Below are 72,089 nucleotides of genomic sequence, written 5' to 3'. Positions count from 1 at the left end.
GCTACACTGACAGAGGCATACATTTGCATACATCATGATAGTTTTCACTTGTCTTTATGTTGAGTACTTCTTATAAAGTGTGATGATCTTCTTTTTATTCATGTAAAACATAGAGTATTGCCCTTAAGTGAGAGAAAGATCCCATAGAGGACAAAACAAAAGATCCCAAAGAGGTTAAATGAGAGATAAAAAGAAAGAGCCAAAGAGGGCACAAAAAAGAGAAAAAGAAAAAGAAAAAAAGAGAGAGAAGGGGTCAACTCTACTATTCCTTTTGAAAGATCTAAACTCGTACTCCATTGCTATATTTGTACTACATAGAGATTATCATTCATGGTTAACTATGTGGGGACCCTTACACTATAGAACTCGGTTTGAATATTCCAATGATGAGCCTCCTCAAATGATCTCTAGGTCTTCATGACCAAACAAGTTGGATGCACCCCCACTAGTTCCATTGCAGAGCTTACCTTATCTCATATGTGCATCCGTTACATGGCAATCCCTACTCCTCACATCATATCTATCATTTGGCTTTCTCTCGCCAATGATTGTCCCCATAGATGTGAGAATTTCACACCTTTTTGTCTTCCTTCCCCATCATTATTCGATTTTCCATCCTAAGTGCCAACATATCTTTCTTACGCTCATTCATTGCATGAGTGCTCAAAGTCGAAAGGGAGAGGATCATATTGACTTGTGCGTGACTAGTGGTCTAGGGATGAGTCAAAATTAGATTCTGAAGGAGACCAAGTGTGAAGTTTAGTAGATTGATCCATGCAAACACCATTTGGAGACATTCGAGTCACGGACAGCGAGAGCTCTTGCACCTTTATGTTCTTAGTTTGCTAATTTCAATCCTAGATATGAACTCTTGCTTGTTATTATCTTGACTTGAATTGCATATCTTACTTGCTTTACTTCGAAGTTCTTATATGGGTGTTAGCTGTTGGAAATATGCCCTAGAGGCAATAATAAAATGGTTATTAACATATTTCCATGTTCATGATAATCGTCTATTGTTCATGCTATAATTGTATTAACAGGAAACAGTAATACATGTGTGAATAAATAGATCACAATCTGTCCCTAGCAAGCCTCTAGTTGGCTAGATCGTTGATCAATAGATGATCCACTACTGGAATCCAGTAATTTGCCATCAGCCAGTTCTTTGCCGTCTGCTGGCTGATGGCAAAGAAGATCTTTGCCGTCAGCTGACCTAAAGCTGACGGTAAAGGGCTAACTGATGGTAAACAGAATGTTTACCATCGGCCAGGGCTTTGCCATCTGCCTACGGACGGCAAAGAGACCTAGGGCAGACGGCAAAGAGGGCAGATGGGTCCCACTAGACCTTGGGCCTTGCCAGGTCCAACGGACAAGCTCTTTACCGTCCGCCTGGCCTTTGCCATCTGCCGTGGGGCCCTTCGCCGTCCGGGGGCAGACGACAAAGCTGACGTCCCTATAACGGCCGTCTCCCCCTAGCCCCTCGCTCCACTACCCCATTCCCCGCTCTGTCTCTCTCTCCACCGTCGTGCGCGCCTCCCTCCTGCACCACCGGCGGCCGGCCACCCCTGCGCCGCCACCTACGCCGACCCCTGCGCCACCCCCTGCGCCGCCCCCTCCCCTCACCTGCCCCGGCGCCGCCCACTCCCCTCACCGGCTCCCTGCGCCACCCCCTGCGCCACCCCTCCCCTCACCTGCCCCGGTGCCGCCCCCTCCCCTCACCGGCTCCCTGTGCAGGCCCCTCCCCTCACCGGTTCCCGGCGACGCCCCTCCCTTCACCGGACGTCCGCAACTTCGGTGAGTGCCTTCGGTACCCTATTTTTTCAGTTTTTTTATTTTAAATTAGATAGTTAATTTAGATAGTTAGTTTATTAGGTTACTACTAGTTTAGGTTAATTCGGTTAGTGCAAGATGAGAAGAAAATGAAGAAGAAGAGGAGGAGGAGGAGAAGAAGAAAAGAAGAAGAAGAAAAAGAAGAAGAGGAATAAAAGGAAGAAGAAGAAGAAGAAGAGAAAGAAGAAGAAGAAGATAAAGAGAAGAGTAGAAGAAGAGTAGTAGAGGAGAGGAGGAGGAGAAGAAGAGGAGGAGGAGGAGGAGGAGGAGAAGAATGAAGAGGAGAAAGGAAAAGAAGGAGCTATATTTTAGTTACTTAGTGATATAGATTCTTTTTTGTTATTTTGTTGTTGTTTAGTGCTATATAGGTTTAGCGATAGGTTTAGTTAGCTTGGTTAGTTAGGTTAGTTAGTTAGTTAGCTTAATAGAATAAAGAGGAAGAAGAAGAGGAGGAGGAGGAGCAGAGGAGAAGAGGAGGAGGAGGAGGAGGAGGAGGAGGAGAAGAAGAAGAAGAAGAAGAAGAAGAAGAGAAGACAATAATAAGGAGAAGAAGAAAAGAAGAAGATACTAAGAGAAGAAGAAGAGAAGAAGAAGAAGACATAATAGCCCATTTAGCTCCAAAATGCCATAATAAGCTCAAAATGGCATAAGAACCTTGGTTAGCTCATGAATATTATATTCTTAGCTTGTTTTCCTCTAAAATGGCATAATTAGCCCATATAGCTGCAATAATACATAATTAGATCATTTAGATCCAACAAGAGGAGAAGAGGAGAAGAAATAGGAAAAATGAAAAAGAAGAAGAAGAAGAAGAAGAGAAGAAGAGAAGAAAAATACCTTCTCCTCCTTCTCCTCCTCCTCCTTCTCCTCCTTCTCCTCCTTCTTCTTGATTTCTTCTTCTTCTCCTCCTCCTCCTCTTTCTTCTCCTCTTTCATATTATCCTTGCTTTAATTTCCCCAACAATGACATAATTAGCCCATTTAGCTCCAAAATGCCATAATAACCTCAAAATGGCATAAGAACCTTGGTTAGCTCATGAATATTATATACTTAGCTTGTTTTCCTCTAAAATGACATAATTGGAATATTTGTGTTGGTCGGGTGGATTTACATGTGATAGTTGTCTCGTCGCTGTGAGGTCTGCTGTGCGAAGACCTGCCCGTGCGTTGTACGAGCCTCGCCCGTGCATTCGTGGGTCAGTACAAATTTCATCTCCTCCCAGCCCCTTCATTTACTGTGGCTCGGTTTCCGGATGAAACTTTCCAGATTTAGGTAATTCAATTAATTTATCAGTATGCGTGACCAGTATGCGTCTCCCGTTTGACATGGCGACATCTATAAATATGCATGTCTTTGCATATTTATAACCGCCATCCTTTCGAATTGTCCAACATTATCCATGGAAAGCCCGAGTATGTGTAGATTGGGTTCGTTTTCCCGTATGCTGTGCTCTGGATCCGATGCGGAATTTCGTCAGTGTCTCCCTCTTGTTCTCCGGATGCACATCCTCTCAGTTTATTGCGGAGACGTGTATCAGGCGAACAGCTAGGAGGTGCTGCCGAAATTTTGCGTTGGATCCGGAGCAGTGCATGGGAGAACGAACCCAATCTACACATACTCGGCTGGGATTAGGACCTATCTTTACCTATTAGCGTGTAGGTTGCCTCGACGTAATAAAAATGGCGAACCTGATTAACCGATGAATATAAATGCTAAATTATATATAAATATATTTCTTCTGTCTCTAGTAGCTACGCAAGATGAGTGATCGTGCGTGGATGTATACCGGTCACCCTAGTCATAAAGAGATGACAAAAGAATTGTTTGTAAAAACAAAGGAATTTGTGAAAGCCGCATTCGCAAATGGCCAGGAAAGAAACTATTGCCCCTGTCCTGGATGCGACAACTATAAAAAGACGACAGAGGCTGTAATGATTAAACTCCTGCAGAGGAGGGGTTTTGGGCCTAATTATACGGTATGTACATTTAATGGTGAGTCTATACAATGAACAAGAGCTGTGGTGGTCCGTCGTCGCACGGACGAGCATGGTACCGGGATCGAAGACATGGTGCACGACTTTGATGATGCTCGGGATTCAGAAGATGAGATGGAGGAATCTGCAAAGGCCTTTTATGAAATGTTGGAGTCTTCAAAACGCCCTCTCCATGAGCACACTGAGCTCTGTCAGCTGGATGCAATTGCAGAAGTAATGGCTCTGAAGGCTCAGTTCAACTTGGGAAGAGAATGCTATGACGCGATGATGACACTATATGGACGCTTCCTACCCATAGGCCATGTCATGCCTGCAAACCTATACCAGTCGGACAAAATACTTCGTGTACTTAAGATGCCCTATGAGAATATAGATGCATGTGAGAAAGTATGTGTCTTATTTAGGAAGGAGTATGCATACTTGGACTATTGTCCTAATTGCGAGGCTTGCAGGTATCTTGTGGTAGACAACGGTATGGGTGAGAAGAGGCAGACCAAAATCGCAGTTAGTGTTCTTCGGTATATGCCAATCATTCCAAGACTTCAACGTCTTTTCATGGTCGAAGAGACAGCCAGACAGATGACATGGCACAAATTGGGCAAAAGAACCGAACTAGATGCGGATGGGAATAAGATGATGGTACACACATCGGATGGGGAAGCGTGGAAACATTTCGATGGATTGCATCAGGATAAAGGGGCAGATCCAAGGAATCCTCGAGTCTGCGCCGCCACGGATGGTTTTAATCCCTTCGGCATGACGGCAACCCAATACAGTTGTTGGCCAGTATTTGTAATTCCACTCAATCTCCCCCTCGGGCAGATTATGCAAAGAAAGAACATATCTCTGACGTTGATAATTCGAGGGCCCAATTATTCGGGGAAGAATATGAATGTGTACCTGCAACCGCTTAAGGATGAATTGGAAGAAGCTTGGGATAATGGGGTCAAGACATACGATGCCGCTAGCAAAGAAACCTTCAAAATGCATGTGTGGTACTTGTACTCTCTGCATGACTTGCCAGCGTATGCGCTATTCTCTGGATGGTGTGTGCATGGAAGGTTCCCGTACCCCCAATGCAAGGCAGATCTTCAGTTTCATTGGTTGCAGGAGGGTCGGAAGTATTCTTGCTTTGACTTGCATAGACAGTTCCTGGATCCTGACCATGAGTTCAGAAAAGACAAGAAGAACTTTACCAAAGGTAAAGTTGTCAAAAACTTGGCACCACCGCGTTCACAGGCCAACAGATCCTGAATCAGTTAAACACCCTCGAGCCTGATCCAGAGCATCCAAGGTATTTCAAGGGGTATAATTCAAAACACACCTGGACTCACAAGCCATGCTTCTGGGATCTGCCTTACTTCAAAGACCTCCTTCTTCCACACAATATCTACATGATGCACACTGAAAAGAATATCGGAGAGGCTATTTTTGGTACATTGTTCGACATAGATGGGAAGCCAAAGGATAATATTAAGGCTAGAGTCGATCAAGAGACGCTATGTCATAGACTGTTACAAAACATGCGAGAAGGCAAAGGAAAGCAGAAGTGGTCGAAGCCAAAGGCCTGGTTCAATCTTGGAAGGCCAGCTATGAGGGAAATTATCTTGTGGGTCAAAATGCACTTGATGTTCCCCGATGGGTATGGAGCGAATCTAAAGAGGGGGCGAGTCTTGAAAAATTAAAAATCTTTAGTCTCAAGAGTCATGATTGGCACATATGGCTAGAGCGGGTAATGCCGGTGATGTTACGTGGCTTTATTCCTGAGGATGAATGGCTAGTACTAGCGGAGCTGAGCTATTTCTTCCGTGTTCTTTGTGCGAAAGAATTGTCGCCTGGCGTGGTAGAAGACATGGAGGAAGTTTGCACCGGAGTTGTTGTCCAAGTTAGAGAAGATCTTTCCACCGGGCTTCTTTAATCCAATGCAGCATTTGATTTTACATCTACCGACCGAGCCAAGATTGGGTGGGCCCGTGCAAGATCGTTGGTGCTATGCAACTGAGAAGATGCAGAAGACCCTTCGAGCTAAATGTAAAAATAAGCGTAGAATTGAAGCATCGATGGCTGAGGCATTCATTACTGAGGAGGTGGCAAACTTTGTGACAGCACACTACGAAGATAAAAATAATAATTGCATAATCCGAAGCCTCGGCACAATGATGCAGACCCTAAAAAAGGTGGGTCCAACCTCAGCCTATTCAAAGGGAAGCTCGCACCAACCGGTGCTTCGAAACCAATAACGTTGGATGTCGAAGAATGGTGGAACATTTCATTGTATATCTTCAACAACCTAACAGAAGTGCGACCGTACATCGAGTGAGTTCTCGGCACATTTTCCTGTAACTTCTAATTCATTTGAACTGCTCTTATTCCTGGATATTTCAAACAGCCGTTACGTCGCCAAATTCTCGGATGGAGCGGTGATCGAAAATGATTCCGTCGAAGAGTATGAGCTTCTGTCAAAGACAGGAGGCAGCTATCTCGGTTTCATCTCTTGGTTCAAAAAAGCGGTAATTATCAATAATGGACCATTTCATTCTTGGTCTAACTTGCGGCTAATGCAATAACCCTTTCATATTAAACTTGTAGGCTAATTCAGAGTCTATGGACGTCGAATTGAGACAACTCGCTAATGGTTTTGACTATAAGGTCCGTTCATTTGAGAAATACAACATCAACGGGTATCTCTTTCGTACCTTTGGCAAAGAGCTATCTATGCCCGACCGAAAATCTACAAATTTTGGTGTCTCTGCTATCGGCGAAGGTGTTATCGAGTATTATGGAAGAGTTGAAGCAATTTATGAACTTCAATTCTATGATGAAAACCCATGGGACGTCGTAGTCTTCAAATGTTATTGGTTCCAGCCGAAAAAGACTAGAAGGACTCATGAACATATAGGACTAGTCGAAATCAATCCAAACACCCATTCAGATGTTCCCGATGTCTATATTACGGCTCAACAGGCGACACAAGTTTTCTATCTACCATGGGCATGCCAAACGGATAAGAATCTGGAAGGTTGGTATGTTGTTTATGAAGTGCCTCCACATGTCAGACCACCTCTCCCAAATGAACAAAATTATGAACCTCACATTAACCCACACACATATGATGGAGAATTCTTCCAAGAAACATGTCTTTCCAAGAAACGTTTCAAGAACCGCCGTGCTTCACCCAAGAAGATGGAAGTAGACAACGACAATGAATCCGACTCCAGCCCTGAGCCGGAACCAGAAGACCTGGAACTCGTAGAGGTTACTGATGCGGATGACCTGTCAATGCTTCAACGATTAAAGGAAGGCCTTTCACAACTTCACTCCGTTGAACCCGACGAGCACGTCATTCATGAAGACATGCGTGATAGTGATTATGATGATGCATTTATTGATGATAATTATTAGTTTGTAAGACTCACAACTTAAATTATATATTTTTTAATCTTTATTATTCATGTACATATTATTATTCATGCTAGTTATTCAATTTTTTTATGTTGTACTAATTTCTTTTAATCTTTATCATGGCAGGTCACCAGGTGTGGAAAGATGGAGGAGGCTACGGGGACTCCGTTCCAGGAGCCTGTTGTTGACGGGCATTCGTCCCATGAGACTCCGGTCCAGGAGCAGCCTCCGGTCGAGGTGCATTCGGCCCAGGAGCAGCCGGAGGAGACTACGGTTCCGGAGGCTTCACCCGACGTGGAGAGGCCCGGATGGGAGACCTGGCCGGATCGTACAGAGTTGCCGGATTGGACCGAGGGTTCGGGATGCTCAGGGGGCGGGGATGGCGGGGATGAGCTTACGGATAGTGAGAGCGACGTGCAGGTGGAAGGGGCCACCGTGTACAAGCGTGGTAGTACACGTCTCCCGGTCGCGCCGGCTACCTGCGAGCAGAGGCCGGTGATTAAACCTGAAGGAGATAGGTAAGTACATTTACTCTTTTTTTAGCTTTTGCCTTCAAGTTTGTTCAAATATCTAATGCGTTAACCTTATCGTACTGCAGGGGATGGGTACACCCTCTTGGAGTTCGCAGGCCGAACTCCGTCCTTGGTGTGCTTTGCCGGACAAATTTCCCGGGGTTTGTCACGTTGCCTGCTGAGGTTCAGGTTCCTACACTAGGATTTTCCTGGGAGGACTAGCAGGCTGCGCAGGCCCCGCCGGAGGAGATTATATATGGTGTCTTGTGCCACACGAGGGCCGAGATGATGATCAAGAGCTTTTGGGTAAATTATCCTTTTACATAATCTAAAATTAACAATATAGCTAATTATTGTACTAATCGGTGTTTTCACGTTTGATTGCAGACCTTCTATAGGTGTGAGGATGGATATGAGGAGGAGGCGTCCAGGGTTCTCGAGGCCGAGTGTAGGCGGTTACTACAGAACTTGCGCCACGAGGCTCGGCCGCAGGCTATTCGAGATTACTACGCCACGCGTGGTATTAAGAAGCAACAGAGGGATTGCCGCGGAAAGTTTCTGAAGAAGGAACAATACATGAAGGTAATTACCTATTCTTAAGTGCTTCTACGTAGTTTTCTTGATTTCATTCATAGGCGTAGCGCAGAAAATTCTTTCTAATAACTTACAGGTGCCCCCGAGATGGTGTGCGGATAAGATGGATTGTTGGGAGGCGTTGGTTGATGAGTGGTGCACAGGAAGCTGGCGAGCCGTCCACGAGAATGCGAAGAATCGGTGTAGCCAAATGGTTGGTGTGCCACACCATCAAGGCAACGCCAACTTACTTCAGTTTGGACGAAACTGGGTATGTGATTTGCTTCATGATTCATGCAATTCATTCTTGATGCTAATATTTTGTTTCTCTCTTTTAGGCGCATCACAATAAGACGGAGATGCCACACTTGTACGACCTTTATGGCATGGCCCATACTGCCTCGTACAAGAAGGCGAAGGCATTCTGTGAGTCTGACCTGGATGATCCCAATAACATTATGAACAAATCATCCCACCAGAAGCTCGTGGCATACAGGGATGTGGGGAAGTCTATGAAAGGGGATGAGTTTAACCCTAGCCAGGAACCTTTGGATCCAGAGCCAGTGATGATATCTGGTGGCGGGAGGCCCCATGGCTCGATAGCCATTGGAGATAGGATAATACATTGTCCACTCACTCTTCCGGAGATCAAGGCGCGCCAGTCGAGCAACTATCCTGAGATAATGCGTCGTCCACGGCCAGTCGAACTTGCCATCGAGGTTAGTTGTACGGACTAAGAGCAGTTTCATCCATTTCATTATGTGTGTCACCATTGATCATTACTGTGGTAACGAGGAATGGTGTTTCAGGCTGCTCTTCAGAAAGAGAGATTGGCAAACCAGGCTGCTCTTGAGAAAGAGAGATTGGCAAGCCAGGCTGCTCTTGAGAAAGAGAGATTGGCAAGTCAGGCTGCTCTTGATGAGAGGGACCAGACCACAACACGATTGATTGAGGAGGAGAGCTCCCGGAATGAGGCGGGTCAACGGGCCCTGTACAAGCTTTTTGTGGTAAGTTTTTTTTCACATTAGCCAAATCATGTGTGTAATGTCTGTTTCATTACTAACTAATACGACCCACTCTTCAGGGTCTGTGCGAGAAGAGCGGTCAAGTCCCTCCACTGATGCCCGTCTTCTCTTCAATTGGCACGGTGAGTTTCATTATAAACTAGTATTAATAATTGAGTGTCATCATGCTAACTGAGACATTGCAAAGTATCTATTCTGTAGAATAACTCCCGAGCGACATCGCACGACCCTTCTCCAGGTGTTTCTCCTCCTTCATGACCACTACGGTAAGTTTCTCTTCTCCTCTTTCATATTGTCCTAGCCTTAATTTCCCCAACAATGACATGGTTAGCCCATTTAGCTCCAAAAAGACATAATTAGCCCAATTAGCTCCAAAATGTCATAATAACCTCAAAATGGCATAAGAACCTTGGTTAGCTCATGAATATTACATACTTAGCTTGTTTTCCTTTAACATGAGATAATTAGCCCATTTAGCTCCAAAAAGACATAGTTATCTAATTTAGCTCCAATAAGAAGAGAAGGAATAGGAAAAATGAAAAGAAAGAAGAAGAAGAAGAAGAGAAGAAGGAGAAGGAGGAGGAGGAGGAGGAGGAGGAGGAGAAGGAGGAGGAGAAGGCCAAGGACCTTCTAGTCCTTCTCCTCCTCCTCCTTCTTCTCCTTCTCCTCATTCTTCTTGATTTCTTCTTCTTCTCCTCCTCCTCTTTCTTCTCCTCTTTCATACTATCCTTGCTTTAATTTCCCCAACAATGACATAATTAGCCCATTTAGCTCCAAAATGCCATAATAACCTCAAAATGGCATAAGAACATGGGTTAGCTCATGAATATTATATAATTAGCTTGTTTTCCTCTAAAATGGCATAATTAGCCCATTTAGCTCCAAAAAGACATAATAAGGTAATTTAGCTCCAACAAAAGGAGAAGAAATAGGAAAAATGAAAAGAAAGAAGAAGAAGAAGAAGAAGAAGAGAAGAAGGAGAAAGAGGAGGAGGAGGAGGAGAAGGAGGAGAAGGCCAAGGACCTTCTAGTCCTTCTCCTACCCCTCCTACCCCTCCTTCTCCTCATTCTTCTTGATTTCTTCTTCTTCTCCTGCTCCTCCTATTTATTCTCCTCTTTCATATTATCCTTGATTTAATTTCCCCAAAAATGACATAATTAGCCCATTTAGCTCCAAAATGCCATAATAACCTCAAAATGGCATAATAACATTGGTTAGCTCATGAATATTATATACTTAGCTTGTTTTCCTCTAAAATGGGATAATTAGCCCATTTAGCTCCAAAAAGACATAATTAGGTAATTTAGATCCAACAAAAGGAGAAGAAATAGGAAAAATGAAAAGAAAGAAGAAGAGGAAGAAGAAGAGAAGAAGGAGAAGGAGGAGGAGGAGGAGGAGAAGGAGGAGCAGGCCAAGGACCTTCTAGTCCTTCTCCTCCTCCTCCTTCTCCTCCTTCTTCTTGATTTCTTCTTATTCTCCTCCTCCTCCGATTTCTTCTCCCCTTTCATATTATCCTTGCTTTAATTTCCCCAACAATAACATAATTACCCCATTTAGCTCCAAAATGCCATAATAACCTCAAAATGGCATAAGAACCTTGGTTAGCTCATGAATTTAATATACTTAGCTTGTTTTCCTCTAAAATGGGATAATTAGCCCATTTAGCTCCAAAAATACATAATTAGGTAATTTAGCTCCAACAAAAGGAGAAGAAATAGGAAAAATGAAAAGAAAGAAGAAGAAGAAGAAGAGAAGCAGGAGAAAGAGGAGGAGGAGGAGAAGGAGGAGAAGGACAAGGACCTTCTAGTCCTCCTCCTCCTCCTTCTTCTCCTCCTTCTCCTCCTTCTTCTTGATTTCTTCTTCTTCTCCTCCTCCTCCTCTTTATGCTCCTCTTTCATATTATCCTTGCTTTAATTTACCCATAAATGACATAATTAGCCCATTTAGCTCCAAAATGCCATAATAACCTCAAGATGGCATAAGAACCTTGGTTAGCTCATGAATATTATATACTTAGCTTGTTTTCCTCTAAAATGGGATAATTAGCCGATTTAGCTCCAAAAAGACATAATTAGGTAATTTAGCTCCAAGAAAAGGAGAAGAAATAGGAAGAAGGAAAATAAAGAAGAAGAAGAAGAAGGAGAAGGAGAAGGAGGAGGAGGAGGAGGAGGAGGAGGAGGAGAAGGAGGAGAAGGCCAAGGACCTTCTAGTCCTCCTCCTCCTCCTCCTTCTCCTCCTTCTCCTCCTTCTTCTTGATCTCTTCTTCTTCTCCCCCTCCTCCTATTTCTTCTCCTCTTTCATATTATCCTTGCTTTAATTTCCCAACAATGACATAATTAGCCCATTTAGCTCCAAAATGACATAATAACCTCAAAATGGCATAAGAACCTTGGTTAGCTCATGGATATTATATACTTTGCTTGTTTTCCTATAAAATGGGATAATTAGCCCATTTAGCTCCAAAAAGACATAATTAGGTAATTTAGCTCCAACAAAAGGAGAAGAAATAGGAAAAATGAAAAGAAAGAAGAAGAAGAACAAGAGAAGGAGAAGGAGGAGCAGGAGGAGGTGGAGGAGAAGGAGCAGAAGGCCAAGGACCTTCTAGTCCTTCTCCTCCTCCTCCTTCTCCTCCTTCTCCTCCTTCTTCTTGATTTCTTATTCTTCTCCACCTCCTCCTCTTTCTTCTCCTCTTTCATATTATCCTTGCTTTAATTTCCCCAACAATGACATAATTAGCCCATTTAGCTCCAAAATGCCATAATAACCTCAAAATGGCATAAGAACCATGGTTAGCTCATGAATATTATATACTTAGCTTGTTTTCCTCTAAAATGGGATAATTAGCCCATTTAGCTCCAAAAAGACATAATTAGGTAATTTAGCTCCAACAAAAGGAGAAGAAATAAGAAAAACGAAAATAAAGAAGAAGAAGAAGAAGAGAAGAAGGAGAAGGAGGAGGAGGAGGAGGAGGAGGAGGAGAAGGAGGAGAAGGCCAAGGACCTTCTAGTCCTTCTCCTCCTCCTCCTTATCCTCCTTCTCCTCCTTCTTCTTGATTTCTTCTTCTTCTCCTCCTCCTCGTCTTTCTTCTCCTCTTTCATATAACCTTGCTTTAATTTCCCCAACAATGACATAATTAGCCCATTTAGCTCCAAAATGCCATAATAACCTCTAAATGGCATAAGAACCTTGGTTAGCTCATGAATATTATATACTTAGCCTGTTTTCCTCTAAAATGTGATAATTAGCCCATTTAGCTCCAAAAAGACATAATTAGTTAATTTAGCTCCAACAAGAGGAGAAAAGGAGAACAAATAGGAAAAATGAAAAGAATGAAGAAGAAGAAGAAGAAGAAGAAGAGAAGAATGATAAGGAGGAGGAGGAGAAGGAGAATGAGAAGGCCAAGGACCTTCTAGTCCTTCTCCTCCTCCTCATTCTCCTCCTTCTCCTCCTTCTTCTTGATTTCTTCTTCTTCTCCTCCTCCTCCTCTTTCTTCTCCTCTTTCATATTATCCTTGCTTTAATTTCCCCAACAATGACATAATTAGCCCATTTAGCTCCAAAATACCATAATAAGCTCAAAATGGCATAAGAACCTTGGTTAGCTCATGAATATTATATACTTAGCTTGTTTTCCTCTGAAATGGGATAATTAACCCATTTAGCTGCAAAAAGACCTAATTAGGTAATTTAGCTCCAAGAAGAGGAGAAGAGGAGAAGAAATAGGCAAAATGAAAAGAAAGAAGAAGAAGAATAAGAAGAAGAGAAGAAGGAGAAGGAGGAGGAGGAGGAGGAGGAGAAGGCCAAGGACCTTCTAGTCCTTCTCCTCCTCCTCCTTCTCCTCCTTCTTCTTGATTTCTTCTTCTTCTCCTCCTCCTCCTCTTTCTTCTCCTCTTTCATATTATCCTTGCTTTAATTTCCCCAACAATGACATAATTAGCCCATTTAGCTCCAAAATGCCATAATAAGCTCAAAATGGCATAAGAACCTTGGTTAGCTCATGAATATTATATTCTTAGCTTGTTTTCCTATAAAATGGGATAATTAGCCCATATTGCTCCAAAAAGACATAATTAGGTAATTTAGCTCCAACAAGAGGAGAAGAGGAGAATAAATAGGAAAAATTAAAAGAAAGAAAGAAAGAAGAAGAAGAAGAGAAGAAGGAGAAGGAGGAGGAGGAGGAGGAGAAGGCCAAGGACCTTCTAGTCCGTCTCCTCCTCCTCCTCATTCTCCTCCTTCTTCTTGATTTCTCCTTCTTCTCCTCCTCATCCTCTTTCTTCTCCTCTTTCATATTATCCTTGCTTTAATTTCCCCCAACAATGACATAATTAACCCATTTAGCTCCAAAATGCCATAATAAGCTAAAAATGGCATAAGAACCATGGTTCTCCTCTTTCATATTATATTCTTAGCTTGTTTTCCGCCAAAAATTATATAATTAGCTCAAAAACATCATATTTTGTTCTTGTTCTGACTTTCTTATTCACATTTTTGCAGATTGGATATACTACATGCATGGAAGCTGGCATTCATGGAGTTGAACAATGTCGATGGATGAACTTTATATGTATATCATCTAGTTTTCATTTGAGTTGATGAACAATGTCGAACTATATGTATATGTATATATGGATAAACAGTGCAATACTTTGTATGTTGGTTCTTTTGATATATGGGGATTTACATTGATGTATATGTATATCATATATGTGTGGTGAATTATATATATGTGTTGGCAAGTATATGTGTGGTGAACTATATATCATATATGTGTGGTGAATTATATAAATGTGCTGTCAAAAAAAAATATATATATATATGTTGTGCAAATAATATAAAACAAAAAAAAACAGGTACTATATGGTCTCTTTGCCGTCTGCCAGCTGATGGCAAAGACTTGTGCCATCAGCTGGCAGATGGCAAAGGTGCCACATGGCACCCAGCTGTGCATCCTGGGGTCTCTATATAGGCTCTTTGTCGTCTGCCTCCAGGGTGGGCAGACGGCAAAGAAGAGGGCACAGAGGAGGGGGGAGGAGGAGGCAGACGACAAAGAGTGGAGGGGGGAGGAGGAGGAGCCAGACGACAAAGAATAAGGCGGAGGCAGACGGCAAAGCCTCCGTTAACCCCTAATGAAGGCAACGCCTGTTGGCCGCCGTCTCGAGCACTTTGCCGACTGCTCCTATGGAAAGCCGACGGCAAAGAGCTTTGTCGTCCGCTTTGTGGGGACACACGGCAAAGAAGGTACGATGCCGTCGTAGGCTGACGCAGAAATTTTGCCGGCCGTGAGATTCTTTGCCATCTGTGATATTCTCTTTGCCGTCCGGGATTTAGTCTTTGCCGTCTGTGATGGAAGACGACAAAGAAGTTGATTCCTGTAGTGATCATGGTTTCCTGATCATGAACATTTGGATGTCATTGATAACAGGATCACATCACTAGGAGAATGATGTGATGGACAAGACCCAATCCTAAGCATAGCACTAGATCGTGTTATTCGTATGCTAAAGCTTTTCTAATGTCAAGTGTATTTTCCTTCGACCATGAGATTGTGCAACTCCTGGGTACCGTAGGAGTGCTTTGGGTGTATCAAACGTCACAACGTAACTGGGTGACTATAAAGGTGCACTACGGGTATCTCCGAAAGTGTCTGTTGGGTTGGCACGAATCGATGTCGGGTTTTTTCACTCCGTGTGACGGAGAGGAATCTCTGGGCCCACTCGGTAGAACATCATCATGAGCTCAATGTGACTAAGGAGTTAGTCACAGGAAGATGTGCTACGGAACGAGTAAAGAGACTTACCAGTAATGAGATTGAACAAGGTATAGGTATACCGACGATCGAATCTCGGGCAAGTTCTATACCGACAGACAAAGGGAATTGTATACGGGATTGATTGAATCCATGACATCGTGGTTCATCCGATGAGATCATCTTGGAACATGTGGGAGCCACCATGGGTATCCAGACGCCGCTGCTAGTTATTGGCCGAAGAGATATCTCGGTCATGTCTGCATGCCTCCCGAACCCGTAGGGTGTACACACTTAAGGTTCGATGACGCTAGGGTTATAGGGAATTGTTATATGAGGTTATCGAAGGTTGTTTGGAGTCCCGGATCAGATCCTGAATGTCACGAGGAGCTCCGGAATGGTCCGGAGGTAAAGATTGATATATAGAATGGATGGGTTTGGACGCCGGAAATGTTTTGGGCACCAACGGCAACGTGCCGGGACCACCGGAAGGGTTCCGGAGGCCCACCGGGAGGGGCCACCAGCCCCAGGAGGCTAAATGGGCCAAGTGTGAGAGGGAACCAGCCCCTGGGTGGCTGGTGCACCTCCCACACCCAGCCCATGGCGCCTAAGAGGCGGAAGTTGGAGGGGGACCCTAGCGCAGGTGGGCCTAAGGCCCACCAGGGGGTGCGCCACAACCTCCTCCCCTCCTGGCCGCCACCCCTCCCCCCATCTAGGGCTACCGCCACGCCCCCCTTAGGGGTGGAAACCCTAAAGGGGGCGCCACCCTCCCTTCCCCCTATATATAGCGGGGTTTTTGGCCATTGAGACACGGAATTCCATCTCTCTTTCGGCGCAACCCTTCTCTTCTTCTTCCTCCTCTCCCACGGTGCTTGGCTTAGACCTGCCGGGAGACCTCGTCTCTCCATCGTCACTAGTCTGTCGTGCTGCCGGAGATCTTCCCCAAACTCTCCAGGCTGCATGTGTGTTGAACGCGGAGGTGCCGTGGTTCGGCACTAGATCGGAATCACACCGCGATCTGAGTCGCCCCGAGGACGACTCCATCAACCGCGTTCTAGCAACGCTTCCGCTTAGCGATCTTCAAAGGTATGAAGATCCACTCACCCCTCCCTCGTTGCTGGTCTCTCCATAGGAAGATCTGAATATGGCGTAGGAATTTTTTTGATTTTTGCTACGTTACCCAACAGTGGCATCCGAGCCAGGTTTTCTATGCGTAGATTCTATGCACGAGTAGAACACAAGAAAGGTTGTGGGCGATGATTTTGTCATTTCTTTGCCGTTACTAGTCTTATTATTTTCTGGCGGTATTGTGGGATGAAGTATTCCGGACCGACCTTACATGTACGCTTACGTGAGACAGGTTCCACCGACCAACATGCACTAGGTGCATAAGCTGGCTAGCGGGTGTCTGTCTCTCCCACACTAGTCAGATTGGATTTGATGAAAAGGGTCCTTATGAAGGGTAAATAGCTTTAGCATATCATCGTTGTGGCTGTCACGTAGGTAAGAAGGCGTTCTTACTAGAAACCGAAATAAGCCACGTAAAACTTGCAACAACAATTAGAGGACGTCTAACTTGTTTTTGCAGGGTTTGACATGTGATGTGATATGGCCAAAGTATGTGATGTTATAGGTGTGATGTATGAGATGATCATGTTCTTGTAATAGGATTCACGACTTGCATGTCAATGAGTATGACAACCAGCAGGAGCCATAGGAGTTGTCTTAATTTATTGTATGAGATGCAACGCCATGTGTTTACTACTTTGACTTCATTGCTAACGGTTATCTCTAGTAGTAGTAGTAGTAGTAGTTGGCGTGACGACTTCACGGAGACACGATGATGGAGATCATGATGATGGAGATCAAGGTGTCACATCGTTGACAATGATGATCATGCGATGCCCGAAGATGGAGATCGATGGAGAAAAGTTGATAATGGCCATATCATGTCACTATATGATTCCATGTGATGTTGATCATGTTTTTCATCTTATTGCTTAGAACGACGGTAGCATAATAAGATGATCGCTCATAAAAATTTCGAGAACGTATTCCCCTAAGTGTGCACCGTTGCGAAGGATCGTTGTCTCGAAGCACCACGTGATGATCGGGTGTGATAGATTCTAACGTTCGCATACAACGGGTGTAAGCCAGATTTACAGACGCGAAACACTTAGGTTGACTCGACGATCTTAGCATGTACAAACATGACCTTGAATACAAGAGACCGAAAGGTCAAACATGAGTCGTATGGTTGAATACGATCAGCATGAAGTTGCTCACCATGACGACTAGTCCGTCTCACGTGATGATCGGACACGAGTTAGTCGACATGGATCATGTATCACTTAGATGACTAGAGGGATGTCAATTTAAGTGGGATTTCATACTTAATTTTATTAAATGAACTTGATTATCATGAACTTAGTCTAAAAGTTGTCTTTACAAATATTGTAGATGCAATGGCCAACACACCTGTCAACCTCAACTTCAACACTTTCCTAGAGAAAAAATAAGCTGAAAGATGATGGTAGCAACTATGCGGACTGGGTCCGCAACTTGAAGCTCATCCTCATTGCATCCAAGAAGGCTTATGTCCTTGCTGTGCCACTAGGTGCCCCCTGTTCCCGCGGCAGCCCAAGATGTTCAGAACGTCTGGCAAGCGCAGAGTGATGACTACTCTCTGGTTAGGTGTGGCATGTTATACATTTTAGAACCGGGCTCCAATGGCGTTTTGAGAAACACAGAGCATATGAGATGTTCCAGGAGCTGAAGCTAGTTTTTCAAGCTCATGCCCTGGTCGAGAGATATGAAGTCTCTGACAAGTTCTTTAGCTATAAGATGTAGGAGAACAGTTCTGTTAGTGAGCATATTCTCAGAATGTCTGGGCTGCACGGATGTCTGACTCAGCTTGGATTCGAACTTCCGGATGACTCTGTAATTGACAGAATCCTCCAGTCTCTCCCACCAAGCTACAAGGGTTTTGTGCTGAACTACAACATGCAAGGGATGGAGTAGACCATTCCCGACTTGTACTCGATGCTCAAATCTGCAGAAGTAGAAGTCAAAAAAGAGCATCAAGTGTTGATGGTCAACAAGAACACCAGTTTCAAGAAGATCAAGGGTAAGAAGAACTTCAAGAAAGACAGCAAAGCCGTTGCCGCGCCCGGTAAGACAGATGCCGGGAAGAAGAAAAAGAATGGACCCAAGCCTGAGACTGAGTGCTTCTTTTGCAAGGGAAAAGGTCACTTGAAGCAGAACTGCCCCAAGTATTTAGCGGATAAGAAGGCCGACAACATTAAAGGTATATATGATATACATGTTATTGATGTGTACCTTACTAGAGCTCGTAGTAGCTCCTGGGTATTTGATACATGTGTTGTTGCTCACATTTACAACTCAAATCAGGAACAACGGAATAAGCGGAGACTGTCCAAGGACGAGGTGACGATGCACGTCGGGAATGGCTCCAAGGTCGATGTGATCGCCGTCAGCACGCTTCCTCTACATCTACCGTCGGGATTATTTTCAAACCTTAATAATTGTTATTTAGTACCAACTTTGAGCATGAATATTGTATCAGGGTCTTGCTTAATGTGAGACGGCTACTCATTTAAGTCGGAGAATAATAGTTGTTCTATTTATATGAGTGATATGTTTTATGGTCATGCTCCGCTGGTAAATGGTTTATTCTTGATGAATCTTGATTGTGATGTTACACATATTCATAGTGTGAATACCAAAAGATGCAAAGTTGATAATGATAGTCCTACATATTTGTGGCACTGCCGCCTTGGTCATATCGGTGTTAAGCACATGAAGAAACTCCATACTCATGGACTGTTAGAGTCTTTTGACTTTGAATCATTTGACACATGCGAGTCGTGCCTCATGGGCAAGATGACTAAGACTCCATTCTCAGGAATAATGGAGAGAGCAACTGACTTATTCGAAATACTACATACTGATGTGTGTGGTCCAATGAACATTGAAGCTCGAGGTGGCTATCGTTATGTTCTCACTCTCACCGATGATTTGAGTAGGTATGGGTATATCTACTTGATGAAGCACAAATCTGAGACGTTTGAAAAGTTCAAGGAATTTCAGAGAGGTTGAGAATCAACGTGACAGAAAAATAAAGTGTGAACGATCTGATCATGGAGGAGAATATTTGAGTCACAACTTTGGCACAAACCTAAGGAAATGTGGAATTGTCTAACAACTAACACCGCCTGGCACACCACAATCTAACGGAGTGTCTGAACATCGTAATTGCACTTTATTAGATATGGTATGATCTATGTCTCTTACCGACTTACCGCTATCATTTTGGGGATACACATTGGAAAATGCAGCATTCACTTTAAATAGGGCACCGTCTAAATCCGTTGAGACGACATTGTATGAACTATTGTTTGGCAAGAAACCTCAGCTGTCGTTTCTAAAAGTTTGGGGCTGCGATGCCTATGTGAAGAAACTTCAACCAGAAAAGCTCGAACCCAAAGCGGAGAAATGCGTATTCATAGGATATCCTAAGGAAACTATTGGGTATACCTTCTATCTTAGATCCGAAGGTAAAACCTTTATTGCCAAGAACGGATCCTTTCTAGAGAAAGAGTTTGTCTCGAAAGAAGTAAGTGGGAGGAAAGTAGAACTTGATGAGGTAATTGTACCCCCTCTCGAATCAGAGAGTAGCACAGCGTGGGAAAATTGTTCCTGTGGCGCCTACGCCAACTGAAGAGGAATTTAATAATGTTGATCATGAAGCTTCTGATCAAGTTGCTACTGAACCACGAAGGTCCACAAGGGTAAGTTCCGCACCAGAGTGGTACGGCAACCCTGTGATGGAAATTATGTTGTTAGATAACGGTGAACCTTCTAACTATGAAGAAGCGATGGCGGGCCCGGATTCCAACAAATGGCTTGAAGCCATGAAATCCGAGTTAGGATCCATGTATGAGAACAAAGTATGAACTTTGGTGGACTTGCCCGATGATCAGCGAGCCATAGAAAATAAATGGATCTTCAAGAAGAAGACTCACACAAACGGTAATGTGACTGATTACAAAGCTCGACTTGTCGCAAAGGGTTTTCGACAAATTCAAGGAGTTGACTATGATGAGACTTTCTCTCCCGTAGCGAAGCTGAAGTCAGTCCGAATCATGTTAGCATTTGCCGCTTTTCATGATTATGAAATTTGGCGAATGCACGTCAAACCAACGTTCCTTAACGGGTATCTTAAGGAAGAGTTGTATATGATGCAACCAGAATGTTTTGTCGATCCTAAGAGTGCTAACAAGGTATGCAAGCTCCAGCGCTCCATCTATGGGCTGGTGCAAGCATCTCGGAGTTGGAACATTTGCTTTAATGAGGTGATTAAAGCGTTTGGGTTCATACAGGTTTATGGAGAAGCTTGTCTGTGCAAGAAAATGAGTGGGATCTCTGTAGCTTTCCTCATACTATATGTGGATAACATATTATTGATGGGGAATAATATACAGTTATTGGAGAGCATAAAGGCTTACTAGAACAAGAGTTTTTCAATGAAGGACCTTGGAGAAGTTGCATACATATTAGGCATCAAGATCTATAGAGATAGATCGAAACGCCTCATAGGTCTTTCGCAAAGTACATACCTTGACAAGATATTGAAGAAGTTCAATAAGGAAAACTCAAAGAAGGGGTTCTTGCCGGTTGTGCAAGGTATGAGATTGAGTAAGACTCAGTCACCGACCACGGCAGCAGATAGAGGGAAGATAAGTATTGTCCCCTACGCTTTAGTCGTGGGCTCTCTAATGTATGCCATGTTGTGTACCAGACCTGATATAAACCTTGCCAAAAGTTTGGTACGGAGGAACCAAAGTGATCCCGGTATGGAACAATGGACAGCGGTCAAGAATATCCTTAAGTACCTGAAAAGGACTAAGGAGATGTTTCTCATTTATGAGGTGACGAAGAGCTCGGCGTAAAGGGTTACGCCGATGCTAGATTTGACACAGATCCTGATGACTCTAAGTCACATACCGGATATGTGTATGTTTTGAATGGCGGGGCAGTGAGCTGGTGCAGCAGCAAGCAAGACGTCGTGGCAGCATCTACATGTGAAGCGGAGTACATAGTTGCTTCAGAAGCGGCTCATGAAGGGATTTGGATGAAGGAGTTCATCACCGACATTGGAATGGTTCCAAGCGCGTCAGTCCGATGACACTCTTCTGTGATAACACTCGAGCCATTGCCATAGCCAAGTAGCCCTGATTTAACCGGAAGACCAAGCACATCCAACGCCGCTACAACTCCATCCAGGACCAGGTCCAGAGAGGAGTAATACATATTTGTAAAGTACACACGGATCTGAACATTGCAGACCCGTTGACTAAACCTCTTCCTCGAGCAAAACATGATCAACACCACAATGCTATGGGTGTTTGATTCATCACAATGTAACTATATTATTTACTCTAGTGCAAGTGGAAGACTGTTGGAAATATGCCCTAGAGGCAATAATAAAATGGTTATTATCATATTTCCTTGTTCATGACAATCTTCTATTGTTCATGCTATAATTGTATTAGTAGGAAACAGTAATACATGTGTGAATAAATAGATCACAATGTGTCCCTAGCAAGCCTCTAGTTGGCTAGCTCATTGATCAATAGATGATCATGGTTTCCTGATCATGGACATTGGATGTCATTGATAACGGGATCACATCATTAGGAGAATGATGTGATGGACAAGACCCAATCCTAAGCATAGCACTAGTTCGTGTTGTTCGTATGCTAAAGCTTTTCTAATGTCAAGTGTCTTTTCCTTCGACCGTGAGATTGTGCAACACCCGGATACCGTAGGAGTGCTTTGGGTGTATCAAACGTCACAAAGTAACTGGGTGACTATAAAGGTGCACTACGAGTATCTCCCAAAGTGTCTGTTGGGTTGGCACGAATCGAGATCTCGATTTGTCACTCCGTGTGACGGAGAGGTATCTTTGGGCCCACTCGGTAGAACATCATCATGAGCTCAATGTGATTAAGGAGTTAGTCACAGGATGATGCGCTATGGAACGAGTAAAGAGACTTACGAGTAACGAGATTGAATAAGGTATAGGTATACCGACGATCGAATCTCGGGCAAGTTCTATACCGACAGACAAAGGTAATTGTATATGGGATTGATTGAATCCTTGACATCGTGGTTCATAGGATGAGATCATCGTGGAACATGTGGGAGCCACCATGGGTATCCAGACCCCGTTGATGGTTATTGGCCGAAGAGATGTCTCGGTCATGTCTAAATGCCTCCCAAACCCGTACGGTCTACACACTTAAGGTTCGATGACGCTAGGGTTATAGGGAATTGTTATACGAGGTTACCGAAGGTTGTTCGGAGTCCCGGATGAGACCTCGGACGTCACGAGGAGCTCCGGAATGGTCTGGAGGAAAAGATTGATATATAGGATGGATGGGTTTGGACGCCGGAAATGTTTCGGGCACCACCGGCAACGTGCCGGGACCACCGGAAGGGTTCCGGAGACCCACTGGGGAGGGGCCACTAACCCGAGGAGGCTACATGGGCCAAGTGTCGTGGTTTTTTCACGGCAGGTGTCCTCGTGAAAGGACTTGATACTGGAGCCATCGCACCTTGGTGGCGAGTCAAAGGGGTTAATCAGGAGAGACACGGCGATTTACCCAGGTTCGGCCCCTCGAGACGAGGTAATAGCCTACGTTCTGCTTTTGTGTGTATTGATATGGATTCGATTACAAGGAAGGCGTAACTCGCCTAAACCTAGCACTCGATGATTTCTAACCCGTCTTCTATCCCCCAGGACCTCGCCTTTATATACAGGTCGATTCCCTAGTGTTTACAAGGATTCCTTCCTTTCTACAACTCGTCACCGTTGCGGTCTCTAAATCGCCATCTTCTAATGCTGGGAGACCCGCCAAGAGCGATACCTGTTGTGCGACCTTTGATTCGGCTAAAACGAGGCCCAACTAAACACTTAGATGAATCGCCCGATGGATAACCCGGCCCAACTAGGGCGGGTCATCCCCAGGTTACATCTCGAATATTAGGCCCCAAATTGACTTGAACCTTTCTTCTTCACGCCAATACCTCTGCTCCATTGAAGGCGATTCATTCCCTATTTTTCTTCATCTGTCAAAAAATTGCACACCCTCCATCTCCTTTGGGCACTGACAATCCCTTAAGTCGCCAGATCATTACTAACTGGCCTTTTCTTATTCCTCTTTTTTTGGGAAGACCGCCACAACTCCAACGGATCTTTAGCGCATTGTTATCCCGAAATTTTCGGAGCACATTTATAGCGAATCTTTTATCCCCCGGCGGTTCCCGCTCATGGCGCCTCGATTTCAGCACCTGACTTGATAAATAGGCCGAGGGAGGACAGAACTGGCGCTTCCCACCTACCAGTCCTGTCACCTTCCTCCCCACCGGCGCAGCAAGAAAAACTCATCGCCCCGAGGAATCGGCCGCCGACCGTGCTTTCGGCCTTCACGCGAGGAGCTTCGGTGCCGCCTGTGGGCTTTCGTCGTCGTCCATTCTCGCGCCGCAACCAACACATCTGCCATCGTCATCGTCGACTGCATCACCGTCGGTCACTTCGCCATTCACCACGAACTTCGCCACCGCCGGAAATCTCTTCGCTCGACAGGACGCCCGTGCTTCTCCAGCAAACCCCATCGCCGTCGGCTCTCCTTACCTGACAGCATCGGGTTAGGCCTCCACATATTTTTAGGCGTAGATTCACTCTTCGCTTGAACTCCCGCCATTGCCGTGTTCTTGAAGCTCCTTGCATATAGACACTACTTGCTCTGAATCGATTAGCACGAGCGTTGGTAGGATAGCTAATGTTCCGAATACTTTTACTTATTCGCCTGTACTCGTGAATCTTTGGAAATAATGTTTTTCACCAAGCGACAGGCTACATCTGATAATAAACTGTTGCGACCAGTCATTTTCTTTAGGTTTTCTCGTCTGTCTGGTAGATCCATTCCTTATTTACTGTTTGCAAAAAGTTGTTTATAGGCTTCATCTCCTGGTACTTTAAGTGAAACGCCTTTACCATCTTCAGAACGTAGCTCTTGGGAATAGCCACACCTCCATAAGTCGCCATAGTGACCCAACTCGGCCCTTTGATCTGGCGGGTCAAAGGCTTCCTTAATCAAAATACTCGGCGGGTTAAATGAACTGATTTCATCCCATACAGTAAGTGTCCAAGGCTTGTAATATCGTACTTTACTTATTTGTAGCATGGGCGCCGTCTTCAAAAGTGACTGGATTCCTACCAAGGTCGATGACTCCATATTAGCCGATTATGTGAAAACAGGCAGCTTGGATCCTCAGAATGTCATTGGCTGGCGCACCGGGTTCGGAGAAGATCTCCCTAACCCCAAAGAAGGGGAAATAATCATTTTTGTTGAACACCTGGAGCGAGGTTTTAAGCCGCCCGGATCAAAGTTTCTTAGGGACGCCTTGACTTTTATGAACGTCCGTCTCCAGGATCTGGGACCCAATTCCATAAGTAATTTGTGCCAATACCAAGTTCTCTGTGAGGCTTATCTGCGAATCGATCCTTCTTTCATCTGAATCGCCAAACGGAATTCCACAACGGCCCCAGCTTGGAACTTGGTGTCGTCAATGTCCAGCGCCGGAGGGATAGCCCATTCCCCTCACTCACCATGCCTAGCCATCCCAAAGGCTGGGGCGAGTCTTGGTTTTACTGTCAAGAGACGTCTCCTGCTGGCGAGAACAAGCTTCTGGGTTACAGGCCAACTCGCCTTCCGACCAACTTCAAGCTTCCAGACAAGCTTACCGAGGAGGAGGAATCGGAATTCATCCGAATACTATCTGAATTAATATCTTTGACGAACAACGGCCTTACCGGGGTTGACATAATCCGCTGTTGGGTTGAATGGCGTATCCTCCCTCTGAGCCACCGGGATGGTCTGATGTGTGAATTTGATGGCACCCTGGATCATCCTCAATGCTATTTCCGCACAGCTTTAACGGAAAAGGATATTGTTACCATTATCAAAAAGCTGACTGGCGAGCCTGCGGGAAAATGCGGCCAAATCGGCCTTAAGCCTTTCTGCAAAATTAACCATACGCCCAAGGTAAACAAACCTAACCCGCCTTTGGTCTTTATTCTTTATGCTCCATTTGTATTGTGGTTTCGTAATATATGCCATTTCAGAAAGGCAATAAGTTCTGGTCCAGGAAGCCCAAAAAGCAAGCCATGAAAAATGTCAAGCCGCCCTCAAAGAAAACCAAGGGTAAGGGCAAATCTGCTGCAGCTGAACCATCCGAAGTTGACGAATCTCAAGTCGGCGATGCACTTTCGGAGGTAAAAATTCGTCCTTTTTTCACTCGCCACCTATTTAGCCTTTGTATCTATATCTCTCCCTTTCATTGAAATAGAATGAAGATAACGAAAGCCAGGAGGACTCTGTTAAGGTAATTTCTGTTTCCTCCGATTCATCTCCTTCTCCACCTAAGCCGGCCAGGCGAATTTGTGGGAAAGTTCCCTTCTCAGATCCAAATTCTTATTTGGACCCAAATTTCCTACTGAAGAAAGCACAACATGCCTCAAATCGGAAAACACGAAGTCACTCCGGCGATCTGGTATCTGGCTTACCAGCAACTAACAAAAGAAAACCAAGCGAGGTACTCTTATGAGTAACCATTCTTCATGTCTCTTTGGATCACGCTTGCAACCCGCCTGTATTATTGACATATAATTCTTACAGAACACTCCTCCCACTTCCGGCGACTCAGTGATGTCGACACGTCCACCAATGATTCGAGTTCCAGGGTAAGTCTTTTGATAACCTTGCCTTGATTTTTGAGAATAACAAGCTTTCAGTTCCTTAACGTGCTTATTCCCTTTTTCTCAGGGCACATGCCAAGAAGAGGAAAACCAGTGGATCAACTCCTGACGCAACTTCAGAACCCACGAAAGAATCAACTCCGACTCAAGACAATCCGGATCAGACTGAGCCTGCGACTCAAGTGGATCTTCCGTAGTCGCACAAGGAAACAATGGATGCCCCTAAGCCGTCGAGCCCATTGACGACAACAGAAGACCCATACGTTGTGGTTATTACTGGTTCTGGCTTTTCTAAGCCGACGGCGACAGTTTTGTCCAAACATGTAGCATCCTCCTCCCAAGCCATTCCCGAGTCTGGGCTCTCCAAGGCGAAACTTTCCGACTATGCAAATTTGGAGTTTAAGGAACTCTGCTCTGGCTTTGCAAGTCGCCTGGAGGCGAGCTATGAGATGGAGAAAAACCTGCTGCTGATGTTAAACAACAAACATGAGGTAAATTTTGTTATACTATATTATTCCCATTAACCCCCAAGGGCCGGGTCATCAGTAAAAAGATGAGCCGGGTCTTGAAAATTTAGAAAAACTTCGCGACCAGTAACCCCCAAGGGCCGGGTCATCAGTAAAAAGATGAGCCGGGTCTTGATTTTTGTATAATTTCATCTGAAAAAATTATACATTAGCCCCCAAGTGTTAGGGATATTGCTTTGCAGTAGTTCTGAGACTTGCCCTTATTTTAAACTTTCAATAGGAAAACCTTGCTTAGACCGAATCGGCGCTGGGCGATTTAAGGAAGAATTTAGCTGGTCAACAAGACGCCCGAGCTAAGTCGGAGGAAAAATGTCAATTGGCCTTGGCCGAACTAGTAAAACTCAAGGCCGAGTTGAAAGAAGCTCAGGCTGACCAAAATGCCGCCTTGAAGAGAGCAGAGAAAGCTGAAGCTAGGCTGGCCACTGTACAACAGGAATTGTCCGGCTTAAAGCGTCATATCTCCAACATGACGCAAGCCGTCTTTGGTAAGCTTTACTTAAACCTTTGATCTCTTCCTCTCTTTTTTGTTTTAAAATAACACTTATGATAAGTCGCTAATCATCATGATTCAGGTCCAAGAGCCGCCAACCTTCAAGAAGACTGTGTGTTGATGCTGAAGGCGATTTACACGCTGACAGAGCAATTGTACACATGCAGTGTCTTTACTGTTAAAGCTGTGATGGGTGCCAAAGAACCTATCACTTCCATCAAGAAGGTGCTTGGCTGCTTGTCCACACTTCCCCCTCAGATTGGCGAGTTAACTTGGTCAGCCGCCCGGAGAGGTATTCTGACTGCCCTGAGTCGCTGTTTGGCGTATGCTCCAGAAATCAACTTGGAAGAAGTAGCCGCAGGCTTTCCTCAGCTCAAGGACGATGGGTCCAAATTTGTTGAAGCGGACTATCAGCGAGTCGTCAAGGACTCTCGGCTGGCTGCAACTCAGCTTGCCGCAAGCCTTGATTTAACAAAATACCAGGCGGCTTATGATAGCAGAAACAAGAAGGTCAGCCCGCCAACCTTCGTGACGACCAGTCTAACTCCTCGGCGACCCAAGAATCCTTTCGACTTGGAAGCAGACCTGGCATCAATTCTGACTGATGAAGATGACTTTGCTACTTTGGCCAAGTGCAATTGGGTATTGGGCGACTTGCAAATCGAAGTCGGCCAGAGCTCACATCAGGATGATCCCGAGGCGCCAGCAAAGTAAACTTTTTTGATATTGGCCTGAGAGCCATGTAATAGGTCCTTTTCCGTAAGTCAATACTGTTTTTGATGATACCTTCTGCAAGAACCTTTATATCGCCCTGAAGGTGATTTGAAATATTTGACCGGCCTTTATAGGAGTCTTCCATAATGCTTAATTTGCCACGGATGAAACAATTCTTATCACCCTCCTGTCTTAAGCTTTGAGAATAGCATATGTGAAAGCAAACAAACTATAGATATTGTCAACAAGCATCAAAAAGAAAAGGCTTAAAACCTTCAGGGCTATGCCATGACGAAAAATAGCAACAATAATTTCGTCGACTCATAAGGTTGCGACAGGGGGAGGCGAGTCAGAAAGCTCGTGCTCCCACCCTAAATGCAGGTTTCGTCGGCTCATAAGGTCGCGACAGGGGGAGCCGAGTCAGAAAGCTCGTGCACCTACCCTAAATGCAGGTTTCGTCGGCTCATAAGGTCGCGACAGGGGGAGGCGAGTCAGAAAGCTCGCGCACCCACCCTAAATGCAGGTTTCGTCGGCTCATAAGGTCGCGACAGGGGGAGGCGAGTCAGAAAGCTCATGCACCCACCCTAAATGCAGGTTTCGTTGGCTCATAAGGTCGCGACAGGGGGAGGCGAGTCAGAAAGCTCGTGCACCCACCCTAATGCAGGTTTCGTCGGCTCATAAGGTCGCGACAGGGGGAGGTGAGTCAGAAAGCTCGTGCACCCACCCTAAATGCAGTTTTCGTCGGCTCATAAGGTCGCGACAGGGGGAGGCGAGTCAGAAAGCTCGTGCACCCACCCTAAATGCAGATTCTGTCGGCTCATACGGTCACAACAGGATGACACAATTTGCTTTTTAATGGAGAAGCCCCCAAGTCGGGGAGTATTTTATTACTTCATAATGAAACTGAAAAACTTACAAAGTGTAGAGCTTAAGAGCTCAAGTGTAGTAAGGCCACAAATGTGCAATATTCCAGGGGCGAGTTGACTCGGCCTGCGTGGTCGGTCGATTAGGCCGAAGATCCACCAAATAATAAGAGCCATTGCGGAGGTTCTTGCTGACGATGAACTGCCCTTCCCAAGGGGGTGACAACTTGTGCATGCCTGCTCGATCTTGTATTAGACGAAGCACTAAGTCGCCTTCCTGAAAGGTCCGACTCTTAACCCGGCGACTATGATAACGCCGCAGATCTTGCTGATAGATAGCCGAACGGGCCGCAGCCAGGTCACGCGCCTCCTCCAAGGCATCCAAAGAATCTTGACGCGCCAGCTCATTAACTTGCTCCACATATGCGGCGACTCTAAGAGAGTCATGCCTTATGTCAGTAGGGAGAACAGCCTTTGCTCCATAGACCAAAAAGAAAGGGGTGAATCCCGTGGACCGGTTCGGGGTGGTCCGAATACTCCACAGTACCGAAGGTAACTCTTCAACCCAACACCCTGGAGTCCTTTCCAGGGGAAACATGAGTCGGGGCTTGATCCCTCGCTAGACCTGGTGATTCGCCCGCTCTGCTTGCCCGTTGGATTCCGGGTGAGCGACTGCAGAAATATCAAGTCGGATATGTTCTCGACGACAAAAATCCTGCATCGCCCCTTGGGACAAGTTAGTACCATTATCAGTGATAATACTGTGCGGATATCCAAACAGGAAAATCAGCTTCTTCAAAAATTTGACCGTTGTCTCCGCATCGCAAGCTCCAACAGGTTCCGCCTCAACCCACTTGGTGAATTTATCAACTGCCACCAATAGGTGAGTCTTCTTGTTGGAGGACACTTCAAAGGGACCAACCATGTCCAGCCCCCAAACTGCAAAAGGCCAAGTAATGGGAATCATTCTTAATTCTTGAGCCGGCACATGAGCATGCCTCCCATAACGTTGGCACCCCTCACACCGACGAACTATGTCTTCTGCATCTGCATGTGCCGTCAGCCAAAAGAAACCATGACGAAAAGCGTTTGATACCAAAGAACGTGACCCGGCGTGATGTCCACAGTTTCCGGAATGAATGTCATTTAGGATCGCGCATCCTTCTTCAGGGGAAACACATCGCTGAAACACCCCAGAAGCGCTCCGTTTATATAACTCGCCATTAATGATGACCATGGATTTGCTGCGCCGAACGATCTGGCGAGCCAAAACTTCATTGGTGGGTAACTCGCCGCATGTGAGATAAGCCAGATAAGGCAGAACCCAATCCGGAGTGACACGGAGAGCCGCCACGAGCCGAGACTCGGGATCCGGTATCGCCAATTCCTCTTCTGAGGGTAAAACCACGGATGGTTTATGCAAGATATCCAGAAAAACATTAGGGGGAACCGGTTTTCTCTGAGAGCCGAGTCGCGAGAGGGCATCAGCTGCCTCGTTGAGGCGCCGGTCAATATGGTCCACCTGATAGCCATGAAAATGACCCGCCACATCATACATAGCTCATCTGTAAGCCGCCATCATGGGATCCCGAGAGTCCCAGGTACCCGAAACTTGTTGCGCCACCAAATCGGAGTCACCAAAACACCTGACTCGTGTTAGGTTCATCTCTCTTGCGAGTCGCAAGCCGTGAAGCAAAGCTTCATATTCCGCCACATTATTAGTGCAGGGAAACATGAGTCGGAGAACGTAACAGAACTTATCTCCTTGAGGGGATACTAACACCACACCAGCCCCCGAGCCTTCCAGCTGCCTGGATCCATCAAAGTAAATAGTCCAGTAGGTAAGGTCAGGCCGGTCTTCCGGAGCCTGTAGCTCTGTCCAGTTGTTAACGAAATCAACTAGTGCCTGGGACTTGATAGCTGTGCGGGGAGTATATTGTATGTGATGAGACCCAAGCTCTATCGCCCATTTGGCGATTCGCCCTGTTGCCTCCCGATTCTGGATGATGTCACCAAGGGGAGCAGAACTAACCACTGTGATCGGGTGCTCCTGGAAATAATGCTTAAGTTTTCGACTCGCCATAAACACCCCGTATACCAGTTTTTGCCAATGCGGGTATCGTTGTTTGGAAAGAGTTAACACCTCGCTGATAAAATATACTGGGCGTTGCACTGGGTATTCCTTCCCTTCTTCCTTTATTTCAACGACCACTGCCACACTTACTGCCTTGGAATTTGCCGCGATATACAGGAGCATAGGCTCCTTTTCAGTTGGGGCTGCCAAGACCGGCGGGTTAACCAATTGGCGTTTCAGGGCCTCGAGCGCCTCGTCTGCCTCATTTGTCCACACGAATCGATCGGACTTCCTCAATAATTGATAAAGAGGAATCGCCTTTTCCCCTAGGCGACTTACAAAACGACTTAAAGTCGCAATGCGACCCGCCAGTCGTTGAACTTGATTAACATTCGCCGGCTTTCCGAGAGAGGTAACCGCTTCGATCTTGTCCGGGTTAGCTTCGATGCCATGCTCCGATACCAAGAAACCCAGCAATTTCCCTGCAGGTACACCAAAAACGAACTTGGTAGGATTTAGCTTCATCTGATATACCCGTAGATTATCAAAAGTCTCCTTAAGGTCTTCCAATAGTGTCTCCCCCTGGCGGGTCTTGATCACAATATCGTCAACATAGGCATGGACGTTGGGACCAATTTGGTTACGAAGACAATTCTGGATGCAGCGTTGATAAGTCGCCCCCGTGCTTTTGAGTCCGAAAGGCATGGACACATAGCAAAAGGCCCCGAAGGGGGTTATGAAGGCCGTCTTCTCCTGATCCTCTACGGCCATTTTGATCTGGTGATATCCTGAATAGGCGTCCAAAAAGCACAATCGTTCGCATCCCGCCACCGAGTCAATGATTTGGTCGATGCGGGGAAGAGCGAAGGGATCTTTGGGACAAGCTCTGTTGAGATCTGTATAATCAATACACATACGGAAAGTACCATTCTTCTTGAGTACCAACACCGGGTTAGCCAGCCATTTGGGGTGAAAAACTTCCACAATGAACCCGACGGCTAAAAGACGGGCGACTTCTTCTCCAATCGCCTGGCGTCGTTCCTCGTTGAATCTGCGAAGGTCCTGCTGGACAGGTTTGTATTTTGGTTCAACGTTAAGATGGTGCTCAGCGAATTCTCTCGGTACACCAGGCATGTCAGAAGGTTTCCATGCGAAGATGTCCCGATTCTCACGGATGAATTCGATGAGCGCGCTTTCCTATTTGGGGTCCAGACCCGTCCCAGTGGTGAACTGCTTGGATGAATCGCCAGGCACGAAATCGATTGTCTTAGTGTCATCCGTTGGTTCGAACTTGAGGGGCAACTTAGAATCTGTAGTTGGCTTCTTGAGCGGCGACATGTCCGCCGGGTCAACATTGGCCCGATGGTGTTTGAGCTCTTCCGCCGCACAGGCGACTTCTGCATAAGCCGCGTCCCCTTCTTCACATTCTTTTGCGATCCTTCTATCTCCATCAACTGTGATGGGTCCTTTGGGACCAGGCATTTTGAGCTTGAGGTAGACATAGCACGGGCGGGCCATGAAGCGGGCGTAAGCCGGTCGCCCGAATAGTGCATGGTAGGGGCTTTTCAGCTTGACCACCTCAAAGATTAGAGACTCCGACCTGTAATTCTGCGCAGTTCAAACGCCACTGTGAGCCTGACCCGGCCTATGGGATAAGCCGACTTGCCCGGGACAATTCCGTGGAAAAGCGTGGTTGAAGGCATCAAGTCTTTCTCCAATAGATTCATCCTCTGGAAGGTGTCGAAGTATAGGATATTGATGCTGCTGCCACCATCCATTAACACATTTGATAGGGTGTAACCCCTCACTTGGGGAGCCACGACCAACGCCAGATTGCCCGGGTTATCTACTCTTGGCGGGTGATCCTCCCTGCTCCATGTTATGGTCTGCTCAGACCAATGGAGATATCTGGGAATCGCCGGCTCAGATATACTGTAAGCCCGGTGACTTACCTTTTTATCTCGCCTGCAAGCATTAGTAGTGAAAACATGGTACTGCCCATTACTTAGCTATTTGGGGTTGCTGCGGAAGCCCCCATTATCATCCTGCTCCTCTGGAGCCCCCTGTGGGGGCGGCTGCTGGAAAACTCCCGGCGGGTTGTACCGCCGCTGGTGGTGCACCGGGTACTGGCCGCCGCCTGGCTGTGGGCCTCCCTCAGCCCCCTGTTCGGGAAAGCCGCCGAAGGGGTTCTGTGTTTGGTTGGACGTGGCGAGTTGGTCCTGGCGTTGGTCTGGATCTTTGTTTTGACTCTTCTTGATCGCCTCCGCCTGAAACTCTCGCATCACGAAACAGTTTTCCCAAGAATGACTCGCCGGGCCGTCAGCCGTGGTGTGGTGCGGGCAAGGGCCCTTGAGTAACTCTTCATAGTTACGACGCCTTTTCCCACTGAAACCTCGATTCTTCTTTTTGCCGTCATTAGCATTGGTGTTCGCGACCTAGTCCGAGGGCTCCTCCTGCGGTCTCCGCTTGCCATTGGTCCCTTGATTGTGACGGTTGCGCCCCTAGAGACGGGTATGATTTTTGGATGACTCGCCCTTTTTGGGCGAGTTAACCTTACCATCCTCGCCGGGACCTTAGTATCATCGGCCTCGGCATATCTAGTGAGGGTGTCCATCTGTTCACCCATGTCTTGGACCTTCTGTTTGAGTCGCCCCAACTTCTGCAATAAGGGCCGTTAATGACAATTGTGCTCGAGGATAAGCACAGCTTGAGCCGCCGTAATACCATCTGACGAATGAATAATCTCTGCAACCCGCCGTGACCAATGGTGGGCCGATTCATCCGGGCGCTGAACACAATGTTGTAGATCGACAATCGTCATCGGACGTTTGCAGGTTCCCCGGAAGTTTTTGATGAAACGCTCTTTTAACTCGGCCCAGGACTGGATGGAATTGGGAGGCAAGTTTTTCAACCAAGTGCGTGCCGACCCCTCGAGCATCATCCTGAAGTATCTGGCGCAAACCGCCTCGTTTACGTCGAGCATGTCCATGGCAATCTGGTTCGAGGTCTGGTGTATAATTAGGCACTTTCCTTGGTCCCTTAAAATCCTTGGGCATCCTTTCGTTCCGAAGGGCCGGGGACAAGCATGGTACCCCAACTCGCCCTCCGCCCCCTACGAGGGGGGCCGGGGCGTCTTGGATGTTCGGGAGATCTCGGCCCAGCGGGTTCAGCTCGGGCGGGTTGTCCTGCGGGAAGTGTCGCGGCCCACTGTTTACGGCAGGCTAGTCCTCCGGCCTGCTCCTGGTATAACTTGCCTGAGGGGTGGAGTACAACCTCTCGAGGTTATGGGAGAACTGGGCGTTTTGAACCACCGCCGTCTTCAACATCTCGATGGCATTCCTTGCTTCTATCTCAGCTGGGGTGTTGCCGTGAATCGGAAGAGACTCCAGGTGGCGAGTTGCGGCAAGCACGTTATCCACCGGGTTGGAGAAGTGGCCTTGAGGCGTCCGGAAACGAGGAATTTGACCCTCAATCGGCTGAGCCGGCGGGTTAGGTGGGCGGCCCGGTCCTCCTGCCGGTGCGGCTCCCATCCCGGGGGTTCGTGGAGTGTCGAACAGACGGGTCAGATTGAGGTCATGGGGCAGGGGACCCTGGTGTCTCCGCTGATGGACGGCGTCGGACGCGCGCTGCTGTCTCTCGAGCCGCCAGTTGTCAGTGTTTAAGCGCATCCTTTCGGCCGCAATTTGGGCTTGTCGAGTCTCGATCCTCGCGGACTCCATCTCAGCATCCTGGTGGGTCTTTGCCACCGCCTCTCTGAGCTTCGGTAACTCTGCGTTTATCTCCTCTTGGTTTTCTGGCGTGAGGGGAGTCGCCATTAGTCTCGTGATTTCCACCGCTAAATCTACCAGGACTGCGGATGGACTCCTGGACGTCCCGCCGGTCCCATCGCCCCCAGCAGGGTTTTGTGTGGGTTGAGTTGCCCCAGCCATGTAGATGGTGATCTGTTGGCGGGTTGGGTCAAGGACTTCCGGATCCATGGCCAGCGACAAGCCTCCGAGACCATCCCCATGAAGAGACCGGATGGAATCTGAGTCGCCCATGGACGATTCATCATCCGAGTTGACCGGGGTAGTTTCCTGAGTCGCCAAGTGTTCTGGCTCCTCCGATCCCGGCGTGAACCCCACAAAGACCGGGCGAGTTAGATTTTGCGTTATGACTGGGCGGACGTACCTGGCCGGCTTGACGATGTCGGTGGAGATGTACGGCTCCGGAACGGATGATCCGATCATGCCGATGAAGATGTTGATCTTGCCGAAGGGGACCCTGTAGCCAGATTCAATCGAATTCGCTTCAGGTCCCCATCGCTGGTTGTCGATGTAGGTTATCCCGCGGCGGCTCTGAGTCATGAGCGCCGTCGCGTAAGTCCCAAACCCTGGTAGGGCTCCCTTCGAGAACTCAACTCCACCGTGCGTAGGCCCCACGGTGGGCGCCAACTGTCGTGGTTTTTCACGGCAGATGTCCTCGTGAAAGGACTTGATGCTGGAGCCATCGCACCTTGGTGGCGAATCAAAGGGGTTAATCAGGAGAGACACGGCGATTTACCCAGGTTCGGCCCCTCGAGAGGAGGTAATAGCCTGCGTCCTGCTTTTGTGTGTATTGATATGGATTCGATTACAAGGAAGGCGTAACTCGCCTAAACCTAGCACTCGATGATTTCTAACCCGTCTTCTGTCCCCCAGGACCTCGCCTTTATATACAGGTCGATTCCCTAGGGTTTACAAGGATTCCTTCCTTTCTACAACTCGTGACCATTGCGGTCTCTAAATCGCCATCTTCCAAGGCTGGGAGACCCGCCAAGAGCCATACTCGTTGTGCGACCTTTGATTCGGCTAAAACAAGGCCCAACTAAACACTTAGATGAATCGCCCGATGGATAACCCGGCCCAACTAGGGCGGGTCATCCCCAGGTTACATCCCCAACACCAAGTGTGAGAGGGAACCAGCCCCTGGGTGGGATGGTGCACCCCCCACACCCAGCCCATGGCGCCTAAGAGGGGGAAGGGGGGAACCCAAGCGCAGGTGGGCCTAAGGCCCACCAGGGGGAGCGCCACCCCCTCCTGCCCTCCTGGCCGCCACCGCTCCCCCCATGTAGGTCTTCCGCCCCCCCCCCTTTAGGGGTGGAAACCCTAAAGGGGGCGCCACCTTCCCTTCCCCCTATATATAGGGAGGGTTTTGGCCATTGGTGACACGGAATTCCATCTCTCTCTCAGCGCAGCCCTGCTCTTCTTCTTCCTCCTCTCCCACGGTGCTTGGCGAAGCCCTGCCGGGAGACCTCGTCTCTCCATCGACACCACGCCGTCGTGCTGCCAGAGATCTTCCCCAACCTCTCCCTCCTCCAAGCTGGATCATGGTGCGGGAGACGTCACCGGGCTACACCTGTGTTGAACGCGGAGGTGCCGTGGTTTCGCACTAGATCGGAATCACACCGCGATCTGAATCGCCTCGAGTACGACTCCATCAACCGCGTTCTAGCAATGCTTCCGCTTAGCGATCTTCAAATGTATGAAGATCCACTCACCCCTCCCTCGTTCTTGGTCTCTCCATAGGAAGACCTAAATATGGCGTAGGAAATTTTTTGATTTTTGCTACGTTACCCATCATTAGCATGTCAGCACACAAATTATTGTGTTATCATTTATCTACTCAAGGACGAGCAGAAATTAAGCTTGGGGATGTTGATACGTCCCAAATGTATCTATAATTTCTACTTGTTCCATGATCTTTTGGGTGACATTGTCATATGCTTAGCTACACTTTTATATCATTTTGCACATATCTGGACTAACCTACTAACTCAGTGCACCCAGTGCCAGATTCTGTCTGTTGATGTCTATTTTGCAGTGGCTTTTACCAACTTTTCCGAAGCTCGGAAAAACCTAGAAAAAATATATAAAAAATAAGCGAAAAAGAAGCTTCGGGATCACCGAAGGTGGGCCAGAGGGGGGCCAAGGGCCTCCCAGGCGGCCTGCTGGCGCGGCCAAGTCCCAGGCCGAGCCAGGAGGTCACTTGGGTGGGTCCCACCTCCTGCGGTGCCCTCCTTTGGCCTATATTTAGAGATCCGTGAGGAAACCCTCATAGACTTTCTGGAATAACAAATTTGTCCATCGTTTTGCCGCCGCCGCGCTTCCGAGATCAGGAGTGTTAGGAGATCTCTTAACCTCCGGGAGCTTCTCCACTGCCATGAATGCTTCCAGGACCTGCCGTGAGTAGTCAACCTTGGACCAAGGGTCCATGACCAGTAGCTATGTGATGTCTTCTCTCCAATCTTGTGCTTCAATGGTTAGTCCTTGTGAGCTGCCCTACATGATCAAGGCATCTATGTAATTCTCTTGCTATTGCTATGCTCGGTTAGTTGTGATCTGATGGATTATGAGATTATGTTCAGATTGTTATGAGTTATATATTTGATTATCCTCTTATATTATGTTCCTTAGTGATTCATGCATGTTCTCCCTTGCTATTTATTGCTTTGGCTGAGTAGTAGATTGTAACTCCAAGAGGGAACGTTATGCATGATTGTGGGTTCAGGAAAACATGAGACTAGGGGATGTGTTGTTGCCACCAGGGAGAAAACAACGATGCGTTTGACCACGGTTGCAAGGATTGTATACCTTACGCATAGTTCGCTAATGCAGTTGTCCGTTGCTTTAAGTTTACACTTTGGGTGGGGCTCGCAACTTAATACCTGCAAGATGTTCTGGATAGATATATCAAGGTGGATGATTAGTAAGAATATGGTGATGAATAAACGGTCTACTTGTCTTGGCGTACTACCCATTAGCATTGTGTTGCATTCATAATTCTGTCAATTGCCCAACTGTAATTTGTTTACCCAAGCATAGTTGTTTATCGTCTTTTGGGAGAGAGACATCAGTAGTGAACATCATGTGACTCATGTCCATATCACCATAATTGTTTACACCTCCATCATTTATTGCTTTCCTTTACTTTTCCATTGCAATCACTATTACTTTTCTTGCTTGTTTTTTGATCCTTTGCAAACTACAAGGCCGGAGAGATTGACAACCTCTATGTACTCGTTGGGAGGAAAGATGGCAGACACCTACTTGTTGTGTGTGCAGGTCCACGTCTTCTGCTAGCCAGGATAGCAGACACCTACTTGTTGAGCCTAGGAGTCCTCCTGGTTCGATAAACCTTACAGTCTTCGTCTGAGGGAAAACTTGCTGCTGACTACATCTCAACCTTCCACTTGGGGTAACCAACGAGGTGCGAGAAGTACATACATCATCTCGTCATCAGTACCTTTGTGCATATCAACCAAAGTATCCCAAATTTCTTTTGCATTATCAAGGCGACTGATTTTGTTGAATTCTTCGGGGCATAGACAGTTGAAGATGATGTCGGAGGCTTGAGCATTAAGTTGCAACATCTTCAGTTCATCAGCCGTCGCATAACGATCCAGTTCATGTCCTTATCCAAAGAAGTTACCTTGCACACCAACACGAATAGCAAATCAGACATGAGAATTAAAACCAAGAATATGCATTTTCATCTTATGCTTCCAACTAGCAAAATTAGTGCCATTGAAATATGGACCTCTACGGTGATAATTTCCCTCACTAGATGCCATACTCTCCTAGGTTGGTATACCAATGCAATGGAATCCTCGCTCCGATACCACTTGTAGGATCAAAAGTATGTCTAAAGGGGGGGTCATTAGACTACTTGACAAGATAATTCTTTTGCCTTTTCCCAATTTTAGTTGAGAGGTAGCTTTGGAAGTTATAGCAAGTCAAGTACACGCTACGCGTGCAGTTCTAAGAGTATAGGAGCGGTAACTAAAACATGCAATTGTAAAGTAAAGGAGTAAGATAGGGACATAACACGCATGAGGTTGACACGGAGATTTTTGGCATGGGTCTGATAGGTGGCACTACCGTACATCCATGTTAGTGGAGACTTCAACCCACAGAGTCTAACGACTACGAGAGTCCAAGGAGGGATCCACCAACAAGCGGTCCACGAAGAAGCGGCCTTGTCTATTTCACCACGGCTTCCGCCCACGAAGGACTAGCCTAACTCACGCTAGATATTCACAAAGTAGGCGTTCTCCTTGCCCTTACAAACGTATTGGTTCCACTCCACAATACGAAGTAGGAGGCTCCCAAGTGAAACCTAACCAATCTAGGAAGCACCACCCTCCAAAAGGTAATAGATGTGGTTGATCAATGAACTCCTTGCTCTTGTGCTTCTAAAGATAGTCTCATCAACACAAAATCACTCTCTCATAGAATATGCATGGGTAGGAGAGATTGATTTGGTGGAAAGTTGTTTGGGAAGGCTAGAGATCGGGTTTCAAATGGTTGGATTGGATATCTTGGTCTCAACACATGAGTAGGTGGTTCTCTCTCAAAAAATGGATCTGGCAATGAAGTGTGTGTTCGGAGTGCTTCTCCCACAAGTGAGAGGTGGGTGAAGGGGTATATATAGGCAACACACAAAATGAGCCGTTAGACCTAAAGTGGCAAACTTGGTGACACCAAAGTCATGAACTCAGTGGTACCGATTAGCACAAAAGAGGGAAATTTAGAATCTCGGTGGGACCGATATACACATATCGATGGCACTGAAACAGTGGCTAACAGTCAGATGCCCACACTCGGTGGAATCGATACTCAAACTCAGAAATTCCGATTTTGTGTATCTTGGAAACAGAATGTTGGTCACACTGAACTCGGTAGCACCGATATGAATTATGTTGCAACGATTTGGTGGGAATGGCTAGGGTTTCTGTCTAATGTCAAAATCGGTGGGTCCGAAATGTGGAAGTTGGTGATGCCGAATTTAAGTATGTGGAATTTGACAGAATGGATATGTGGGAAAATGAATAATGAGCATTTTGGTGGCTAACTTTGAGCACTTTGAGCAATCAGTTCATTTTAGTACCTCACCCCCTTTTAATAGCTTTGGCTTTCCTATGGAATCAAAAGTAATTTTTCACAAATATAAAATGAAGAGTCTTCTAGCTTGAAGATTGAGCCAATATTATTCCTTTCTTGCATCAAGGGGCATCTCCACATAAGCCTTTAGCCATAGCATCTTTTGAACTTTTCTAAAATATAATTGGAAAACATATTTGTCCAATGATGCATATGTTGCGATCAATTATGCAAACCACCCTAGGGAGCAATTGTTCTTTTAGAGGAGGAGGAGGTGTCGGGCGGCCCAGTCGGCCAAGAGGAGGAGGTGGTGAGGGGCAACGTAGGGTGGTGGTGAGGGGCGGGTGAGGTGGTGGCGAGGAGGAAGGAGGTGGGGAGTGGGCCTGTAGATGGAGGTGCGTGAGTGGGGTGTTGTTTTATTTAATTAGGTGGTTCGATTAGTGGGGTGGGCTGGGGTCGTTTAGTTTCCGTCGTAGTTCCAAACTGATGTCAGAATAAGGCGAGGTGGTGTTAGAATAAGGTCTTAAGGGTTACTGTCAAAATAGACCCACCCTATATATATATATATATATTTATATATATATATGTCATCCATTTGACTAACAATGCTGGGACGCCACCCTAGCAACGTGTCGTGTGTGTGGGGTGAGGGGAGGGTACCATACGTCCATAACCTAGGTAGTATACCAGTCTTAAGGGGGTATGTTCAGCTTTCCTAGCCAGGTACATGCCACATCATAGCGTTGTGCATTGTGTATTTAAACACCGGACCACATGCTTTTCCTATATACATTTGGCCACATGCACGACAATGGTATTCTTCTAGCCTTGCTCAACCAATCTTCGACGATGCGCCAACTCATGGGACCACACCTTTTATGTATCCTTATTGACCAACAACAGTATGTGATGGTTTGACCAAATTAAGGTAAAAAATCTCTTGGTTGTCTTATGACAAGTCGAGCATGGCTAAATGTGTGATGGATTTTGAGCCAGGTCATGTGTTCATAGGATACCGTCCTCCAGCACATAGTGTATGGGCCAGCACCATACATTTGTGTCATGAATCCGTCACACTTGACACTTTCAGGCACACATATCACGTGCGACATCAAAGTTGTGCATTGGGAATTTGAACATAACAACACCATTTTCGTACATTTATATACTTCATCCATTCCTAAGTACATTCTTTTAAGATTTCACTGCGAACTGCATGCGTATATATACATACTTTAGAGTGTTTATTCACTTATTTTGCTTCATACGTAGTCAGTAGTGGAACCTCTAAAAAAGACTTATGTTTAGGAACAAAGTGAGTATATATTTGACCCACTAGCGGGCGTGGTTGTGTTTTGATGCTCTCTCTCGTTTTTTCCGTTTTCCTCAAAAGTTGTTATTGTCTAAAATATCAAATGGATACGAGGAAAGAACCGTTTGCGATTTTATCCCCAACACACATGAGTGTGCTACTCTAACCATGTGAAATGCATGTACACTCAAAAATCAGCTATGCATAGTGGACTAATGGTGGCAGCCTGAAGCGTGAGCCAGTGAAAAGGGGTAATGTGCACCATGAAAACCCAAATCCGACAGCGACCTATAAAAGATCCCACTAGCGACGGCTCACAACTATTTTTTTCCGGATTTTTTCACTATTTTGATCCTAGGGCTGCAAGTTAATCACGCAACGAACTCGTTTCGAAAGAATTTCACGTTTTGACCCTTTTGAAACGCCATAGGCCGTGGCGTTGCATACCTGTTATGAAACGCCACAACAGAGTGGCGTTGCAGACCTTCAAAGGAACGCCTGTCTAATGTGGTGTTGCAGACCTAAGGTGAAACGCGTGTCTAATGTGGCATTGCAGACATGAGGTGAAACGCCAGTTGCTATGGCGTTTCTTCCCTTTATATTCTGCCACCCCGACCCCCTCTCCCACCAACCACCATTTCTCCTCTCCTCTTGTTCTTATTTGCATGAAAAAGCTCTCCCTTGTCCTCAAGATCCCCCCCTTCGATCTCCCTCCTCCCTCAACCTTTTAGTTGGTTCTTTGGGGCAAATCAAAGAGGCCGGTAAGCTCCTCCAATCAATCCAATTAGTTTTTGCAATGATTTTGTATTTGTGTAGATTTTTTTGCACTAGGTGTTCTATTTATGTTGCATTGTATTGGTTGGTTTCTCATTATTGAGGAGATTTAGTGTTATTGTTAGGGATATGCCTAGTTTGGTTGGACAAGGGTTAGGGTTAGTGTTAGGTTTTGTGTTATGCCTAATTTGGATGGACAAGGTTTAGGGTTAGGGTTTGTGTTAATGCCTAATTTTGATGCAAATGGTTAGTGTAATGTTTTGTAGTTGTTTTGTTATACTTAGAATTGGTAATTTTGTCCCCTTTTTTAGATGGACAAGATCGTGAATATTCATTATGTTGACAAAGAGGCATTCATGAATGTTGCTATTGTTGACAAATATGAGGAAGTGTTGACATTTCTTGATAGTCCTACTTATGAAGAGGTTGTGGAAGAAACTCGGATAAGATTGAAGTGGGTTGATCCAAGTGACCAAGTAGAATTATTAGGAAGATATGATGTTGGGTCAGCACACAAGTGTCGAATGAAGACAATGCCTATCAAGTCTAACTTGCATTGGGTTGCATACAAGGAGGCTGTTGCATCCTCGATAGAAAAGTCACTCGAAGTGTTTGCTAGTACGATGGTCAATGCTCCTCTTCATGTTGACTTGAACCAACCCATAGTAGATGATTTGACCCCGTATAATGGTGTGGCACCTATTGTTGAGCATAAAGTAGAAGTGCAAGTCAATGAGTATCCCCAATATGAGTTTGGATGTAGTGCACCGATCAAAGATGATGGTCATGAGTCCGATGAAGAGTATGAGAGGCAACACAACATTGTTGGTGACGTAGAGGCTCAAGTAAGGCATGATGACATGGATCCTGACATTGTTTATCAGCGTGCTTGTGTGGATGAGTCGGATGATGAAGGCCCGGTGAATGAGTTGGATGAGGATGGCTTCACTGAGAAAGAAGCGGAGTGGTATACAAAAATCACCGGTAGGGATCACAAAGTTCCCTTGGTTTGTGACGTTAGCCTTGCAGATAAGGCTTTAGTCGACGGTGGCATGGGAAGGACAATTGAGGCTAGAATGTTCCCAAGTAGCACACCCAACGCGATTTCTACGTCTTACCTAAAGAAAGGTTTGATGTTCGAGGACATTCTAGAATTGAAGATGTGGTTGTGTGAGTATGCCGTCAAACACTACAGGCCTTTCAGAGTTGCTTACTTGGACTGCCACAAGCGATACACCGTGAAATGTGAGGTAGAAAAATGCAAATGAAAAGTGAATTCAAGACTCATGAAAGATGGTTTGTGGTAGATAAGTAGTTGCATTGCAACTCACCAATGCACACCGCCGACAGATGAAGCACCAGAGACACACCGTCAGTTAACCTCGGAATTCATCGGTTATAAATACCAGAAACATATAGTTGATGATCCAACCATTAAAGTGAAGTTGTTTATGAGTTGGGTTTTCGAGGGATTCAGATATAAGGTCAAGTACGAGAAGACATGGAAAGCCAAACAGGTCTCTTTTAGAATGTTGTACGGTGGATGGGAAGAGGCGTACAACATGCTACCCCGGTTGCTCGGCGCGATCGCCTATAGAAACCCCGGAATGTACCACTATGTACAAGATATTGAAGGAGTGTTCCGTCGTGCCTTTTGGACGTTTGGCCGATGCATTGCAGCTTTTGAGCATTGTCGTCCAGTTTTGTCTATAGATGGAACATTCCTGACTGGCAAATACAAGGGCACACTAATGATAGGAATGGCACATGATGCTAATGATCAAGTGTTGCGTGTGGCATTTGCTTTGGTGTCAGTGGAGAACCAAGACAACTGGGAATGGTTCATGAGACTTGTGAGAAGCACGGTGATTCCTCCCAATAGGGAGGTATGCATCATATCCGATCGGCACCAAGGCATATTGAAGGTCGTGGATGTTCACATTCCAGGGCATGTGAGGCTTCACCATCAACGGTGCATGAGGCACTTCGTTGCAAACTTTTACAGGGCTTGTAAGAACAAAGATCTGGCGAAGGATCTTAACTCTGCATGTGTGGCCTTCTCCGTTCAGTCATGCACTAAACGATTGAACAAAATATATGAGAAGGCAAATGAAGGTGGGAAAGAATTCCTACAAAGGAATATATATGAGAGACAGAAGTGGTCACGGGCATGTGACGAAGGAGGCATGAGATATGGCGACATGACAAGCAATCTTGTTGAGTGCTTCAACTTTGTCTTGAAGGGGGCACGTCAGTTGCCGGTCACGACAATAGCTGAATATACCTTTTACAAGCTAAATGAGTATTTTCTTAAGCACTCCGAAGAAATTGGCAAGTTGATTGGTGAGAGTGAGAAGCCTCCCAATGAGATCTATCCGAAGAAGGTTGCCGAGTGGCTAGAGTTTCAAAAGGAGAAGTCAGCCATGTAACGAGCCACTTGTTTCTATAATGCTAAAATGAAATATGAACTGCATGAGCCAGGTGGTACAACGAGAGATGGGCAATCATATGGTGGTCGCTCATTTATGGTTTCCCTTCGGATGCGGCATTGCACTTGTGAGCGTCCTAGTAAGTACCACTGGACATGCTCCCACATGATGACAACATGTCCCATGAGGAATTTGCCGTTCTCTGATCGTGTAGTTGTGAGGTTGCATGAATTCAACTTGCAAACTCATTAGTTAACATGGGCGTCGAGATTCCACCCTTTTCTTGACCCATCACAGTGTCCTGAGTATCACGACCCTAATATTAGGCCGGATCTAGATATGATGGTTCAACCGAAGGGTAGAAGGAGAACAAAACGATACAGGAATGATATGGATGACCTGATGAGGACCAGAGAGTTTGGTCGTGGACACTTCATGGAGCCACGTGATAGGAACCAATGTGGTGATTGCAATGAAACGACACATAATAAGAGGACTTGCAAAAGAAACAACGCATCTACTAGTGATGTGGGGGGCAGAGGTGGTTCAAGTGCTGGCGGTGGTAGACGTGGTGGTTCAAGTGGTGGCATTGCTATGGGACGACGATTCGGCGGTGGTAGACATGGTGGTTCAAGTGGTGGCCTTCCTGTGGGCCGAGGATCCGGCGCTGGTAGACGTGGTGGTTCAAGTGGTGGCATTGCTATGGGACGAGGATCCGGCGGTGGTAGACGTGGTGGTTCAAGTGGTGGCATTGCTATGGGACGAGGATCCGGCGGTGGTAGACGTGGTGGTTCAAGTGGTGGCCTTTCTATGGGACGAGGATCCGGTGGTGGTAGACGTGGTGGCCTTGCTATGGGACGAGGATCCGACGGTGGTGGTAGACGTGCTGGTTTTGTGGGTAGAGGTTCGGGTGGTGGTAGAGGAATGTTCGGTTACCTACGAGGAGAATTTCCGTAAGTTTATCTATCATGTTGTTTTTCATGCCTTGATGTTTTGATGTTTTTACCTACGAGGATCATTTCCGTAACTTTGTATGTTATTGTATTAACTGTGAGCCTTGATGTTTTTATGTAGGTATGGCGGGGTCTCAACCCGCTAGTGTGCGGCACCGATTGGCGACCTTCTGCGCAAGGAAAATATAATGACATGTTAATATGGTAACAAAGGTACGACAAAACAAAGGTTAACAAGGCATCAAACCTGCAGAGTAGTTCTAACAAGTCCGTCCGTTTGTGGACATGGGGCACGGCCAAGGACCACGTTATTCTCGTTGATACATCTCCATAGCTCTGTGCCCTGGATAAAACACATGTGACATACCACCCACGAATAAATCACACTTGTTTATATTTTAAAGGAGGGACGTACCACTCGGTCATGGAGAGGACCATAGTCAAGATGCGCTCCAACTATCTCCCTAATTGAATTATTGAATGCAGCATGAGCAGCCTCACTCGGCAGTAAGTCCAAGCAATCGAAAAGAGTCCAGGCAGCCTTATGGATAACTCTGTACTCTGTACGCATCCACTCCAAATGCCTTAAGTATGCCGCCTCGTCAGTGTCGGGTGTTTGATCATTTTCAACTCTATGTTGTCTCTGAGCATTCCAATTGATGACAGTCTTATTGCTTTGCTGGTTTGTCCTACAAAGCATTAGAATACTATATCAGTTTCATTTTTTCATGTTAGACATTTATCAACAGGAGAAACACGTGATACAAAAGACTCACTTATGTAGCTTCACACTTGTCTCGATGTAATCCGGCGGGGTGCGTTGTTGTACCCCGAACTGCTTTGAAACACGATGAGGAAGATGCCACTCCACCGCATAAAAGCATATCATCGGGCACCGCACACGCCAAAGGTGCTGGTCACGAAGGCACATGTTGCTCAGAGAGAACTGCCTAAGTACCGTGTACGGCCTCCAATTAACCTACATAACAACAAGTCACTCAACCATCCATGAAAAAATCAGCAAATTTGATAAAGCATTTACCTATTCGTAAGTTAGCATGTCAATCTCGCTTATGTATGCCTTATACCGCCCCATAGCCGCGATATTCGTCCATTGGACATTAGCCCATGTGTATGCGATAGTGGGGTATCGCTCCTCATCCCCGTCAAACAGTTACTTCCAGGGTTCTTCCGGAGCAAGGTTGAAGTTCCGGCCAATAGGGATACGGTCCCACATCCAAACCTGTAGGGCCCAGACAAAACCTTCAAGACAGGACGTCGGCTTACTCCTCATACATGCTCCATCCAACTACAGATTTAATAAAATGAAAATGCATCATATCCCATTGAATAAAATGAAAATGCATGATATTAAGCCATACCTGACGGTACAAGAAGGCTAGTGCCGCCGAACCCCAACTCCACTTAACATCCCAGTCACGAAGAGGATCCAAGAACATCCATGAGGCTGTGTCCCCAGTGCCATCCGGAAACACCACTTGGGTCAAAAGATTCCAGAGATAAGCTCTCGCGAACCTCTCCACAACAAGCGGACTAGCATCCCTTGGGCATCTATGAAAATGTCTCTGTATCCAAGAGAACAACACACCGGATGGCGTAGGATCCTTCCTAGTTTCATCAGTCCATGGCTCGGGTTCAACACCAACCAATGCTGCGACCCGTTGTCGCCACCCATCTGACCTAACCTTCCCTGTAAGAGCCCTGCCCTCAATAGGAAGCCCGGTGATCATAGCAATATCCTCCAAGGTTATGCTCATCTCACCAAGAGGAAGGTGAAAAGAGTGTGTCTCCGGCCTCCAACGATCCGTAAGTGCGGTTAGGGCCGTGGCGTTCAACCATGGTGGTGTGCCTTTAAACTTGAGCACAAATTGAAGAAGATCCATTCTTCTAAAATAAGGCTCGTAACGAGGGTCATATACATGAGTTTCATTCGGGTTGTGCCCCGTCAAACGAAGTAGTGGAGGAACCTAAACAAACAAACGCATAATTTGTTAATTGACTCAACTTGTCAAAATATAAAAATCATGGAGTATATACAAATAATCATCAACACAATCATAATTACCTCTCATCTTTCAACTAGCACCACACGATGCTTCTGCTCGTAGTACTCATCAAGACCCGGATATTTATCGGGCCGAAACATCCTACATAATATGAACAAAATTCTTACCGGCCTCTTCGAATAATATGAACTGAACCTAGGCATAAACCTAATGCGAATAATACGAACAAAACCTAGGTTATACCTATAGCCACCAAAAACTACACCTAGACACACCATAACTACACCTATTAACAATCACAAAATAAATTTTACTTCAAAACATACGTACACCTAGTGGAAAAAATCTACACAAATACAAAATCATTGCAAAAACTAATCGGAGGGATTGGAGGAGCTAACCGACCTCTTCGATTTGCCCCAGAGAACCAACAAAACGGTTGGGGGAGGAGGGAGATCGAAGGGGGGGATCTGGAGGAGGAGGGAGAGCTTTTTCGTGGAGGAAGAAGGAAAGGACAGGAGGTGGACGAAGGGGCGCGCGGGGCAGTTACATATGATGCCTGCAACGCCAGCCTCTTTGGCGTTTCTGTTAAGGCGTGCAACGTCCAGTAGACTGGCGTTGCACATGAGGCCTGCAACGTCAGTATACTGGCGTTTCGCATAAGGCCTGCAACGCCACAATTTCTGGCATTTCCAAAAGGGTTAGAACGTGAAATTCTTTCGAGACGAGTTCGTTGTGTGATTAACTTGCACCCCTAGGATGAAAACAGTGAAAAAACCCTTTTTTCCGCGCATAGCTCTCCACTACCACCACACACACCAAATGGAACCGGAGCTCAACCATGCATATGTGTATGGCACCGTCCTCATAGTGTTGGACGACGACGTGATAGAGGATTCCGACGCGTCGGCCGCAATGGCAGGCAAGGGCCAATAGCCGTCTACCACGGCCAACTACAACGGGATAGAGAATTTTGACGCACTGGCATGCATGTCGGTCAGCCACGGCTGACGATGATGATGATGACCCCAAGTTTCGGCCTACGATGCAGATGGTCATCGCTCTGTCCGTCCAAGAATCGGACTTCGATGTGTTTCTGTGTGATGAGGATGAGCATCGCCTTAGTGTCGGTGTGGGACAACCTTTCACATTTGTGGATTCCATCCATAATATGGCTAGGGATCTGAAGCGGCAGAAATGGCTGGGGAGTGCATAGAGGAAGTGGCTAAGGAAGAACTCAGATGTAGTAGGAAAAAAGAGGCAGGAGCTGGACTAGAAGGTGACAGAGCAGGCCACCGCATGCCTTTCACCCGCGTTGGATGCTAGTGCATGCATTGTAGATGCGGCAGCTGCCCTAGAAACAGCGGCCACGGCGAACAGGGACGTAGATATTGCGAGAGCGACGTTGGTGTGTATCCCGATGGCCCACTTAGACGCCACTACAACTACGCCGACGACGATGGCTGCCCTGGGGAATGCCACCTCGACGAAGGTAGCTTCGTTGACAGCGGCAAATCTGGTGAGAGGCGCCGCGACCACTCCACCTGAGGTATCCCCGCCACCGTGGAACAAGTGGAGCTCATCGACTTGATGAGCACCTCTCAAAACTACTTCTATGTCGAGGAAGGTCATGACAATGATTGAGGCTCGGAGTTTGTATGCATCCATTGCATAGAAAATATTTTATGTAGTTCATATTCATGTAAATTGAGGAACTATTTGTAAATTACTGAGTTATGAACTAATGTCAACTAATCCGCTGCAAAATAAGGAATTTTGTGGTGAAAATAGCCAAATGTTTTTGTAATTGTTTGTGGGCATGTGGAAATTTAAGGATGAATTTCATGTTTGCGTCTAAAAAAGAGGATGAACCGGGTGAGATGAACCTACCTTCAGCAATCAAAGAAACAGCTACCCGCCTTGAGCGATCGAAAAAATTGTGATTTGGCGGCATATGTTTACAATGTACGCACTTTATTATGTTTGGCCGTGTGCTATCTTGGTTGCTCCCGCCCTACTTTAGTTCCTTCACAAAAAGTGGGAGCGGTATTTCAACTGCCACCTTCCGTCATCCACCACCGACCCTATAGTAAAATTTCAGTTGTCGAGGCATTTGAACTGTCACCATCCCTCGTCCACCTCCATCTCCACCCACGCCATTAATACTAAAATTTTCAATAGTGGCCGCACATCCACACCCCCCCACACACAGTACACACAACACCAACCCTCGCTCCCCTTCCTCCCCCGCTTGAACCCTAGCTGGCCCTTGTCGTCGCCTTCCACCACCAACCTCACTCGGTCTACCTGTGCATCGTGGCTAAACAAGTTCAGGTTACCCACCAATCTACATACACCGCCGTTGCACAAAATTTTTAGATGAGCCAAGTGGTGTCCCTTTCCCCCAAATCCCCGTCCCATACTCTAGAGAGTCGCGGCCAAATCAGCCCGGCTACATATCCCGTGGAGCTCGAGGAGCATACGAGCAAAAATAGGTCTATCATGCCCTCTTCACTGTACGCTGGCGAATTGGGCGTCGTTCGTGCCGACCCTTCGATCCCAGAGGAACACCTCAGCTCGGAAGCTGGTGAGGACGTTGACTGTGTTGTCATGCCGAAGGCTTAAAGTCCGCGGGCTCGTGTATTCGTGTATCTCAAGAGAGCCGGCTAAGACATCAAGCTCGTCAAAATCAATGGCTTTACTCACGCCATGCCACAAGTTAAGTGGTCCACCGGCAACGCATCTGGTTCAACCACCGTCGATATCTTCAAAGGCCCCGCCGATGAACTCCTCTGCCTTGCGGTAATGGATTTGTAATCCTTGTACGCCATCAAGCCCCTTTTGTCTTTCTGAAGGAAACTCTCTATGGGTGTGGCTTGGGATCCTTAGCTCCAAAGTGAAATCTCATCAACCAAGAGAAGGGCACACACTACCGCTGTTATAAGGGGAAACATCCCATCTGCGAAATCGGCGAGCGCACCCTGGGCACCACAAATTACAAGTGGAAGGAGCCCCTCCATGACAAGTGAGGTAACATACTATTTTGAGATAGCCCTCTCGTACCCATCGTTGTAGTAGCTTTTTCCATGCCATAATCATGAAGTTTTTAAACATTTGTCATGCTTTCAAGAAGATGCCTTGATTTTCTATATCTGATTGTTAGGTTGGTTGCATTGAGTATTTGTCTAGTTTTCAATGGCTATATTTGGTTATTACAGTGAGCATCTGTACCTTGTTTCTTTCAGTTATTCACAATGTGATGTTCATTATGTGCAAGTATGAATTGTGCAGTTCAATTTCATCGATACCACCTATTATGCCTTGTTTTGTTAACTAGTGCCCTTAACTCCTGACTTAACATTCATGCCTTGTTTCTCTAAATTTGGCTGTCACATTGGTTGAAGTGATCATTTGTCTTGTTTTCAAGCAGATGCCTTGCTTTTCTATATTTGGTTGTTAGGTTGATTGAAGTGAGCATTAGTCTAGTTTTAAAGTAGATGCATTGCTATTCTGTATTTGGTTGTTAGGTTGGTCGTATTGAGCATTTGTCCAGTATTCAATGGCTATATTTGGTTGTTATAGTGAAAATATATGCCTTGTTTATTTCAAGCAGATACCTTGTATATTTGGTTGATGTTAAGCTTGTTGTACTTATCATGACTTTCCATGTACTTGCACAATACACTAATGGGACTGGCCTATGTTTCCCACCGAGTTTTTTTCATCCCTCTACTTATTCTCCATTTGTTCCATAATGTAGTGCTTATACATTTTTTAATAGTAAAACTTCACAAACTGTGAACAAATTTATAGAGAATACTATTTATGTATACCACACTACAATGTATACAGTATGAAAGTAAATTTCATGATGTGTATGTTTTCTCTACAAACTTGGTCAAAGTTAGTTAATGTTGACTTCTTGAAATGTTTATATGCAACACATTGTGGAAATAATGGAGTAATATATTACACCATTTTGCAACTGCATTTTACCTTCAAATATTGGCTTGTTGTTTGCACGTACATATGTCCTTGGTAAGATCCATGCATGGGACCTTTTTTCGTGCTGGGCTATGAAACATTCATGTACCACCATCAAGTCAGGAAACTGATAAGGATTGTTAGGGAAAAGAGAAAAATGATACCAATTAGACTATTTGTTTATGCTATATCCAACACAACAGTAAGGTGTAGGATGGTAACCACAAACTCTGTAGGCTTCTGTTAGTACTGCCCATAATGAGTTGTCACAGAACAATGTCTGAATCTTTTTATTTTCAAGTGGTTTCCAAAAAAGTTTACTCAAGACTACCTCGAAAAGTACATGATTGGTGGACATGCAATGAAAGTTAAATATATCATCAAGACTACAATAATTATCGAGAAGTCATAATGAAGAAAGTGAAGGATGGGTGGGCAACCATCACTAGGGGCTAGCCTAGATTCGCGTGTGTGTTAGGCATGGAGGATAGCACAATATGGGCATTCCGCTTCACGTTCTCCAACAACCTGAATGTCTTTTGGCTCCACTACTAGAAAAAAGTCTCTTAGTGGCGCACCTATTTTGGCTATTAATGGCGCACTATAGGTGCGCCACTATTATCGCGCCACTACTAATAAATAGTAATGGCGCACGCCTGGTGCGCCACAGTTAATCTACATAACAGTGGCGCACCACCTGGTGTGCCATTACTATCCCAGATACTAATGGCGCAGCTAAATTGTGCCATTACTAGGCCCAAAAGTGGGCCACTATTGTTACTCCAAGGGGCCATGTGTACCTTGTGCTCTCGGTTACTAATTGCGCACTTTTAGATAATGCGCCACTTGGGTATTTATTTATGTGCGCCACTAAAGTGCAATATGGTGCGCCACTACTATGAATATTAGGAATTATTATTTTTTGCTTTTCTGATATTTGCACTGGTTACAAAATACATTACAACACAGAATATAAACATCACAACATATAAACAACAGATTTATCGAATACAATAGAAGATTAGTCTCTGAATACAATTCATCATATTAGTCTCCTAATTCAAAATACCGAACAAAGTTAGAACACTACAAGTTTGTCTTCACATTACAAGTCGATATCTAAACTACCATCACATAGAAGAGGGTTGTGTTCACAATGAGCATCATCGCGATGAAACTGATCTTCATCCGGTTCCTCCTCCGCTCCCTCCTCTCTCCCGCTAGATAGCGCGTGTATCTAGCTTTTGCCTCCGCCCTAGTGGTGTACCCTTTGTAACTGTGACCGCTGAAACGGTGAACCTGTCTCCGACACTCCTCCCAGTCGTCGTAGGCTCCGGGAACCTCACCCTTGTACATGACATACGACGGCATCTCTATGCACTAGACAAACAAAATGTTAGTAGGAATTCACAGATAATATATTAGCAATATATAAGTATGCAACAAAAGGATCGGAAGACAAAAGCAACCAAACGAAGATCAAACGAAAACAATGTACGAGTGCAACCATATGAAGATCAATCAAAAACAATGCAAGGGCATCACCTTCAATAGCGATCATGGATAGGACTCATGCTCCTGCCATATGCACCATACTGAGGACTCACTGGACGACCATAGTCAGGACTAGGTCATGACCTTCGGTACACTGGGCTAACAGAACGGCGATATGGACTGTCATCCTGCCTTCCATAGCCACCACCACCTCTACTTGGCTTGTCCTACTTGTCACCTGGTTCACTATCATCCCTGAAGGCATACTCAACAGAAATCACCCTGTCCAGTAACTTCCTGCACAAGGGAAAAAGGATCAATCAGGCGTAAGTTTACATTGCACGACTATTTTCAAACAATCCATATTACATAAGCTTATGAAACAACATGAAATACATGTATCAAAAGCTAAACTTCTATAGAAAAAATGTGGAACTGGTACCAACTATCAACATCCCAACTGTTGTCAGATTCTGCTCAAAAACTGAACTTCCGTAGAAACAGGTGGAACTGGTACTAACTACTACCAACATGCGAACTGCAGTCACATTCTGCTCAAAAATTGAACTTCTGTAGAAACAGATGAATGTGGTACTAGCTACCAACATGCCAACTGTAGTCAGGTTCGGCTCACTTTACAAACTCAAAGACAGGTGAAAGTGGCACTTACATCAAATGAGTAGCATCTAGTGCTTTTGAGGCTTCTTCCTAAGTTTCAAATTGCACAAAAGAAAAGTTCTTCCTTATCCGAACATTTGAAATCCTCCCAAATGGACCAAAATGCCGTTCAAGATCACTGACTCTTGTGTTGATTGGGTCAAACTTAATTACAAACAGTGTCTTAGTTGTCTTAGTATTCACTGGTGGTTTACTATAGCCATCACGGTCATCACATCTGGTTCCATGGTGTTGATTGGGTCAAAGTTAATTATAAACATTGTTGCTGCGAGCTATGCATACATTGCTTGCAACTACTTTTGTAGATGACATGGACCACCATATATTTTCAGATATGTATTCCATGCCATAAATTTTACAGAAGCATAGCAAACAGAGACTAACACCCCAATTTGGGGCATGACTAATACTCAGATCCTGTGTACAAATTATGCTTTGTCTAAGGTGCCAAAAAACAAACAGAAATCATGGACCACCATATATATGTTGAGACACTGCCACAAATTTTACAAAAGCATAGCTAACAGAGATTACCAAAGCAAAATTACCATGATGATTGAATCATGGGTTAATACCACCAACATTCACATTACAAATCATCTCTAGAGATCATGCCAGGTGTAAGGTGAAAAGAAACATGAACAAATAAAAACCTTTACCAAACAAATTATCTCCAAGATTGTTCTCTGACCAATTTAAAAAAAAAGCATACTCTAATGAGACAAAACATTACAGGTAGAGTTAAGTTCGTTCTTCCAGCTCTCTACCCCGGAAACTTAGCATACAAACAGATCATCCCCAGGTGGTGAGCACCGATGGGGAACGAAAGCATCCGACCGGCCACGATACACCGACGATGCGCATAGGCGTCAAAACAGGGGTGGCCATCAAGAAATGAAAACCTTATACAACTTGACATAAGTGTCCCACGACATATAATTTTTTTACGGAAGCATAGCTAACAGAGATTAGCGAAGCACTATAATCACAAGAGTTGCATTACTGATTAGTACGGCTAATATTCGGATTTCAAATCATCTGTAGAAATTATACACAGATAAAAAAAGTTAAGAAAACCGTTTATCTCAAGGATTATTCCCTGATAATCAATTCAAAGCTAATAATTACAGGTTAAGTTCGTTGCTCCATCTTTGTGGTCATCATGAAATTGAAACCACATATGGCTAGACCGACATGCAAGCTCACAACTTGACATAAGTGTCACATTCATCAATCAATGTTCCATTTCTTGTATTAGGTTTCTTAAATTAGGTTTCTTGAATAACTGGTAATTTATCTATCAGTGTTCCATTTCTTGTAGATCAGATAAGATCATCATATCACCCCATTTTTCATAACATTGTTCCATGGTTTGCCCAATATGAACACCTGCATAATGTAGTATTATTACTACCTCATTCATCAATCAGCCACAAGTCAACAAAGATGGAATATGAATTAGGTTACACTAACAAACAAGTTATGTTTAGACTAGCAACACTAGTAATCTTTACAAAATCACATGCCCCAAATAACAGTCAGACCTAGGGCATTGTTTGTCTGACAAGTCATGGCAAGAATTATAGCATTTTGAATCACGAACAAGCAATAGGTTGGACATATAGCAATAGTAACTGCATCGATCCATATATGCATAGAAGGACCATGCAATCAATTCGATCCGCGAACAAAGGCGCCAAAAAAAGGACCGCCGGGAGGAAAGGATGGAGAGGGAGGGAGATGGGGAATGGACCTGGCGATTCGGGTGTAGAAGAGCTGCTTGGAGAGATCCTAACACTTTTCGACGGCGGGGGGCTGCACGACGAACTACTTGTTCTTCTTCATGAGGGTCTTGTGGTAGGCGCGGCCGTGCCTGCCCGCGAACCACGTCGCCTCGCAGGCCTTGGCCTGCAGCTGCACCAGCTTGGACCCAGGCGCCGCCATGGATGGATCTGCTGCTCCTTTCGGGACGCGACGGCTCCTGGGAAGAACGGGGATCGCGGGAATACGAGCACGTGAGATCGCGGGAGAGGATCCGGGATCGGGCGGATGAGGGTGAGGGGGGCTTACCTTGGGGGATCGGAGGAGGAGGTGGAGGCGGCGACGGCGGGTTGGTTGTGCCCTCGCGTGTGTGGTTCTTTCTTTGGGAAGGGGCGGCTTTTGGGAGGGCACAGACGAGAGGAGGGGAGGGGACAGAGGTTTTTTCCGTTGGCTTGGAGAAAAGAAAAGGAAAATGCAAATAGGGTGATAAAACCATTGTGCGCCTGGTGTGTGGTTACCAATGGCGCACCTCCTAAGAATGCGCCATTGGTAACCAGGGTTACTAATGGCGCACCTGGTGTGTGGTGCGCCATTACTAGTTTTGAAAAAAAAATTGAAAAAAAATTGTTAGTAGTGGCGCACCATGCGTGGTGCGCCATTACTAGTTAAAACTAGTAATGGCGCACTTTCCCCTGGTGCGCCACTGCTAAGTCTGGGAAGGGTGTGGGGCTAGGACAAAACTAGTAATGGCACACCACACACCAGGTGTGCAATTAGTAATATGGCCATTAATGGCGCACCTATATCTGGTGCGCCACTTCTATATAGCAGTGGCGCACCACATACATGGTGCGCCATTAATGTCCATATTAGATATAGCCATTTTTCTAGTAGTGCTCTCTCTTTACCATTTTTAATACAACTGTGGTTCCATCATTCTTTATTTGTCCCTTCTAAAGTTTTCCTTTTTTGTCAACTGATTCTTATGTACTTATTGAGTATATGTACATGTGAATCTAATTATGCATTCGTTCTTCAACCAATATTTAAACATGATTCAACATGAAATACATGATTTCCTACTTTCAAATTTTAATTATGTGAAGTATGAATGCGGGTATTAAATTAGGGGTAAATTATGCTCTGTATGCCATTACAATGCACACAGTTTAAGAAAGCAAAACATCTGCGATCAAATTCAAAATCACGCATGTTTCTCCTCTTGTGGCGTGTGCGATGAATTTGTGTTGCGCATACGATTAGCCGAGAAATAACGTGTGAGATTAGAAACACCAGCGCACACAGTTACTTATCGTGAAGTGTTTTTGATGGTCTCCTTATCACACATCATGAACTACTTATGATGTAGTGCCCGTCATAAACGTTGGTCAAAGAAGAACGCGTGCGATAGGCCTTCATCCAACAGAGGTAGTACGGATGAAACATTTGGGAAGTATGGATGACACGTTTGGAACATTTCATAAATCAAAAAACATTAATCAAAAGTGTCGCGTGTGGGATAGATTCAACCTTCGCATACAGCTTTATAACGATTAGCGTATGCACACTTATATCCTATCACAAATGCTCATACTGGAACTAAATGTCTGTGATAGTCCTCTAATCATACATGCTTTATAATCATCAACTGTTTGCGATTCTATGCATATTGTAAACGGTGTTCCACATAATAGCGCGAGCGATGTAGTGTGATCTAACACGAGTCGGAAGGATGGACCGTATAGTAAGTACGCCTTATATGAAATGGTTGACAGGTAACACTCATTTGTGATAGATGTGTACATCCCATACGTTTAGTTTTGCCAAACATTTGCGTTCATTGTTCACCATCGCCGGTGGGTTTTCTATGGCGTGTGTGATGGACTCCCCCGTCACTCACACATGATAGGCGACGGTTTGAAACTGCGTCATGGAAATGGGTTAAAAACAGTTTGGATAGCACTTCGCTACACAAGTGGCTTGATCATATAGCTGACATAGTATTTGTGGCAAAGCCACCATTGATCGTTGTTTACATGTTACTGTAGATCATAGAGCATCCTGGTACACTGCCAGAGGCATTCATATAGAGTCATATTGTATAGTAGTTTTTCATATCTAGTTGTAAGTAAATATAAGTGTGATGCTTTTCCTTATTACGAAACTGTGTGAGTGAGGAAAGGATGATGGAGACAATGATTCCACTACAAGTGGGGTGGAGACTCCGAGAAAAAAGAAAGAAAGAAAGAAAGAAAAAACAAAAAAGAAAAAAAGAAAAACGAAAAAAGAAGAAAAAAGAAAAAAAAGGAAAAATATAAATGGGAGAAAAGAGAGAACGGGCAGTGCTACTACCTCTTTTTCAACATTTGTGCTCAAAGTAGTGCCATGTTTTTCATATAGAGAGCCTCATGTTTTGTCACTTCCATATGCTAGTGGGAATTTTTTATTATAGAACCTGGCTTGTATATTCAAATAACGGGCTTCCTCAAATGCCCGAGGTCTTCATGAAGAAGCAAGTTGGATGCACACCCATTTAACTTCAGTTGAGCTTTCATACACTTATAGCTCTAGTGCATACGTTGCATGGCAATCCCCACTCCACGCATTGATATTGATTGATGGGCATCTCCTCGCATTGATATTGATTGATGGGCATCTGCATAGCCCGTAGATCCGCCTAGTTGATGCGACACTTTCTTCTCCACTTTAACCCCCACTACTAGGAAAAGGCCTGCTAGTGGCGCACCTATTTTGGCTACTAATGGCGCACTATAGGTGCGCCACTAGCATCACGCCATTAGATTCTTTTTACTAATGGCGCACCAGGCAGTGCGCCATTAGTATTTCTCATGGTGTGCCATTAGTATCTGGTATACTAATGGCGCACCAAGAAGTGTGCCATTAGTATAGCTCGTGGTGCGCCATTAGTATCTGGTATATTAATGGCGCACCAGGAAGTGCTCCATTAGTATAGCTTATGGTGCGCCATTATTATGCCTCCCAGGGCCATATTTACCCATGTGCTCTGGCTTACTAATGGCGCACTAGTTGACGATGCGCCACTAGTGTGCTTTTGCAGTGCGCCACTAAAGTGCTGAGTGGTGCGCCAGTAGTATGAATATCAGGTATTTATTTATTTTTCTAATATTTGCACAGATTACAAAACATATTATTGCATAGAATATAGAGAGCACAACATATAAACAACAGATTTATCAAATACAATAGAAGATTACTCTCTGAATACAATTCATCATATTAGTCACCAAATTTAAAATACTGAACAAAGTTCGAACATTACAAGTCTCGAGACCGCGATTAGCGAGTTTGTCTTCACATTACAAGTTGATATCGACCATCTAAACTACCATCACATAGAAGAGAGCTGCGGTAATCACGATGAGCATAATCGCAATGAAACTAGTCTTCATCCGGTTCCTCCAACACTCCCTCATCTCTCCCGCTAGATAGCGCGCGTATCTAACTTCCGCCTCCGCCCTTGTGGTGTATCCTTTGTAACTGTTACCGCTGAATCGGTGAACCTGCCTCCGACACTCCTCCCAGTCGTCAAAGACTCCGGGAACCTTACCCTTGTACACGACATACGACAACATCTCTATGCACTAGCCAAACAAAACGTTAGTAGCAATTCACAGAGACATACAAGTTCATTAAAGTTTAATATTACAACTATAACAACACGATTCATGGTCCTACTAATAAATAGCATCGATTACATATAAGTTGAACGACTGTCCAAACCAAAGAGACATACAAGTTCATTAAAGTTTAATATTGCAACATGAATTAGTAGCAATTGAAGGGAACGTGGATGAAGCCGCCGTCTTTCGTGATGGTCATGAAATTGCGGTCGTTGTCAGCCTGCATTTGTAGCGTTGTATCTATCTCACTATTGGACAACGGAGATTTGATGTAGAACTGCCCCGAGGTATGAAGGACATCTTGATGGATGATTTCCCTAAACTCCGACTGGATGCGGAAGAATTCTTGTCAGATGTCCGCATCCTGGATTGCCAACAAGTGTGCGGCCCAATCTTTTAGATCATTTGGTAGCCAAAGGTGATCACTGTCCCGTATGATTGCCCGCATGTGATGGAGGGCGTAGTAGGCATCCTTCTGACAGCTAGGTGGCTGCTTGACGCAGGGGAACATCGTATTGTGGGTGAACACGTGCTTGCCGTGCCTAAGACTTGTCCTGCTGAAGGTGCCTCCAGATATAGCGTAGCCGGGAAGAGCTTCATCAATAACTTTCTTGATATTTGTGTAGTCTTTTTTCAACTGACGGTTCAAGTCAAAATACGTGGCCGTGGAATATTTCGGGCTTAAGAGGATGAGTGTGCAACGTGTGTCACTGCACAAAACACGGAATGTTAGAAAAAAAAGGATGATCAAAATCTAAGAAATCATATGTTACGGGGCGATGAGGGGATAACTTACCAGGGAAAGTAAGGCACGAGGAAGTTATCCTTATCTGAGTTTGCCAGAATAACGCCTTCGAGGTATGAACTCACGACTTGCCGGTCCCCAGCGCTGCCCAAGATCTTGGCACGCATATAGAAGGGGTCGACTATCACTAGGTCCGGCGTCTTGTCTCTAATGATCCGCATCTCCATACTCAGCGAAAATAGCCGAACGAAGGTGTAGTGCAGCGGATGAAGGTTAAACATAGCGAAGATGTCAGCAAACCGCAGGACGATCATACCCCCGAGGGCGCTATCGACAAATCCCTTTCCCTCTAGCACCTTGGACACGAAAATCGGGTATGCCACATTATTCTCGGAGAGACGCCGCTTCTCCAAACAAAGAACACTGTCATGCAGACTCCGCATAGCACCGGTTGCAGCATTGAGTAAATTAGTCGGTAGCATCGGCCTACCCGCCACATGCACCCTCCTCGAGATAGCATTAGGTGAAGGTGGCCCGTGCAGAGCATGGATCGTACTCGGTGCCGGCTGGCTCGCACCCTTGTTAGTCTTTCTTTTCCGTCCCTTCTTCTGCTGACGTAATGGGATCCAGTTCTGCTAAGAGACCACCTTCTTGAGTGTGTTGAGCTCGGTGAAGGCGGCAGCTGGAGGCGTCTCCTCAAAACTAAACGCCAGAAAACGCCTGTTGCAATTGGGTTTCTCCGCGGTACCAGCTAGATCGCGGTCGTCTTTTGGAGCGTTGGGTTCTTGAGAAGGAGGCCCCAAGAATACCTCACCATACCCATGTTCGGAGAAGTACTTATCGACCTTGGTAGATGTACCATCGTTGTCGTCGTCCGGATCCTGTGCCATATGCATGTCCGGATCCTGTGCCATATGCATGTCTAGTAGCGTTGAGGCGGTCTTGCCATGGCTTGGCGCTGGCACGACAGGCGGTGTTGTCTGTGGGGTGGTTTCCCCCGCCGCCAAACGAATCTGGCTCTTCGGCCAAAGCAAGCCCCAGCTTAAGCAGGCGCTGAGGGTCATCACATCATCTTTGTCGGCCCCAACGGGGTGGAACAGAGGTAACAAGTCATTGTAGCCTGGCAGCACCCGAACCAGTTGAACCCTATACGTGGTGGGTGGCATCAGTTTACCGTGGAACATGGGGTTGCCCGGTTGAATGATTCTGCCCTTGGCGACATCGATCAACTCGCCGCCCACGAAGTGCAGGAGAGTGCATGGAACGTCGGCGCTGGCGCCCTGTGAAAACATGTAGGGCGTCAGGGGATGCCCAATCAAAGGCAAGGAGATGAAGTCATCGGCCGAGAGAGGTTTAGTTACCGTGATGGTGTCAAGCTCGGCTAATGTTGAGGCACCACCAATGGCAGGCATGCAAGTGACGGAGCGGCCGCTTGCTGCCGAGGTGCCGGCCGGCGTATTCTTCGCACACCCGGGTGCATTAATAAGGTCCAATGCCCGTGCCTGCGCCGGAGACACCAATGGAGCCCGCGCCGGAGACACCAATGGCGCCGCCTGCACGTTGTGCGAGTTGCTGGCCGTGAAGCTGGGAACAGGGGGCGGCCCCTGTTGGCCGCCCACAATCCACGCCTGCAGCCCCTCAATCAAGGTAGGCACAATGGTGGTGATCACCCCTCCCACTTGGTGTTGCACTAGCTCTTGGACCATCTCCGGAATCCGCGCCACTTTTGCCATGAGTTCTTCAACCTCGCGCGACTGGATTTCCAAGTTGGTATTTCTCTCCTTTCGCCCACCAGCGTTATAGTATGACGACCATTTCGTGGACAAGCCTTTGCCGGCCACACGACCAACTGACGACGGCTTACTGGACTTATCCTTGCTTTTCATTATGTTAAACGCCCTATTTAAATTGGTGTCCCAATGGGAGCTCTGAGACGACCCCGCGCTACTGCTTTCAGTGTCCTGCGGAAGGAATGAACCATTTAGAAATTTGGCTTCATTAATTAGAATGCAACCATATGGAGCTAATTACGTGGGGGTGTATTCCTTACCAGAACAAGCACAAGCGCCCTGGTCTTCGCATCCATGGTAGGCTCCTTTTTTACCGGGTCCACCTTGTACCGGGCCCTGACATAGTTCCTGGTCTGCTTGTCACCGTATTTCTCGAAGCGGGGTGGTAGGCCTTGCTCGGCACGCTCCGCGTCCTCCTTGTCCCATATAGGTTCCGCCACTCTGTAACCACCGGGACATAGTTGGTGGACCCCTAAGTTCAACTCCCGCATTTATTTCCCCCACGGACTTGATTCCGCGGTTGCCTTGCTCTCGCACTTGATCTTGAACTCCTTGTAGTCATCTTCGCTGATCGAAGGATTTTTCGCCTTGATCTTCTCATAACTATCACCTTTGTCAATCATTTTCTTCACCACGCTTTGCCAAGTAGACAGGGCCTTGCTCATCTTCGTGAGGGCGGCACTGTTCACTTTATTCCTTGAGAGGCATGTGTTTGCGACGTCACCGGGGAACTTGTATTGTTCGTGCAGCTTCGTGAAGAGGAGGTTGCGCAAATTCCCTCGGTCCTTATGCCTTAGGTTCTCGGTGTTGATCAAGACAGTGCTCCGGAGAATGCACCCGAGCTGAACCCCGTACCCCTTGACTATTTCTTTGGGCGCCGTTGGATACCCGTCGGAGTTCACTTCAGTAAATTCCTCCTTTACGGTGTTGAGCACGTTCGTGCGCCGGTCCTTCTGTTGCCTCTTCGATTAGCTGCCATCTTTGCTTGCGCTGCCATCATCAGTGGTGGCATCCTCGGCGGCACCATCAGTGGTGTCATTCCCGGCGCCACTAGGGGTTGTGTACTCGGGATCGGTGTCTTCCCCGGTGTCCTCATAGCGGCGAGGTTCTTCCTCCATCTCCTCGGACAGCTCCCAGAATGCCTTGCCCGAACCGCCGGCCTCATCGTTGTGGGCCATGTTTTGCACTAAATAGGAAAAAAGTTTGGTAAAAAACTTGGTTATTGTCAAGGAACAAGATCATGGTCTCATCATTTAGGGTTTGTCGACACCGAGGCATCCTAATAGCCAGGCTTTTATCATTTAGGGTTTTTCGACGCCGAGGCACCCTAAAAGCCTAAGCTTTCATCATTTAGGTTTTTATCGACACCGAGTCACCCAAAAAGCCAAGGTTTTATAATTTAGGGTTTGTCGACGCTGAGGCACCCTAAATGCTAAGTTAAGTTTTCATCATTTAGGGTTTATCGATGCCGAGGCACCCTAGGTTGACTGATATATATGGGTATCTTCTAATAATATACCCTATCAAGAAAAGGGGAGGAGAAATCTAAGTTGGGCCCAATCACTTGGCTCTATTGCCACCTATGGTTTAATGCAGCAAGAATAAAGGTGCAGTTGATCCTACTTAATTAAGTACTAATATACCCCGGCCCATGCATTAGTTGCAAGTACCCCATATGTCCTATTTTTAGCAAAGTCATGCTAAAATTCACGAAAAATTTCAGCATGACCTTTGCTGAAAATAGGACATATGGAGTACCCGAATTTGCCGGAACGGAAGTTAATCGACATTCTAGCAAACTCAAGGGCCTCTCAGGGTACCCGCAAAATCATCACGACACGATGGTCGGAAACAAAACCCAGCAAACTAGCACCACAATGTGCCTCTACTTTCATATGGCTGAAAAGGACACATACCATATGGTCCTCTGCTTTCATATGGACAAAAATAGGTCACCCAACAAAAAATCATCAATAGTTTAGCAAGTCTGTACCCTCAAGAATGAACATATAGCCATATATGTTGTCCCCCCATAACATACAGAAATCAAAATCAGCTCAACTTAGATGACTAGCTAACTCATTTTTCAGATAGCAATATCTGTTGTCCCCCCATTGTACCTGAAGAACTAGCGACTGCTGCTCCTCTGCCCATGCTGCTGATGCTCCTCTTCCGCTGATCCAAGTGACTGTGCTGTGCAGCTGCTGATTAGAACAATTTTGCTCCTCTGCACTTTGCAGAAGGTAATTCCGTCAGAGTACTGTACCTGAAAATTAATGAAGTTGATTTAGTGTTAAAATTAGGCATGCGTTAAGTATGACAACGCATGTAAAATAGTCATGTACTGTTGCGTTATTACACATAGTAAAATAGTCATGTACTCTTGCGCATGTAAAATGTGTTTGGAACTTGGAAAAGCTTGTTGTGTGGACAATGGATATATCTCTTGTACATTCATCATCATTCCATAGGAGACCATTTAATAGAAGTTGTTTGCTAATCGTGAGCACTATTCTTTTTATAGTAGATAATACTGCAGAAGCATTATTCAGTATCACTAGATGATGTTGCCTGATAAACACAGGCGTAATAGCAACATGCCGATTCGGATCAATTGTACTTGAACACAAAATATTGGTCTTAAAGTCAAGAAACAGTTACCCTTACAGGACCAGTTTTTAACTAAAATAAACATCAGGTCTTGCGCAAGACTAGGCCACAAAACCCTGTGACAAGATGACTAGCCGGAACCATAAATTACACTAGGGAACACCCAGAGGCTACTTAGTAAACTGTAGTCGCAAGGGTACGCACGACCATAGAATAGGTACTGAATTGTTTTTTCTTGCACTGGCTGACCAAGCTCAACCGCAACCCACGGTCTTCAATAGGGGCGGGCCCACCTCAATTCAAGGGTATTCAGTTGAATACCCATTATTTTTGGCAAAAGACTAGGTACATGTTGTATATATACAGTGTATGTACAAGGAAAAACGAAACCGTGAACACTTTGTACAGTTGGTCAGTGTTGCTCATGCATTTTCTTTTGATCTTCCAAAGGTTGAGGGGCCCAAATCACCTGAAGAGATGATAACAATTCTTCAAAGAGTTGTTGAAGAGTGCACTGCGTCCCTTGTTGCTGCCAGGATTGAAGCTGAAGAAAGACTAAACAGTCAAGTTTGCGTGAGGAACAAGATGCTGCTTACAGAGCTGCCCTTGAAGCTGATCAGGTATGACTTATGGATCCTTCTATAGGTTTTTTGTTTGTGCTTTGGTTATAAAAGAGTATCCATGCCTGTCTAATGGTAAGAAAGGAAGGTAGGTCAGATGTTGTAATAACTCCTTGGTTTTTCTTCTCTAAAAGGCACCATGCCTTCATAAGGATCACATTTGTAAGTTCATTGTTTAAGGTGTTTTGATGATAGCACTTATTTAATCACGCAATTATGACCAGGCCAGGGAACGCCAAAGGAGAGAGGAACAAGAAATACTTGAAAGAGAGGCTGCGGAGGCTGAGAGGAAGCGTATAGAAGACGAGGAAGCACAAGCCAAGGCAGTCCAAGAAGCAGCTGAAAAGGAAGCCGCTCTTGCAAGGAGACGTCAAGAGAAGGCAATGGCTCTTGACGCTGAGCCTGAGAAAGGGCCTGACGTTACTCGCGTATGTTTAACGCTCTTTGCACGTTATCAACAACCTTTTGCCAATTCTTACTCTAGTATAACAGGAGCAGAACCACATCTTTCTGCTTTTCAAGCATTTTTCTTCTTTTATTGATCACCAAATATCAGTGTAGTACCTTATGCTGCATTTATCTTCCTAATTTGTTACCCCCTATCCATATTAATTATCGCTCACTTGGTACACCTTTAGTAACTTTCTAAGGGGCTAGATAGGGACACATCGTTCCTCATTTTGATATTATCTATGTATACGCGACCTGCATTATCTGAACATGAGTTATATGTTGTTACTTGATAGTAGTAGTAGTGGCGTCATAATTTTATCACAAGTCTTTGAACTAACTCCGAGCCATGCTCACAATTCTGCAGGTTCTTATAATATTTCCAACTGGAGAGCGCAAAGAAAGGAGATTCCATAGTTCCGCCACCATTACCTCCATATATGACTATGTTGATTCTTTGGATTGCTTGAAAGCGGAGAAGTACAACCTAGTTTCTAATTTTCCGCGGGTAACATACGGTCCCGAAAAGAACTCCCAAACGCTCGTGGAAGCAGGTTTGCACCCACAAGCAAGCCTATTTATCGAGATACAACAATGAATGTCCCCAATTTTCCAAGTTATATGTACTGAAACTGGCAAGTATAGGTGCTCCTTTTTTACTCTTTTTGACAAACAGTGGGGAACTTCCAGCTGTATGACAATAAATTTCTAGACTTGTTTGAAGTCAATTCTAGATTGTTCAAACAAGATAATTTCCAAGGTGATACTTGAATGATTGCTTGGCCACATTCACTTAAAACGAATTGTTCTTGCAGGCTACATATGAGGACATCAGCACTCATTTTCAAAGCATCAACGATCGCAAAGTTATTGTGTATAATTTGTAAGTATTCTGATCATTTGCTACTTTTCTACCCTCTATACATCATAAGTTTCGAGTAAAGGGAGCCACCCAGGCCCCAATTGCATCAATAAATCGGTGCACAACACAAAACACGCACCCTAGGCCACCCCAGCACAGGCCAGACACTGAAACAAGAACTATTACTTGTTTTAGCCTCAGAAGCAAGGGAAATTGAATATTTTTTTGTTTATAATGCTACTCCTCCAAAGGCAAAGTAATAATGAAACTAGGCTGAGTATTTGGTATAGCACCACACTTCGAGCAATATGCTAATTTTGAGGTAACGAAGTGACAACCCAACAAGCCATGTGATCGATAAAAATAGCTAACCTTGATGATGCCCCTCCATAGTATATCCTCACTGGTGATGTATCTGAAAGGAAAAGGATGTGCCCTTGATGAGGATTCATGAAGATAAATGGAGATTGCACAACAGATAAACTATTCAGACTCAAATAACAAAACCTTGCATATCACCATACGAACTAAGCTGCAATTTACAATCAGTGTGTACACATCTTCCACCGCCCTGGCCGTCCTTCCAGGCATAGCTCCCCCCTATGTGTACTCCCAAGGTATATAATCTATTTACCTGGCTATTTACTGGTGCTTCTCTGCAGGTTTGGAGGAAGGGGCGCCGCCGATGGAGAGGACGAGGACGGCGTGGGTGTTGCAGGGGGACTTGAGGTGGCGGCCGAGGAAGGTGAGGTCGGGGAGGTGGTGGCCCTCTGCGGCGGTGGAGCTAGGGTTTGGGGAGACGGCCGGTGCCGCTGGGCAGTGGAAAGGGGGTAGGGGGAGGCTGCGGGAGAAAAGAGGAGGGGGCGTTTGGGTGCGCGGCTTCGGGGCTGGAGCAAACCCTAGCGCCGCGAGAGCTCCGTGGGCTGCGTGGACGAAGATGGGGGAAGGGGTGGGCGGGGTTGAGGGCGCGCGAGGGAGGGCAGACCGAGTAGAGGCGCGCGAGGGCAGCCGGGTTGGGAATGGCGCACCCCGAGCGGTGCGCCATTAGAATCTTTTTTATATAGTAATGGTGCATGTACATGAGGTGCGCCTTCTCTACCTTGTTAATCTCTGAAGTAGTAGCACAGTGGTGCGTGGGTTTTGGTCCTAGCAGGAGGTGGTATATTTTTTTGATGTTTGCAAGTAGATGCCTATGAATGGAGTTGAATCTTGTGAATACGTGTTCTAGTGGTAAGTATGCCGACGACGACGGTGGTGGAGCGGGGGAGGGTGCAGGGGGTGCTCGGCGGCGAGGGGGATCTTGCGAGGGGGAATAGAGATCGAGATGGAGGGGGATCAAGATCGAGTGTCCTCATGAATATTCAATATTTTTTCATATTGAATATGAAAAAATATCATCAAATTTGAAAATGTCGAAATACAATCGAGAAATGAAGGCTACAATTTAAATACAATCGATCTTAGCCAGCTATCTGTTCACAATCTTCTTGCCCTTATTTTGCATAAATGGAGTTCTTCTCTTGAACGGATGTCCTTTAGGCAGGGTGGTCCTGCTTCTTCTTGTGGTGTATGCTGCTACATCATCATCATCGTCATGTTCCATCTTCAGGTCGCCGTACTTGTCGAAGTCTTGCTCATTGGTCCACTTGGGAAGCCAGTACCCATGGCTCATTTTTCGCGGTGACGTTTGCGCCCGCGGTCTTGGATTTCGCTTCGGGTATAACCATGTTGGTGAAATACCGGTCTTCTTGTATGACGCTCTTGGCCCATCTGACACGGAACATCGGGACCTTCTCTGCAGCGTAGCTCAGCTCCCAGATCTCCTCGATCCTTCCATAGTATCTGTCCTTGTTGTTACCGGTGTAGGATTCCATCGTTACACCGGAGTTCTGATAACCATCGCTCTTCATGTCCTTTCCTTCTGTGTAGAATGTGTAGCCGTTAATATTGTACGCCTCATACGTCATTAGGTTGTGCTCGGCGCCCTGTGACAAGGCGAATATGAGTTGTTCTTCCGCGGAAGAATCCTCATGTAAAGCGTACGACAGAAGCTTCTGCTTGAACCAACGCGTGAAACATGAGTTGTGCTCTTTGATTATATCTCTGTCCGTCCTTTGTTGGCCTCGGTCATTGTACGTCTTCTCAATAAAGGTTTTGTGCTCTACGACCCAAGGATCGACCACGTCTATGTGTTGTAGCGCGACTAGGTTTCCTCTTTCAAAGTCGGCGAGTCGACCCTCGAAGTCGACATGCATTTCGCGGCGACCCTCACGGTGACCCCATCCAGCGAGCCTGCCGAGGTGCCTGTTGACGGGCAGACCAACGGGGTTCTCGATGCCTAGATAATTCGTGCAGTAGGAGATGCACTCTTCGGTCAGAAAGCCCCTGGCTATGCTTCCCTCTGGACGTGACATGTTGCGAACGTATCCTTTGATGACACCATTCATCCTTTCGAACGACATCATGTTGTGCAGGAACGTCGGCCCGAGTTGGATGATATCCTCCATGATATGGACCAGCAGATGCACCATGACATCGAAGAATGCGGGCGGGTAGTACATCTCAAGCTCGCATAGTATGACCACGATCTCTTCCTGTAGCCTGCTGAGTTGCTTCACGCCAACCGACTTCCGGGAGATGACGTCGAAAAAATTGCATAGGCCAAATAGCATTTCACGGACGTGCGCGTCCATGATCCCACAGATTGCAACTGGAAGTATCTGCGTCATCAGCACGTGACAGTTCTGAGACTTCATCCCTCTGAACTTCTACTTCGTTGAGTCTAGGTACCTGCTTATCTTCCTCGCGTAACCGTAAGGAAGTTTTACTCCTACGAGGCAGGTGAAAAACTGATCGATCTCCTCCTGACTTAGAGTGAAGCACGCGGGAGGGAAGTCATTTCCGGTGTTCTTGGCCTTTTTGCCTTTGCAACGACTTTCCATGTCCTGCTTCGCCTCATCATCATCATCATCATCATCATCATCATAATCATTATTAGCGTGAAGCTCCTCCCTGATGCCCATTGATCTCAAGTCTGCCCTTGCTTTTGGTCCATCTTTGGTCCTCTCTGGCATGTTGAGCAGGGTACCAAGCAGACTCTCGCACATGTTCTTCATGATATGCATGACATCAAGGCTGTGAGGCCCACGGAGGATCTTCCAGTACGGCAAGTCCCAGAAAACAGACCTAGTTTTCCATACCTTCAGCAGCGGCTCGGGCGCCTTTCGCTTGTTTCCCGGCTCTGGCGCCTTTACCGGCGGTGGGCACTCTTTCCAATTTTTCAACAGCTCGTATATTTCCTCGCCACTCCTCATAAGGGGGCGTCTTCGGGGTTCGGTTTCACCGTCGAACAGATCATTGCATTTTCTCCATGAGTCATCGTCGCGAAGCCACGTTCGGTGTCCCATGAACACGGTTTTTCAAGACCCAGGATCTCTATCTAGCTGGCGATACATTGTGTCATCCATGCACCTGACGCATCCAGAAAATCCATGGACCACCTGCCCCGCGACATATCCGTAACCGAGATAGTCGTGCACCGTCGTGAGCAGTGCGGCTCTCATAGGGAAATATTCTTTCTCTGCGGCGTCCCACGTATTGCCTGGCATTTTCCACAGGGGGTCTAGCTCCTCTTTCAGCAGCCCCAGATACAGACTGATGTCGTTCCCTGGTTGTTTCGGCCCTTCAATTAGCATACTCATGTGAATGTACTTCGTCTTCATGCACAACTAGGGGGAAGGTCGTACATCCACACAAACACATGCCAGGTGCTCTGTGTGCTTCTCTGGCTGCCAAACGGATTGACTCCATCGGTGCTCGCGCCCAGCACGATGTACCTTGGATCGTCCCCAAATTCTAGGTATTCGAAGTTCAACGCTTGCCACTGGCTCGCATCCTTAGGGTGACTCAGCATCTTGTCTTTTTTATTTATCTCCGAATCATTTCCGTCATCTTCTCGCTTTTTCTCCTCCCTATCCGCGTGTCAACGCCAGAGCTTTGCTACCTTAGGGTCCGCGAAATACCGCTGCAGACGAGGAGTGATCGGAAAGTACCACACCACTTTTCGAGGAGCTTTCTTCCTCTTCTTGTATTGACTGACGCCGGACACCGGACATATGGTAGACTCTGCTTGCTCGTCCCGATAAATGATACAATTGTTCATGCACACATGGTATTTCATGTGCGGTAAATCCAGAGGACACACGATTTTCTTCGCCTCCTCGAAACTGGTCGGGCACTTGTTCCCCTTGGGAAGACGGTCGTGCCAGAATGACATGTTCTCGTCGAAGCATGCGTCGGTCATTTTGTGTTTTACCTTCATCTCCAGAGCTATGAGCGTTACTTTCAGGCGGGTATCCTCGGGCCTGCATCATTCATACAATGGAGTAACCGCGTCTATCTCCAGTTGATCCAGCTTGGCTTTCTCTCGGGCGGCAGCACTTGCGTTATCCGTCTGCTTGAGAAGCAGCTCTTGAATATGAGGGTCCTGCACCCAGGCCATCGATGGTCCATCGTCGTCTGCTCCGGCATCTTCATCTTCATGATCATGCCCTTCGTCTGCTTCGGCATCTTCCTCACCATCATGTCCGGCATCTTCTACATGATGACTGTGTCCTGGAGATTCTTCGTCTTCTCGCCCGCCCTCGTCGCGGTTGTCTTGCTCATCCCCTTCCTCATATCTTTCCCGGTCCCCATGGACAACTTCATAATCATCTTCGTCACCTTGCCACCGATAGCCATCCATGAAACTACGCAAGAGCAGGTGGTCTCGCACCTTTACGGAATCCGGGTCCATAAGGCTCTTCAGCTTGCATCTTTGACACAGACATCTTATCTCCGTCTCGTTCTTTTGAAGCATCTCGGCCTTCGCGGAGCTCAAAAACCTATTCATGATGCCTTCGGTCATCATGCGGACCATGTTCGCCTGTGGGGTAGAGCAAAACGATATTTTAGAACCAAATTTTTTTTGGCATGACTTTGCCTAAAAATAGGACAAAAAAGAATGCTTAGTGCCAAATTCTCGCCGAAATGGAAATGAATCAACATTCTAGGAAAATATTGGCAACTATCGCATTTCAAATATCGGTACCTGCAAACACAAGCATATATGCAACACAACAAACATATGCAACACCACAAACATACGTAGATCTAGCTAGGCCATAAAAAGTGCATGTGCACGTTGTTGGAGGGAGAAAAAAGTAGATCTACAACATAAAATCTTTCCCCTTACTTACCTATCAAAAAAGGTAATTTAACCACTTAATTTGGGTGAATCTACGATGCAAATGAGGTGAGGAGGAGGAGGCACCCGAGACAAGCTTGGAGGAGGAGGTGGAGAGAATGAAAGTGGGGAAAGTGAGTGTGGTAGGTGGTTATCCAAAATATCTAGCTCGTCCTAGGTTACTAACGGTGCACCACCTACATATGTGCCATTAGTAACCCTGGTTACCAATGGCGCACCTTCTGTGGTGCGCCATTAGTAGTGCTGCAAAAAAAACAAAAATAAATTATAGTAGTGGTGCACCACCAATAGATGCGCAAGTGCCAATTGTTGTTTTCTGCATGATTTTGGATTTTCAGAATTACTATACCAAACGGAGTCCGAATACACCAAAACTTTTTGATGATTTTTTCTGGACAAAATAAAGACCTGCAAGCTTAGGAGGAACATCAGAGGGCACACGTGGTGCCCCCAAGTCAAGAGGGTGCGCCCAGGGCGGGTGCCCACATCTTCACGGCTTGGGGCCACCTCCCAACTCCTCCATCCACGTTCTCCATCCTATAAATTCTATAATGTCCCAAAAACACTAGACAACCTTCCACTGCCACAAGCTTCCTTTCCGCTATGTGCCCATAGGTAGCCTTGTTTCAGTGCCCTGTCTAAGTGGGATCAATCATGGAGGACCTCGATATCATCCTTGCTGCTCCCATGGTGATGTGTGAGTACTTGAGCATAGACCTACGGGTCCGGAGTTACTACCTAGATGGATATCTCTCACTCCCGATGTTCTTTGTTTCCATGATCATCACGATTCCCGTGGTGATCTATCTTATGTAATTACTCTTGTCTGCTGCGTTTGTTGGGTTCCCATGAATTGTGAGTTTATGTTTAGATTATTCATGAGATTATATTGAGTTCCTTGCTGGTCTTTTATATATATGCATGATTATGATAGCTTCATAATTCTCTCTTATCTATTGATTTGGTTTGGCCAACTAGATGGATTTATCTTCAGTGGGAGATGTGTGTTGAAGTGGGTTCAATCCCGCGGTGCTCAATCCCAATGACAGAAAGGGACATGACATGTATTGTATTGCTACCACTAAGTGTAGAATGATGGGGTTCATTCATATTAATTGAATTGACATTTTCTACATAATGTCATCATTCTCCAAGCATTACTCTCTTTTCAATTAATACTCTAGATCCATGTTGG

The 72,089-nt window shown here is 45.9% G+C and overlaps 2 pseudogenes; one reads left to right on the top strand and one right to left on the bottom strand.

Moving 5' to 3' along the window:
• Window positions 1-52,305: 52,305 nt before the first annotated feature.
• LOC123441630 lies at window positions 52,306-55,093 on the bottom strand (annotated as a pseudogene).
• An 8,993-nt stretch (window positions 55,094-64,086) lies between these two features.
• Window positions 64,087-65,406, top strand: LOC123441629 (annotated as a pseudogene).
• Window positions 65,407-72,089: the final 6,683 nt, after the last annotated feature.

Source organism: Hordeum vulgare, chromosome 3H (genome assembly GCF_904849725.1).
Source record: "Hordeum vulgare subsp. vulgare chromosome 3H, MorexV3_pseudomolecules_assembly, whole genome shotgun sequence".
Taxonomy (NCBI): Eukaryota; Viridiplantae; Streptophyta; class Magnoliopsida; order Poales; family Poaceae; genus Hordeum; species Hordeum vulgare.
The sequence above is the reverse complement of the archived record's forward strand: the minus strand, read 5'-3'. Positions and strand labels throughout refer to the sequence as shown.